The sequence below is a fragment of the Medicago sativa genome, chromosome 4, assembly GCF_051527215.1.
Source record: "Medicago sativa cultivar Bolivia chromosome 4, Bolivia_mono, whole genome shotgun sequence".
In the NCBI taxonomy this organism is placed as follows: domain Eukaryota; kingdom Viridiplantae; phylum Streptophyta; class Magnoliopsida; order Fabales; family Fabaceae; genus Medicago; species Medicago sativa.
Window position 1 is genome coordinate 101,495,356 of NC_140752.1, and position 64,645 is coordinate 101,560,000.

Sequence of the window (64,645 nt, forward strand, 5' to 3'; positions counted from 1 at the left end):
ATTTGGACACGAGATTGAAACAAGGACTTATTCAAATCAATTGAAAGGACTCAAACAATTTTTAAGGACAAAAAAATGAATTTGAATGTAGGAAATGACTAAAATACCCTTTTTCATGAATTTTGCAAATAACATTGAAATAAAATGCAGAGAAAGATGCAATTGATTAGAGACAAATTCAAATGACTTGAAATGCAAGAAAAAGTTTTGGATGACTTGAAATGTAAGAAAACATGGACAAATACACAGTTGAAAAGATTTGTAAAGCTAAGTTGAGAGATAAAGCAGAGTAAAATGTCAGTGTAGACAATAGCAAATTGGGAATTATTCAAGAATAGTAGACATGTATCAAAGATGAAAGAAGACTTTGAACAAGTATTTTTAGGTCCAAAATTGGGGTATAACACCCACCCCTTCCACCCATCCTAACACAAACATGTTAGCCACTGAAATTAACTTATTTGTCGCTAAATCAAACAAACGACCAAACCTCCTACACAAGGGAACATCTCCTAACCAATTATCATACCAAAAGAAAGTGTTATTACCATCACCTACAACTTTTGACACCCTCTCACCAAACCAGCCACCGTCATCTCCCACTTCCCCATCCCTAATCTTCACTATCTCCCTCCACCAAGAAGAACCACTCCGGCCCCCAACCACCAACCTCCCTGCCTTCTCACCATATCTCGACGCCAACACTCTATACCAAAAACCACCTCTATCCACCAACATCCGCCAACACCATTTTCCTAACAGGGCAATATTAAACTCCCTCAACTGTCTCACCCCCAACCCTCCTCCCTCCTTTGGTAAACATACAGAGCTCCAAGCAATCCAGGAAATTTTCCTGTTAACCTCACTCCCTCCCCAAAAGAAATTTTTAAAAATAGATTCAAGAGAAGAGATTATACCTGACGGAGCCTTGAAGAAGGAAAGAGCATAGACAGGAAGCGCGGCCAGGACGGACTTAAGAAGGACCAACCGACCCCCAAAAGATAGGAAACGACTCTGCCACCTCGACAGTCTAGATTTAATTGTAGACATGATAGGTTCCCAAAAAGATAACCTTCGAGGATCACCACCAATCGAAAGACCAAGATACATGAACGGAATTTTCCCAACCTTGCAGTTTATAATAGATGCCGCCTCAGTCAACCAAGAGTCCCTAATATTAATACCAACCAGTAAACTCTTATGGAAATTCACTTTAAGACATATCAGCAAACATAGTCAACACCGCCCGTAAAGCTCGAACATTTGCCCAACTCTTTTAATTCATAAAACAAATATCTTTTAATTACTTTTAATTCATAAAACTGGAATATATCGATACCATGGTTTCTCTTCAATATATAAACAAATTATGAATTGGGAATTTTATCAAAAACTTAGATCATGTGCTATGAATTGATTAAGAGAGCAGATTTGTGAAGCCATGCGTTTGATCTCCGGTAAATATTCAGCTACAGTGCAGTGTATGGAAAGGAAACTATTTTTTAATTCATTTAATATGAACCATATGATTTTATTAATTTTAACCTATATTTATATGTACCAATATCCTAAAGTCTTCATTCTTCAGCTACATCAATCATGGGAATTGGCTATGCAAGTCCACAGAGTCATATATAGACAATAAGCGCAGAAGCGTTCTTTGGACCAGAAGTTTTCAAAACATAAATACATTCATAATTAAGGTTGTTGATATCATTATAACAAAGGCCAGATTTCACAATTTTCCCCAACTTATTTAGATCAGGACCCTCTTTAGATGCGGATTTTGACAACCTTACTTATATCGCATAATGTAACTCCTTGGATAGATTCAAAACATGCAAAACATTGCCAAAAATATCGTAATAGACAACTTTGGCATTCATTTGCTCAAGCTCAACAGACATAAATCCTTGGCCGTCATAGTAAAACTTGACCCCATCTCTCCTATTTTTATCAACGTCTCCTTTCCATGCCTTTGAGCCTCCACCACTAGTCAAGAACTGCATGTGGCTGCAAAACCACTCAATTTCATTAAGGTGATATTGATGATTCAGTAAACTAACAATCAAGCAAGTCCAATTTAAATTAAGGTAACATATAGACCTACCTGTCCGTGCTACTTATGTGTTCCAAGCAGTGGTCGTGCCCATTCATGTACATATCAACATTGTTGGCCTGCAAATTTCATTTTAAAATGAGGGATGTTTATCAGTAAATAAAGGACGATGCACCTTATCTTTATAACTAGTAGGACAGTATTTTTTTAATTGGGTCATGTTAACCAGTGCCCCCGGGGTGGTTAAGGAAGCCAAAAGTGGAAATTTTAAGTCAAAAAGAACACTTTTTAAGCTTTTAATGCAATGACAGCACAACTTTCAATGCAATGGTTAACATTTCCCTTTTTAATTTGAGTGCTAGTTATATATAATGAGTGACCTCAAGAATTGGCAGGAGGTGTGTTAAGAGCTCTTTGGTGTCGCCATGGTGCCCTATGCTTCTCAGTGGATGATGTCCCACAACAATATTCCACTTGGAAGTTGAATCTCTTAGTGCTGTTTCCAGGTCCTTCGTTTAGAATCACACACATGCAAAAAAGAATTATTAAATCATCTTTTATCTTAATAATTTCTGTGATGAGGAGACTTAACTACCTTCAAGAGGTTTGATAAATATTTCTTCCTGGGAAGTACACCTCTCCAATCATACTTGTGATCCTTTGGCTTGAGAAAGTACTTGTCCACAAAAGGAGTTGTATCCACGAAGAAGAACTCGGCAATTTCTGTCAAGTTTTAAGATTAGAAAAAGAACCGTGAATGATTATGCGGAGATAGGGGCATATGTTGAATTGATAAGTTAGAATAATGAATGGATTACCAGTGTGAACAAAAAAAGATCTTTGGCAAAACCATCTATGATCAATATTTTGAAGAAATGGGCTTAATTGAGCTTCAACATCTCCTCTGTAGTCATGGTTGCCCAACACTAAAACAAGCAGATCGATCACATTAATTATTAGAGACATATATATAATTAGAAGAGTGAATGAAAAGGCAGAATCAGAAGTAGAAGTCACACACTGACCATTATACCATTGTTTTTGAAGGCTGTTGGCGGTGTAGATATCTGAGAAGGAATATTGAAAAGCAGGGTCATGTACACCAGTCAATCCATCGTCATAGAAATTGTCTCCGGTTGATACCACAAAGTCAATGTTTAACTTGTCAGCCACTCTTCCCATCTGAATTTTTATTTTAATAAATAATGATAAAAATGGTTTGTAAAAAAACTTGTCTTAAAGGAATTTGGACAACAAAACTAAAAAAGAGAGACCTGAAAAGCAACTTGAGACTGGTTGTAGGTTCCTTTCCTTCCCCAGTCTCCAATGACGAGGAAGCTAAGTGTGGCATCTGCTTTGACAGCAGGGTGCTCAATGCGTTGGAGCTCAGCTGATACATTTACACTTACACACACAACACAGATGTAAATTGGAATCCATGGCCACAGGGGGCTTAGGCTACTTGTTCTTCCTAAACCACCCATGTTATGTTGTTGTGTTGTATTTGTATGTAATAATAATACAAATAATAGACCCCAACCAGAAAGGCACTACACTAGGTATATATAAGAAGTTGTGTTGGGATAAGATGATAAGTGTTTGCAACTGCTCTCTTTCCATTAATCCAGCTTGTATTGTAATTGTAGGATACTAGTTTATATGTATTAGAAAATTAAGAAAAATGTTGTAGCCAATAGGGATTGATAACAAGATGGATGGAAAGGGCAAAAGCAAGAATATGAACCAATGGTATGAGATATATGGCATGCATCATTCACCAGTCAATAATGGACAAGCAAAGCTTAGACAACAAAATGAGTATCTAGCTTTGTACGTACGTGGACGCAAACAAACAATGGCGTGTCAGACTGTCAGTGGGTCCCATCCCATCCATGGCGCAAATGCGCACCTTCCTTGAAACTTCCTAATAATCAGGCTTATATACCTAGTTCAGTTTCAATACAACATGCCTAGCAAGCTACGTAATCCAAGTATCCAACACAATACAATAAGACACTGAACTGAAGCAATGTGTGAACTGAGGAGAAACTGATACTTATATACACATTACATACACATTACGTATATTGTTAAATAACTTACTTCTTATTCCTTGGTTGCCCAACATAATTAACGTTAAATAACTTACTTTCAATTCATTCCACCTAAAAATTCATTTATCTTTTCAATCCAAGTTCACCCAGTTGTAATCAAAAGTACACAATACATTATAACAAAATTAAACCAAACAATTGAACTCAATGGTTAATAAGTTCCAACAAATGCAAATTGTTTAAGAGAAATTGAGTTTGATTCATGAATGGAACAAATATTGAAGAACAGCGACTGTCTTTTCATGTTACATGAATAAATAGTTTAATCTATTGCATTCTTTATCTATTTCCCTATTCTTTAATAAAATGTTTCTAAGAACTAGACAATCAATTGGTATATCATGTTTCCTCTCAGAATACTCAACAATAATCAAACCGATTATCGTGGTTGATTATCGTTGAGACCCTTTGAGCACAACTTTATTGTCCCAATCAAACCTATATTTGTAGATTTTTTGAGAGACTTGTCTAATCTCATTTGTTTCAATATCAATATAGGTTTGATTGATATTTGAAGTTTGATATTTGAAGAGACTTGTCTAGCCTCTCGGTTCTTCGTTTGATATTTGAAGTTTGATTCGATATCAATATTAAACTTCACATTTCGGTTCTTCATTTAATATTAGACATCAAATTTAAAGACTATGAGAATATATTAGATCATTAGAAAACAATTTCATATAAAATAGAGTCTACACTTGAGTTTGTATATGGATCAAATCATTTAGGGTTAAATATATTTTTGGTCCCTGTAAAATTGGGAACTTCTAAGTTTAGTCCTTACTTAATTTTAATAGGTTTTTTAGTCCCTACAAAAAAAAATTACTTCTAATTTTAGTCCCTGTTACAACAAAGTTTGTTTAATTATCCTTAAACTCTTAATTTTTTGAACTATTTTTTTGAGACACGTTTAGAACACTGTGAAAGGTTCATTTACTAAAATTTAGAATTTTTTAACATGAAACAAATTAAATATTATTTTTTTAAAACAACAAAAGTTAATGATAAAATTAACTAAATCTGGACGTGGAAATTATATTTTACGACAATTTTTTGTATAGGAGATTTTAGTAATGTTCTTAACACGTCTTCAAAAAATTGTTCAAAAACTCAAGAGTTTAAGCATAAATTAAACAAATTTGAATTGAGGAGGGACTAATATTTAGTGAAGAAAAAAAACTAGGGACTAAAAGAACTATTAAAATTAAGTAAGGACTAAACTTAAAAGGTCCCAATTTTATAGGGACCAAAAACATATTTAACCTCACCATCCCAAGACTAGATGAGTCTATTCTTTCATGATCATAGCAGATAAGAGATTAAAATTTAAAATCATGGAAATAAAAGGCATAAAAATAAACAACTGAAAATGTAAAGAGCAAGAATATAAAAGGCATAAATGTAAAGTGCATAAAAATAAGAACTAGAAACTTAGAACATTGCAAAACTTTGCTTTCAATTTTAGAGTAAGATTACAAGTGTCCCAAGATGCTTTTCAAGTCTGATATGAGACCTATTTATAGTCTAAAACCTCAAACAATGAATTAAACACGAATTACAAGCCACAAACCAAAAAAATCCTAAGAGTTTTTAACAGTTATTTTTCTCTGACAGAGACGCACGGTCGTGCTTGGATCTGCCTCAGAAAAACTGTAGAACTTCTGCTGACTGGGAGGGCGCATGACCGTGCTTCAGGGGCGCACATTTGTGCATGGATGTTCCACGTTGCTACACACGTCCTCTTCCAAAGGGGGACATGACCTATATAAATGGGTGCATAACTGTGTTGATGCTTTTTTGGCTCTTTCCTTGATTTTTCTTCTCTTTTTTGACTCTTTATCCTTGATCTTAATCCAAGTACATTGTTCTTCATAATTTTCATTCTGAAAACACAAACTAACGTTTTCTGGTAAAATAAATCTAAAAGAAGACTAAAACAAACTAAATTTTATTAGAGAAATGCTAACTAGTGTATAGGGCACTCTTAACGACCTTTAATAAATGGAAAATGTTACATAGATGCCTTTTATTCCCATACACATTTGTACACCCCATGCATTAGGAAAAGAGAAGAGGAGACGAAAGAAAAAATGTGCTTGTGCGGGGTCCACGCGACCACGTATCAGATTTTTGTGTGGGTGTCAAAGGGCGTATTGTCACCTAAGGATGTCTATGTATCATAACTCTTAATAAATAGTAAAGTTTTATAAAAATTGTTGCATTCAATGCATTAGAAATTGAACTATTTAACTTTTTTTTTTACAGAACTATTTAATTTTTCTATAAACATTTTCTTAAATAAGAATCCTTAAAAATATCTTTAAGACACTCGTTAACGAGACTCATTTTATTAAATTTAAATACTAAATACACCATAAACTACAATTTATCTCCTTTAAATTCCACTCTAAAGTCTCTAACCAATCTCCTCTCTTTAAAGTTGGATATACACGGGATGGATGCAGGGGCGGATCCATTTGAGAGCAATGTGGAGCTAAAGCTCCACATGAAATTTTCCTTTTTTTTTTAATAAATAAAATACATGTTAATAATAAGATCTTTTAAATGCTTTGTCACTTGTTAATGATACCAAAAAATAATTATAAGAAATGAGGAATGAGGGATGAGAAGAATTTATATCTAAAGTTATTAAAATTTGCAATAAGCATGATATTGATGTGCCTGATATGGATGCACCGCATGCACAAAGGAAGTAACTTTCATTGAAAAACATCAATATTGTTTATTAAAAAGTTATATATTTAATATAAAATACACAAGTTATAAGACAAACTTACCATTTTAAATTTCTTAACATGTGCAAATTTGCATATGGTAGAAAAAACTCTTCTTATTTTTAATATAATTTGCATTATTGTTTCTTTAAAATTTTAGCTCCACATATAATAAATGTCTGGATCCGTCCCTGGATGGATGGGGGATGTCTTCTTGTCTCGGCTAGGAACAGACAAATACGTGACCGTAACTTGTTGTCTTAATACTAACAAAAGTACAAATAAAATGGGAAAATTGTTGAAGACACATTTAGTTTGGCTGAGAAACACTAGTAATTTACCCAAATTGCCCCCTCGGCAGTTAACTGCCGAATTATGGAACCGGCTGCAGTTGAGGAAACTTCTGCAGTTAACTGCCGCGGAAACTTCGGCAGTTAACTGCCGAGGAGCTTCAAGCCTGACAAATACAAACCTTCTGATCTCCATCAAACGATCGAGATCAACGATTGCATGATACATTGCTACATATGAGTTTCCAATTAAACAAAAACAACACGGTTGATTAAATTAAATTAAATTAAATGCACTACATATGAGTCAAATCCTAAATTTCCAATTAAACAAAAACGACACTTGATTAAATTAAATTAAATGCACTACAAGTCAAATCCTAATTTTCCAAATTAAACAAAAACAAGACAATTGATTAAATTAAATTAATGTTATTATTCCAGCTATTTTACAGAATTTATAGGCCCACTATTGCATTATGGATTTATTTTTCCACGCAACATTAAGTAGTACCGGTTTGATTTACGTCCCATAAATTAATTTTTTTTGTCATTTACCAACACTTTATACCATAAGATATAAACTAGATAGAAGTATATATATATATATTTTTTTAATAATAGATAGAAGTATATAATGTATGATAAATAGTAGTGTTGTGTATAAGGATATAAACTAGATAGAAGTGTGTGTGTGTGTGTGTGTGTGTGTGTGTGTGTGTGTGTGTGTGTGTGTGTGTGTGTGTATATATATATATATATATATATATATATATATATATATATATATATAGAAGTATATAATGTATGATAAATAGTAGTGTTGTGTATAAGGAATGGCTAATTATACCGTGAAAGATGATTGACCAAGCAATCATATGTAGTGCATTTAATTTAATTTAATGAATTGTGTCGTTTTTGTTTAATTGAAAAATTAAGATTTGACTCATATGTAGTGCATTTATAGTGCATTTAATTTAATTTAATCAATTGTGTAGTTTTTGTTTAATTGGAAACATATAATTTGAATCATATGTAGCAATGTATCATGCAGTCGTTGATCTCGATCGTTTGATGGAGATCATAAGGTTTGTATTCGTCAGGCTTGAAGCTCCTCGGCCGTTAACTGCCAAAGTTTCCGCGGCAGTTAACTGCAGAAGTTTTCTCGGCAGTTAACTGCAGTCGGTTCCATAATTCGGCAGTTAACTGCCGAGGGGGCATTTGGGTAAATTACTAGTGTTTCTCAGCCAAACTAAATGTGTCTTCGGCAATTTTCATAAAATGGAGTAATAAATAAGAGACGGAATGTTAGTTACTTTTTTTTTTTTAGAGAAGACGAACTGTTAGTTACTTGATGTACTCTCTCTCGTCACTATTATAAGCAAAAATCAACTTTTTAGCTTCATTCAATAAATGAACCTAAAAAGTTGATTTTTGCTTATAATAGTGACCGGAGGAAGTATGTAGTATGTACCATACCACTACCAATTCTCTGACAACAATAATCTTTTTGAGAAATGATATTTTTATAACCATTTTGTGATAATTTTTGTGACAACTTTCTCTATTATACTCACATTATGTTTTTACTTTATCTTTTTATTGTTTTGGTTTTTGTGTCAATACCAACTTTTTCTTTGTAAATTCATTGTTGTACCATAAGTTGTCAACCAAGTGGTTGTTCAAATAACACACCTCAATCTTCTCCATATATCAATGATTCTCGTGGAAAGTTGTGCAAAATTATTACGTGATACACGGGTGTCCAATATTAATTTAAGGGTTTTGTTAATTAGTACCTCGAGGGCACTCTTTAAACACTAGAAATTATGTAATTTTTTTCTATTTGTAAAAAAAAAAAAAGTAATTTTTCTCTAAAAGAGTCAAATATTTTGATTTCTAATTTATTGAATACACAAAGTCCTATGTTTGAATTGGTTCCCAAAGTAGGGCATGTTGACGTGCATTCAGATGTAGTGGAACAATTGAGTCAGGAATCGAGGGAGGTGATGGATGTTCCCAAAGTTCTCGATGCAACTACTACGCCTTCATCCCCGATAGCGAACGATGACGTGCAAGAGATTTCTAATGAGCTGGTGTGCTCTGCTTGTGGTAGGGAGGAGTCACCGGTTCAAAATGTTGTAGCGCATGCTAACGTGCAATATCGCTCACCTTTTGTTCAGATTCCAGTTCGGTCCTTCCGAGAAGATATGGAGGGGATAGCTTAGATTAAATTACATCAAATTATTTAATCTCTATTGTAATAACGCAATAAATATATGAATAGAGATTATAGTTTTTTATTATTTTATCGAAGAGAAGATAAATTAATTAATTGTCTTTCATGAAAGGCAAACTTGAGAAAACAATTAAAACTGTTAACAAATTTAATAGCGAAATGCTATGTATAGCGAAATGTTTTTCACTAATTCATCTCGACAGTGTAATTTAGTTGCACATAAACCACTACCTGCATGTATGCCACAAAAACCGGAAGTAAAATGGATTAATGTTTTACTGAAGGTTTTTTCTAAATTGCCTTTGAAAACTCATGGGCAATTTACCCAAACCAATCAAAAATAGCCATGTGTCCTTCACTATAACAATCATATTTATTATTTTACTTTGTAAAAATTTAGCATGTATTTTATTATTTGCATATTCACCCCATTTTAAATTAATAACATTTTACAAGTTAAACCATCAAATTAATTAAACTTTCCTTCCAATCCAATCGTCACTCTCCAAACTTTTAAAAAAAAAAAAAAAACTGGTTTCATTCATCTTCTTCAACAATTTCCCCACCAATCCAATCATTGTCCAAACTCTTTTTCTTTAAAACTGGGTTCATCAGAATTTAAGAATGGCTTTGAAAATCATTAAAAATTTAAAATATCATTCCTGGGAAGGTGCACACACTAACAAGATTCTTACTCCCAAACCACTTGATCAATACATCTTTTATGAAATTATTTGGAATGCAAAATATATGATATTAATGAGTAATTTTTTTTTTGCAGTAACTTATAACCCAGCTTTAGGAAAAAAAAACATTTTTTATGTGCATATATATGAAATAGTAAATCTTTCTTTAAAAAAATATGAATTCAGTCATTTGATTTTTTATATTTTAAATATTATTATTTTATATAAATTCATACTTTTGTCTAGATTCGATGAACTTCAGCAATGTTTCATTTGTGATCAACCAAATTGTGATTTATTTTAGGCCTGGCCTTTCGTTTGGATCAGATAAACTGTTTAAAGGTATTAACCGAAAAGAATCAGGATAAATGAAATGTTTCTATTAAATATTTTTGCCTTATGTAAGAAATATGTTAAATATTTGCATTGCGCTCTTTGAGGATTTTATTTGCTTATATATGTTGATACAAATTTTATGTATCAAGATGAGAAAGTTAATATGACAATTTTGAAAACTAATAATTTTTTTAAAATATATACATTAACGTAGTATTTCTATTAAATATCTTTTTTTTTATTTTATTTGCAAAACATCGTTAAATAATTGCAGTACATTCGTTGCGGAATTTATGTGCTTATATCTACGAAAATATATTTGTACTTGCAGTGAATACGATTCTATAAACTAGGGTTTATAATGTTTAGGTCATGCCTTGAGAATGCATTCAAGGTTTGTATTTATAACAGCCATTGGGCCTGTTGAACCCGCTATTTCAGGCAATGAAACAGATGGGCTCAGGTGATTGCGTGTCGCTTCTAGGTCCTTCTAGAAGGCTTTGAGGCGGTTTAATGTGTGTGGGACGCCCAAAGGCTTCTTAGCCCTTCTGAAGGGCGGATTGTCCCTTGCTGAGGGCGCTTCGTCCGTATCCGGGTTTCCCCTATCCATAAGCTCCCCAAACACGAGTCTTGGGACAAGGCAAATTGGTTTTAATGTCCTGAGTGCATAAGACTTCCTGGCTATATGAAGGGCGTGCGTTTTAACCCTTGCTATGGGCGCTACGTCCCTCAACCGGGTTCCCCGATCCAATATTTTTATGTACCAGTATGAGAAAGTCGATGTGTAAAATTTTCAAAACTGTATTGAGGCAAAATCCCTAATATGTTTTAAAGATAAACAAATCATGATGATTAAATGATTAATGGACTTTGATAGTTTCTTCGTATTTAATATGTATTCTTGAGTGATTGACTAAGACATGAATAAAGTGTAATAGAATCAAGTGATCAAAGAATATTAAAGATTATGAACCCGTTCAGAGTTCAGAAGGTTGTTCGTATGATTTATTAAGAACAAACCCAAAAATTAATGACGATGCAAAGAACATTCATGGCACACGGGACCTAAACAAAAAGCACAAAAAATGACTATGACCTTAAACCAAACAAGTAACAAAGGTATTTATATGAATAAAGGTCAAAAGCACATTCTTTGTTCATTTAAGTTTCATCTAGAAAAGTATTTTTAAAGTGTAGGATTAAATTTTAAAATGACCACAATTCAAACCTCTTCTTGACTTATCTACTTCAAACTCATGATTATTTTTTTCAGAATATTAACTTTAATCTAGTGTTTCTGTTAGTATTTTTTTGTTTTATATGCAAAACATTGTGAAATATTTGCACAGTATCTGTTGCGCATTTGATTTGTTTACAACTACGGAAGTAAATTTTTATGTATTGATATGTTAAAATTTTAAAAGCTCGTGATCATTTTTAAAATATCAACATTAATTTAGTGTTTCATTAAATATTTGTTCTATTTTATATGCATATTAGTAAGATTAATAGATTGATCGATAACGTATTGGAAAGTATGTGAGATTTAGTCCATCACTCATTTTAATTAATAAAATCATAGGATTTTAATTTTAGTGGATTAAAATTACACATTTATAGATTGAAAGGCGGTTTGCTAGATTTCAAGAGAGCTTGAAGATTAGATTACTGGTGTGATTTCTTGGCATTGACGTTTAAGATTTCAAATTGTAACAACGTAATTATCTTTTCAAATATAATAGTTATATTATTAATTTTATCTTTTTAACGACATCAACAAAATAGCATTATTATTGGAAAATTTGTTAATTGTATAATTTGAATAATAAAAATTTGTACTTGAAGTCAGTACAATATTAGAAACTAGGGTTTTAACTGTTTATGTGATTCCTTGAGGAAGCTCTCAAGGGGATATTTATAGCCCGCTATGGGTTGGGCTTTTCGTGACTTAATCCCTAAGTCATAGGGGCTTTAGGTCTTTTTACCAAGCTCTAGAGGCTTCTAGAAGCTAGGTGAGGCGGCGCCACTAAGAGGGCGCACCTAAGCCTTGGGAAGTCCCAGGAAGGGATTAAAGTTAGCTTGAGGAGCCTCTCTGGAGGGCCATTGTGTTTCAATCTATGACGAATTCTTGTGCTTAGAGCCCTTCTTTGGGTTGGCGTCATGTCTTTATTCAGAGCCCACTTAGGGGTTGTTGTTTGGCGAGGTTCAGAGCCCGTCAAAGGTTAATGTTTAATTTAAACTAAGTTAGCTGGAGAAGACGACAATAGTATGTTTTGCTTTAGCTGTTTTTAATGATAGCTTTTCTTTCCTGGGGTTGGTGTAATGTCGACGTTCAGAGCCCCCTTGCAGAGTTGGCATAATGGCATTCAGAGCTCTTTTTAAGGTTTGACGTAATGTCGACGTTCAGAGCCCCCTTATAGGGTTGACAGAATGGCGACTTTCGAAGCCCTTATAAGGGTTGACGTAATGTCGACGTTCAGAGCCCCCTTGCAGGTTTGACGGAATGGCGACGTTCAGAGCCCTTTTTAAGGGTTGACGTAAAGTCGACATTCCGAGCCCCATTTCTTTTTGTTATATTATTGATGTCATTAATGCTACATTTTTGGTATAAAAATAATTTTTTTGCACATGTTCCGGAAGTAAAAAAAGTTCCATTTGTTCCTGAATAACTTCCTTTAAAAGGGCTTTCGCTTCCGCAGTGAATGTCTTGGTAGAATATATGATTTCGTTGAATTCAAGTTTATTTGTTTTCAAATACGCTCGTAACTCAACGAGAAAATAATCACGAGTTTTACAAATTTTATCATATTGACTTTCTTATTTCGGTACATAAAAATTTGTTTCCGCAAATATAAACATTTAAATTTTGCGAAGAGTGTGGTGCAATTATTTAACAATGTTTTGAAAATAAAATAAAATATACATATATTTAATTGAAACACTACATTAATGTTAATATTTTTAAGGGACATGTTAACTTGTGCCCTAAGGATACAAGTTAAGGATCTATAAAAAGAATTAAAACATGTGTTTTGTATTGAAAAAATAAGTTTATAATCTTTCAAGACATTGAATGTACGATTTCCAAAATTAAATTTCTACATTTAGCTTCTAAACTTGTGCCTTAAGGGCACAAGTTAGCATTTCCCTATTTTTAAAGGGGTTTGCTACAATAGACCCACCTTATTTTATGAAGGTCTATTTTAGCAAGCAACACCTTTTCATTTGGACCAAAAAACCAACCTTTTCTTTTTTGAAGTCATCAAAACTCAAGGGTACAAATGTAATTGACGTTGTATCATTATTGTTTTTTATTTCCAATTTTTTTCTTCTTCTCTGTCTCTCACTCTCTCTCTCTCTCTCTCTCTCTCCTGCGATTCCCTTTTGGCAGGCTGCTTCCATTTTCTTTCAATTTCAATGTACCAATAGAGATGAAAGGAACTTCCATGAAATTTTTTGTTGAGGAATTGAATCATAATCTTTTGTAATCTTAAATTTATTATACACCACCATGGTAAAATTACTTTTTCAATTAACACAAAAACAAGATAATGATTACAGGTAGCTTTTGCCCTTACTGTTGCTTCAAAGCTTCTTCGTTAATGGTGACTCTTGGTCTTTATTCATTCTTCAACAACAATTATCACCACTGTTGGAACCCATCACCGATTATATTTCCTCGAACAAGCTTAAACCTAGGTTGAAAATTGAAGCTCAGATTGAAATACACACAAAAATTAACTTTTAATTTATTCCTTGATGTTTCCCTTGAAGTGTTTTACTTGTGATTTGGTGTTGAGTTTTAGAAATCTTAAAAATTTCAGAGTTTGAACAAAAGAGTTGGATTAAATCCCTCAAAAAAAGAGTTGGTTTAAAAAAATGAGATGATGGAGAAAGAATGGAAAAAGGAATCGGAGGAGAGAGAACGAAAGAGAGAGAAGAAGGAAAAAAATTAGAAATAAAAAACATTAATGATACAACGCCAATTACAATTGTACCCTTGAGTTTTGATGACTTCAAAAAAGAAAATGTTGGTTTTTTGGTCCAAATGAAAAGGTGTTGCTTGCTAAAATAGACCTTCATAGTTATTAATTTTCAAAATTGTCATATTAACTTTCTCGTCTTGATACATAAAAACCTTTATCAACAGATATAAGCAAATAAAATCCTCAAGGAGCACAAAACAAATATTTAACATATTTTTTTACATATAAAATGCAAAAAAATAATAATCAAAACATTACATTTATTCTCACAATTTTCATTGAATACCTTTAAATAGTTTATCTAATCCAAACGAAAAGTCGGATCTAAAATAAATCACAATTCGATTGATCACAGATGAAACATTGTTGTAGTTTATCGAATCTAAATAAGAGTATGAATTTATATAAAAAATAATATTTAAAATATAAAAAATCAAATGAATGAATTCATACTTTTTTATTAAGAAAGATTTAATTTTATTTTTAAGGATGGAAAGATTTACTATTTCATATATACACACACATAAAATGTTTATTTTTTACTAAAGCTGGGTTTATAAGACACGGCAAAATATATATATATATATATATATATATATATATATATATATATATATATAATTGCTCACTAATAACATATATTTGCAATCCAAATAATTTAATAAAAGATGTAATGCTCAAGTGGTTTGGATTTAAGATTCTGGTTATTGTGAGCACCCTGGTTCGAATCCTAGGGGTTATAACAACTATTTTAATTTTTAATAATGATTTTTGCAAAGCCATTCTTAACTTTGGTTCAATTCCTCGAATTGCGGTTTCAACTGAATTGGAGGGGAAATTGTTGAGGATGAATGAATGAGATGAAATCAGTTTAAAAAAAAAATTGGAGAGTGATGATTGGATTGGAGGGGAAGTTTAATTAATTTGATGGTTTAATTTGTAAAATGTCATTAATTTAAAAATGGGTGAATATGCAAATAATAAAATACATGTTAAATTTTTGTAAAATAAAATAGTAAATATGATTGTTATAGTGGAGGACACATGGCTATTTCCTATTGGTTTGGGTAAATTGTCCATGAGTTTTCAAAGGCAGCCTAGGCCTCACCTTTACTGAAATACACCTTTTGTGGATTTCGTGATTTATTTTTTCGCTTTATATAGCATGGCTCTAATTAATATTAGGGTAATGTTAACCGGTGCCCCCGAGGCACTGGTTAACAAAGCAAATGTAGTAAGTATTGCATTAGAACTTGTGTTGTCAACTCCTCAAAAACATAAAAAGTGTTATTTTCATTTTAAAATTTCTTTTTTTAGGTTCCTTAACCAGTGCCCCGGGGCCACCGGTTAACATGACCCTTAATATTATAGCAATACTAATTTTAATTCTCGTGATTTGGTTCTATATATAAGGTTGTAGATGATGGTCTGAATATATTAGTCGTAGTGGCAATCCTCTGTTTGCAACCACAAGTTGTGATCGAAGAAACAGACTCCGGAGATGGTGGTGAATGCTTGCTTGGAAAACATGTTGATGCAATTGATTTTATTACTGTTAGATGTTTTTTCTTTAAGAAATTATTGTTAATTGTGGCCTTGTTGGAGTTGCCAGAAACTCAGGTTATAATCTATGGTGGGGAAGGGGAAATGCCCCATAACCAATATGAACTTGAGACCCTCCTCTTCCAACGTCCTTTAGCTCACCAATGTCTTCTATCATTTAGCTTAGTTAAAGATAAGGTCATAAGTTCAATTCCCTATACATGATTTACATGGAGGAAATCATCTCAAGAAATCATGTATTAGGGGTTGAGTAGTAGAAATGATAAGGTAGCTTAGTTAAAGACATATAGTTAGAGTAATAATAAGGTCATAACTCATAAGTTCAACTCCCTATACTCTAACAACAACCGTAACAACTAATATTTGTCATGTAAATAAAAAAACAGTAGATTACTAGTGTTCCATTTCTTAGGCATTTGAAATAACACTTCCAAGAACAAAAAAAAAAATCGCACTTCATTCGTAATTCCCATGCTAATTGTGGAACTGAAATTGATAATCAGTCCTCAGTCAAGTGAACCTGCACATTCTGTCTAAGCAATAAAAATATAAAAGAAACAGAATGTAGAGAAATCAAATCAAATTACCCATGTTTGGCAACGGAAACAACGCTGATATACATACTAAATATAAACCCATGCATATATAGATACATACATATACAAAATGACCATCATATATGTGCAATATGCTGTAACTGACAAGCAGATAATACCGAGTGAGTTTGTGTACATATTACTTACAGAGCACTGCTTAATTTACAATATCAATAAAGAAAAGATTGGAAGTGCTCATTTATTCAACAACATAGGTGAAATTACTCCACACAAAACATGCATTTGGACTGCTACTGGTTGGGACCTAAAAGTGAGAGAAGAAAAGCCCTGTAGTGGCCAGATGTTTCCGAGTGAACTGCATCATTCAGCGTCTTCTTGTATTTCTTTAAATATTCAGCTTTTATATAATGTAGATCTATCTCACTCCTGGTTACAATCACCCTCATAAGTTTCGTGTCATCGGTCCCCAGACCTTTCATTGCCTTACGTAGGACCTGCATACATAGTGGCAAACGTTAAGACATGCTTATCTCCTTAATTATCCTGGCAATAAAATTTTTAAGAGGCTCCCTCTATCCTTAAAAACAACCAACAACCACATAATTTAGCGTTAACACTTAACATTACCAACCTTTCTTTCAGTGAGAAAAGGAATGTCACTAGAATACATCCAGCACGTTGTTGTACAGATAAAAATAAATACAATAAAGCTTAGGAAAATTAAAGCATACTTTGAAATAAAATTTCATTTTTATAATTTCAGTAATACACAGCAAAACGCACAAACAAACTAAGTATCCTAGTTTCAAAGCAACCAAGTTGCTCCTTCTTCCCAAAATTATTTTAACAATAAGTCTAACATAAGCATCTTATGCTTCAACAGTTTACTTATTCTTGAAAGATGAAGAATCATAAGAGAATGCAAATTGTATTAGTCTCCATCAAGGTGAAAATAATGTAGGAGGGAATGAATACCTTTGCGAAATACTTTGCAGGACTCTCGGCACATTGGACAATTGTCAAAAGTGCATGAGCGAAATTCCCTGATGTTTCATTCTTTATTGCCTGATGAATTCAGCTTGGATAAGTGGCGGTTGATAAAGAGTGAGAGAAGACTATGGTTAAGGGTATAAATTTAAAGTGGTTAGAATAGAATAGAATACCTTTTTCAATGAATGACCATAGTTGGCATGGTAAAAATGATTTATGGCAGCCAACTGTGCGGCACTCCGTTGGCTGAATATTTGCACAAAAGTTTTCTCATCAGTTCCCAGTTTCTTCTCACCTGCTTTATAAAGAACCTTGGCATCGTTCTCAGCCATTTCTCTATTAACCTCGGGGCCTTCATGGCGTGGCGTGCTTACATATGCAAGTAAAATCTGGACAATGTTTTGACATAAATAAATAAATATATAACATTACAAGTAAAGAAAGAAGAATTCGTACCTTTTTATGATCCCCAGAGGCATTTCTTTCAATATCATGGTCAAGATAAACGCCGAATCTAGTATGGTAAATCTGCCTTAAATATTGGAGCTGGGATGGAGTTCGAGAACATATAACTTCAGTGGTAGCTTCAAGATTTTTGGAGACGGTCAGAGTCTGTTTAAGGATGATCGCATCGCGGGTGGCAGGGTCATGCATCCAAAGAAGAATAGCATTCTCCAATTTGCCAGAAAGCTCAGAAGATAAGCGTTTGAGAAGATCTTCAGAATAGGTAGCTCTGTATTCTTGTTGGAGGTAGGCCCGCTGAGTGGCATCTCTATGAGCAAGTATATTGATCACAGCGCTGGTGTCACACCCAAATCCTGATAAAAGATGACAGAATGAATTTGAATTAGAATTAGAATTAGAAGGCATGGCGTTAATTGATTAATTAATATGATGATGATTGACAAAGACGATGTTAAAGAAGAAGAAGAAGAAGAAATGAAAACCAAAGAAGGAACCTTTGAAAGCACGGTGAAGTTGCATAGCATCGTCTCTGGGGGAAGGAGGAATAGGGGGTACATTCACGGTAGACATCTTCTTCGATCCAAATGCAGACGGAAATCAAAGGCAACAAAATAAATGCGTGCGTGAATTAAACGCAACCCAAAATTATATTATACTATATATTATTGGTTCACCAAATCGCCAACTAACACTTCGATGAGATGACGACTGTTTCTTAATGTCGAAAAACCAAACAATTCACAGGTGGGTGTACACTACACAATAGGGTCCCATATTCGGGAGTTTTATTTTTTTTTTATTTTTTTTAAGAGGAGTGCTATTTGAAAAACCAATTTGGTGATAACTTATTTAACAACCATACTTTACGGGTTCCACTTGTGTAACATAGTGGGTTTTTATGTTGTGGCACACCCTTTTTTTTAAAAAAAAAATTCAATTAAAGAGAATCAGAAAACATGTGAGAGTAGAAATCAGTGAAAACTCAGAAATGCATTCCTCTTCTCTTCTCCCAAACGACATGAACCCACCATCAACTTCTCTCCGCCACCGCCGACACCTCACTCCGCCGCCGTCCATTTGAAACTAAGAATCGTCATTAACTTAATGTCTTCCCACAGATCTTGTGTATTCTCCAAATTTAGTCATGAGAGTTCAAGACAAGCTTCATCGTTTAGAAGACATTGATGAAAACTGTATTCAAAAGGAATTGGAAACTGATTGTGCCGAGTTTCCTTACCCGGATTTACTAATCCAGACAAGTGGAGAACTTAGAGTTAGTAATTTCTTGTTATGGAAATTTGCATATTCAGTACTTTTCTTCAACAAAAAACTTTGGCCAAATTTTGGGAAGGAACGTTTCAAAATAGACAGAGATGCTATGATGCTAATTAGACAGAAGAGGAACAGTGGTCGATGACAGAGAGGAGGACGACGGTGGAGGATGGTGTGGGCGGTGGCGGAGAAAAGTTGATGGTAGGTGGTGGGTTCTGATGTCGTAAGGGAGAAGAGAAGAGAAAATTTTTGAGTTTTCACTGGTTTCCACTCTCACCTGTTTTCTGATTCTCTTTAATTGAATTTTTTTTTTAAAAAAAAGGTGTGCCATGTGGCACACCCTGATTGGGCAATGTTATATAACATAAAAACCCACTATGTTACACAAGTGGAACCCCATACTTTACAAAGGAAAAAGTGGTATTTGGCACGGAAACCATAGCAATAGAGAGATAAAATAAAAAATAATGTGAGTATGAGAGAGAAAGTTGTTGCAAAAGTTGTCACTAAATGGATGTTCAAATATCATTTCTCAAAGGGATTTTTTTTGGGTTAAATATGTTTTTGATCCCTATAAAATTGAGACCTTCTAAGTTTAGTCCTTACTTAATTTCAATAGTTCTTTTAGTCCTTAAAAAAAATTCTGCACTTAGTATTAGTCCCTTTTCAATTCAAATTTATTTAATTTATGCTTAAATTCTTGAATTTTTAAACAATTTTTTGCAAACGTGTTAAGAACATTACTAAAAGTTCCTCTGCAAAAAATTGTCGCAAAATTTGATTTCTACGTCCAGATTTTGTTAATTATATCTTTAACTTTTGTCATTTAAAAAAATTCATATTTAATTTGTTTCATGTTAAAAAATTCTAAATTTTAGTTAATGAACCTTTCATAATGTTCTAAACTTGTCTCAAAAAAATCGTTAAAAAAATTAAGAGTTTAAGGATAATTAAACAAACTTTGTTGTAACAGGGACTAAAATTAGAAGTAATATTTTTGTAGGGACTAAAAAACCTATTAAAATTAAGTAAGGACTAAACTTAAAAGTTCCAAATTTTATAGGGACAAAAACATATTTAACCCTTCATTTTTTAGTGACTTTATTTAGTCTCTTACAAAATCAAAAATCAGTTTGTAACTATTGGTTTTATCTTGTCACTTTACTTGAAATGTCTTTTCAAATTTTGTATACAACACTTTTAAAATTAAAAATACATAATCATCGGCATTTATTTACCATTCTTTACAAAATATACTATCTTAAATAAGAGAAAATATTTCCCTCTCCCTCCCTCCCTTCCACTACCTCAAGATTCATACCCTCTCTTCAAACTCTCTAATAGAACCAAAGAGTTATGTTGTTCTAAAATACGCCAGAAGCCGCCTTTAATGCTTCTTGCTATATCATTGTGAGCTCGTATGCCTAAAAAAAAATCTTGTTTGGTAAATATCATCTTATCACAAGCTTATATCTTATTTTTCAAACACTATTTCAAATAGCGTTTAAACTTATAACTTATAATTTTTTATTCCGGTTTTACCCTCACTATTATTTAAAATCCATAGTTACCCGTTATAATTTATTACAATTTAAAACATGTAATGTTTTCAATGAAACAAACTTTCAAAAAGCCGTAAACATATTTATTAATTTACTACAATTTACCCTCACTATAAAATTAATTATTCCATCTTTGAATTATTTACTTTTTTTTTTAGTCTTTGAATTATTTACTAAAAACCAATAAATCTTCAGAGGAATGATTAATTCAGCCGCAAAAGAGTAGGCATAAAGACTATTAGACCAATATTAACATATTTACAAATTTTAAGTGTGGTGCTTGTGTTACTTTAGAATCGTTTACTGACACGTCCCTATCCTCCAAAGTTTTCAACGAGCTCAAAGTCCAACATATTCCACAATCCCCACCCTTGAAAGGAACCACTTAACTATTCCTCAGCAATATCAGATGGTAGCTTGTACGTGCGGATGACTCGAATCTGAAGCGAAAACAAAAAACCAGAAGTGGAAGTCAGACAACTAGCAAGTAATACTTCGCAGCTAATAATAATTATTCTTTTGTATGAAAATTTAAAATCAAAAGGCACTGATTCTATCATAAAATAGGCAGCAAAATCATCACGTTATTGTGCATATCAACCAGATAGCTATGCCAATATAATATTTTACCTCAAAGTTAAATAATTATCTTATGTTTGAGAGGCAAATTTGAAAGAGATAGGGGGGGGGGGGGGGGGGGGGGGGGGGGGGGGGGTATTCAATACCACAAGTGCCCTAAATAAATCACCAAAGAAGCACAACACAAAGAAAATCATATCAAGTCCGGCAGGCAAATTAGACTTTAGAACAGAGCACAAAAATATTGCCTGAGCTAAAGCATAAATTGTTCGCAAGATTCTAGCATAATCTGTTCCCAGCATTTGAATGACAAGATCAGCCAGAAGTGTTCCCCAAAGCCTGTTCCAAATGCCAAATAAAACGATCAGAAATACTCATTTATAATGCCACAAACAATAATAAAACATGAGAGCAAAGAGGGAATAGATTTGCAGATGACAAATCTTAATGGTACAAAGTACCGGAAAAAAAAAATGATAAACGGAGTTCATTGACAAGTCAACAAAAAGTTGTCTAGCAACTGATCAGACTAAGTGAAATAAAATAAAAAATGCTCCATCGGACATGAAGAGAAATAAAAGCAAGGCACCATATGGTACACAAATAAAAAATGGTTTACTGGATGCATAACATCCATAACACATTAGATCTACAGATTTTTTAATTAACAGTCTGTTAGAAACCCAAGAATTGAAAAGAATTAATGAAATAACACTTTTGTTGAGAAAATAAGAAAGAATAGGAGGAAAAAATCTCCTCCGAGGGCTTCCCCCTCTCTACAATAGAGTCATTGCTCTTTTAATCAAATGTTAAACTAGTACGAATCCTTCCTTTCTCCACACAAAATCTCCCTATTTATACATGATAATCCTAACTACCCCATTAACTAACAACTTCCCTACCTTACCATATCCTAACAAACTCATCTTTATCCTATATCCTAACACAATCCAAATTAAATAGGTGCACCAGGGGTATAATGGTCATACGACTCATACCCCCCTCTTTCTCTCTCTCTTCCTCCCTCCACCTTTATCTTTCTGCCCCTCCTCCGGGCAACCATTCCATCTTCACGGCGGCCCCTTCCACAATCACACACTACCGCTCCATCCCGCACATGACTCTTGGCCACCCCTCCCCTTTCCCAACACTGCTGCCATAGTCGTCGGAGAGATAGCAGGTTATAATCCATATTGTATATAAACCCTAAAGGTTAGAGGGTTCCAAACATGTTCTCACACCACAATCATGACATTCACGGTTGACTTTCGTTGCCTGGACGAGGGTTTTAGTGGCAAAGCCTGCAAGTGCAAATATACCCAAGCAAATGACAGCGCCAGTTATGCCGAAAATTTTATAGTCTCTTTTATGGAGATGATGATACTCTCCCTTCATAGGTAAAGACATCAATGTTGTCGTCATCATTGGATCTTGACAAGACAAATTTAGGGAATTTGAGCTACGACAGGGTGATCACGAGGAAAATGTTGAGACGAAAATGGAAGCAGGCATAATAATAGCAGGTGTCGGTGGTTTAGGTGATCCAAAAGGGGGTTACATTTAAGGAGAGGAAGAAACGGATAAAGAACGCATGCAACGACAGGATGATGGAATTGAAAGAAGAGATTTGATAGAATTAAGTCGAGTAGTAGGGGACGCAATGATGATGTTGAGTCACTGGCGTTGTTCTTGATACTGTCAATGGTGTCAGAGTTGGGGTGCCAGAGGAGGAAGGTGACATTGTGGGAGGGTGGACGCCAATGGGCTTCCAAATTTACCCCATTGGTATTAGTTGCCAACTGTAGACTGGGTGGGGTTGAGGGAGGTGGAGGATGAGGATGAGAAAAGGGGTGAGGGGTTAAGCTTTTCCCTTTTTTACCCCAGAACACAACATTAACTCAGCTAAAAGCAAAACTTGAGAAGCAAGAAAAAATGGTTAACTTAATTTGTATAGAAGCGCTTGACTGTTTTTTAACAGCAACAACCAAGCCTCATCCCACTAAGTGGGAAGGCTACATGGATCAAATTATGCCATAATAGTTTCTCTCTAGTGATTTGACTGTTCTATCATAAACCAAGCACTTGACTGTTCTATCATAAACCATATTTTGGGTCCAACTCATTAATCTCCAAGTCTTTCCTAATAGTTTCTCTTATAGTTTTTCTAGGTCTTCCTCTGCCTCTAGTGATTTGACTATCTGTCATCTAATCTACTCTGCTTACTACCGAATCTAGAGGTCTTCTCTTTATATGCCCAAACCATCTAAGCTTATTTTCCATCATCTTTTCTACTATAGGTGCTACCCCAACTCCCTCTCTTTAATATTTTCATTTCTAACCCTACCCATCTAGTCTTACCACACATCCAACGAAACATTCTCATCTCTGCTATGCTTATTTTATTTTCGTGTTGGTTCTTCAATGCCCAACACTATGTTCCATACAACATCATCAGTCTTACAACTGTCACGTAAAATTTCCCCTTCAACTTGAATTGTTTTAACTTGAGAAGGAAAAAAAAAGTAGAAGAATTAGAAGTTTCTTTCCTTTCTTATTCCCCACTTTCAAAAGTTGCCCGTTTCTGTTCAACCAAGTGAGAAAATCAGAGTCTGATTCAAGTAGCAGCAGAAAAGGGGGACCAAATTAGACAAAGAAATGCCATATTTCACTGCAGCATTTTTCTTCAAGGCCACTTTCTATGTTCAATCACTGAAGGAACATAGGTAAACTAAACTGATCGATAAACTAACAAGATAAAAAAAAAAAAAAAAAGAAAGAAAGAAAAGAAATTATGTCGATAGGAACCAGCACAGAAATAAGAGATAAGCACTACGAAATAATTCTGCAAGAACTGGAACAGAGGATATGTCCTCTCTTCATTATATACAATAGGGATATGTCCTCTTCCTATGTTTAGGAATGAAGAAAAACGATAAAATAAAAATTAAATGGATCGAGCTTAGCTCCTTGCAGAAGTGAATTACAGAGAACAAAATGGAAAATAGAAAACAACCTAAGAGAAGAATCAGATCCACACTCTCTACACCACCCGAGACCTAAGATGCCAAAAACTACCCTCTTACGGTTACCCTACCCCATGATTACACATTCTCATGATTCTGTCGTAATCCTAGCATTCCCTCTCTCTCTCTCCAATCCCCCCTCTCCATTTGTTATTCAATTAAAGGAAAAATTAGTGTACACAAATAGAAAATTGCTACAAATTGAAGTCATTAAAACAAGATGTAGGACATACACAGGTCCAAGTAATGTGAGCATGCTTCTAAAACCAAGATATCTTGACGCAGCACCAAGAAAACCCTACAACAGATCAAACATCAGATAATAAATAATAAATATAGTATAAAATCAACACAAACTGAAACACTAACTTACTTTTGAAAAAATAAAATCAACATACATGAGTAACAGACAAAGAAAACAACTATTTTTGCTGTTATAGCTACCCAAAAATCATTATTCTTATCTTGAAATATACCCTGTTTTTCTTTCATATCAGAACCAAACAGCAGTATAAAGATTAAGATTAAGTAGATTCAGAAATAATAAATTGGCTGAACCATGTATTTACATATGTAATAATTTAAACCCTTTGTCCACAACACCATGTAAAGAAATTGATGCTAAGAGTGAATCCGTACTCCCACATATTACAATGAGGTGCTAGGATGACAAAGGGTCTAAATTTAAACTCATTAAATTTGGCTATTTAACTGATACATAAGAAGTTGAAGTTCTAAAATATTGGTTACAACGTAATATCTTTAGTCTTCAAAGAATCCGTTTTATCTATCGATCTGGAAATATTTAGAACATTCATGCCGCTAAAATACATTCCTTTGAATTAAATTGACAACAAAAGAAGCATATGAAATTGTGCGGTAAGGCACCTGTTTTGCTGCAAGCAAAGCAGCTCTGGATTCTAGATTGATCAAAGCTACCTGTCCACCCTGGAAATCATGTGTAAAATATATGTATAAGTTATTGTTGAGAAAGATTGGCCGCGTTAGCAATACAGGCAGCAATACCCATGTATACCTTCTTCAATAACTCTTTCTTAACCTGGTAGTTAGCAGCTTCTACAAGCATTTTCCCAGATAATTTGGTCGCCAACTACAAGTGATCATATGGTCATGAATGATGTATTTTGAGATACATTTATATATATTGAATAAATAAAAGAGGGATATATTGTGTTACCAATTGATATATCTTCGCCAACGTAAATATACCACCTCCCTGGGGATGGAAAGAAAAGATGAGTTAAATTTGGGAATTGAAAAGACAATGAGATAAAAAGTGAATGAGAATTAGTAAGAACCTTGAAAAGAATAGATTGAAAGTGTTTCCATTGAGTATGAGAGGAGGCGGATACATGGGAGTTGAAGTGTAAAAGGTGGAGGAATATTTCAAGTTCAAGGTGGTGAGTGTGGAGTTGGGTTGAGCAAGGAATATTCAATTTAGAGGTTAGGTGAAGCAAGACATTTCTGTAAGAAGGCCTCCAACCCCTTAATGTTGAACCGGCATCAGCAGCGAGGAAGAAAAAGCGGGACTCGAGAGTCTCAATAAAGTGATGGCGTAGTTGAATGTCATGTTCAATCATGGATGGATCCATGTTACTTGATGCACTTGTGATTGATTTAAGCAAAGGACTCAAGTAGCTGATAATTGATAAGTACTTACTTAGTCAGTAATTGTTATTATTATTATTAGTATTTTTTTGAGAGAAATTATTATTATTATTATTATCACTGAGAAAAAGAAACACCTGGGGCCGAAAAGGATAGTTTGAATTTCAGACAACTCGGAGTCGGTTGCAAGTTCAAGCACCGACCGCAGCTCAGGATCGAATTCAAAGCCCTGTTGTCGTCTTCGTCCTTCACTTACATCTGCCTTTTTCAGACAACGCACCTTCTTCTTCTTCATCACATTCCGATTATTGCGATATGGCCAAACTAGTTCCTTTATTATCATATGTATGGACAATTAAATTGAATTGAATGAGGACACAAAATGAAGATTTCAAGTTCTCAATTGAATTGAATATAGAGAGATATAAAGCTTACCGTTGTTGTTGCTGTTGTTGTTACTGGGTAAGTAGTGTTGTTGTGGCACAGTTTCCATTTCCAACAACAGCAAAACCATGACGATGACGACGTCGACGACGACGAAGACGGCACGCCCACTCCACTTGTTGATATTGTAATTGCCATTGCAATTGAACTTGTTGCATTTCCACACCACCTCATTTTCCCACAACTTCCTTCCATACATCCCCACGGGATCCTATTATTGTAACTAATTTACATCTTCAATTTTTAGATTAAATATGTTTTCTAGAAGAAAAATGATATTTGAAAATTCATTTTGTGACAACTTTCTCCTCACATTATTTTTATTTTATCTCTTGTTGCTTTAGTTTTTATAAAAATATCTATTTTTTTCTTTGTAAATTATGCTTGTCTCATACGTTGTCAACCAGATGGTTATTCAAATAACACTTCTCTTTCCATAATTATGTTTCTTGTTCCATCAACAAAAATCACTATTTTTAGTCCTACAAAATTGGATTAGGATTTGGTGCTCTAGAAAAGCACATAGTTTGACGCAGTAACAAATCCCAGTCGTTGGTACCAGAACAGACGACTTAGATTACACATTAGTTTAACACAGTTGAATGATTTTAGCCGTTAATCTAGATTGAATGGTCCTGATCTGTTACAGCAGAAAATTCAAATAAATTTTGTAAGAATGCACGAACCCTGCTATTTTTCACAATCCAAGACACAAATTTACCTTTATCCCAATCTTAAATACTCAATCTGGTCACATTTATAAGCAACTTTTACTTTTTTAGATTCATTAATTAACTAATGAATCAAGACTATATATAGTTCAAATACATCAGTTTATTTAATGAATCTAAAAAAGGGAAAGTTGCTTATAAATATGATTGGATGGAGTATATGTTATGCCTAAAAATAGCATATATTTTAAAATTAAAAATATATATGTAAATATGTAAAAAAAAATCTAAAATCATATTTGATTCTTTATTTTATCCTTTCAATGAAAATGTTAAAATTTTATAGGAACTAATATCATATTTCTTTTGAAATTTTTATTAATAATAATGACATTGATGACCAAATTACGGTCGTCCCAATTGAGATTCAAACTATATCTCTTGAGGTTATAAAGTCAAGCGACTAATTACATACATAGTCCTTTATTTATCCTTCAATGAAAACCAAGTTAATTACTATGAACTTGAGTAAATATATGATATTAATTGACGTAGAAACGTTTTAATCAATATTTTTTAACGAAAAAATCGTGTCATGTATAAATTAGCTACTAAATGAAGGGTTTATACAATTCGAAACATACTAAAACCCATAGATTGTATTGTAATTGATATGAAGGTCTTTGTTGACCATCGTACAATCCCCACAAAAACTACACAACAATTTCAGGGATCGCATGAATGGTCAGTAGTGACCATGATATCATGAACCACTCCCAACTGAAAACTAACAAAAACCATTTAGAATGAATGAAAACTGAAGAATGAATGAAAATGTTGAAGGATGCAAAACTATTTATAGCCATAAGTGAAAAGACGAACACTCACATGTCCGTCTTCCCGCCCTTTTTATTGTGCTAATGCGTGTAGACTATCAACGATATTTTATAGAAATTTTTCATGTAAATTACAAACGATATTTTATATAATTTTTTTGATATAGATTAAAATTATAAGTATAGATATTGCGACTTTCAAATGTAACAAACTTAACAAACCGTATTTATCTTTTTCAATGACAACAACAATATAACAAATATAACGAAAATTCTTATCTTTTTTAATAACACCAACAATATAACATTATTATATGAAATTTTGTTTAAGGGTATATTTGGAATAACAAAAAAAACCACCCCAAAATCCCCTATTTTCTTTATATATAGTATAGATAAAACACTACTAGATTGTAACTACATACAAACCGTTCAAACATTGCTTGTAACGTCACTACATTCTGTGATGATTCATATTATATAATGTGAAATCTTCTAAGAAGAATTCAGATTATATAATATGAACCATAGCTAGACTGTGTTAAAATTTAAGGTTTGGAGGGTTTGGCAGGGTTGAGAACATGAAATTTAATTTCAACAACATACATTAAAAATAACAATTTCAACAACATAATAAATTAAACCACTTAATGCAACATAATACACACAAAAGATCATGAATCAGCCAAACTTAAATCTTCATATGGTCTATCCATGCATATGCCCCAGGTTCTTCGTAGGTCCTGGGCTAAATCAAACTTTACAGAATATCTTCAAAAGATCTGACCAGGGAAGCATCCAACTCGACCAGTCTTTTTAGTATTGTACTGTCCAAATATTGAAAACAAGTTTCTCACGTCGTCGTCGTTCCTGAGCTTTATCTAGGTGAACTGAACTGGAAGACGATACTCAATATTGTCCATCGTCCTCGTGTCTTTGTGGTTGAATCGACAATTGATTTGGATGATTCTCAAACCCTACAGAGTACACGTTTTAACACAGTCTTGGACCAGTTCAGATTATATAATCCGAAGATTTCTGAGATGATTTCAGAGTATATAATACGAACTAGTTCATAGTATGAATGATGGCTTTCTCACATGTGTTTTTTTGGGTTGATCGACAACTCTTGACTGGTCAACAAGACATCACCATATTTTTTGAACATGCATTGATGTACCCTTACACTCTATGCAGTCATTCTTCACAAATCTCCCATACAAATACTCATTCATCCTTCACAAATTCTCATTTCATCTCTCATTATCTTCTTCTTTTTTATAATTTTCTTCAATAATGTTCCATTGTTGGCCTTTCGTTCAAAAAGTTCTCTCATCTTGTAGAAATTGTATGAATGGTCAAAAAGCAATGTCTAACTCTGCATATTGACATCCTCTGACTTGATGTAAAGTTGCTTATTAGAGTCTCCTTCTCCCAACAAATTTAATTTTACCCGTTCTTTAGCCTTCTTTCACGTCCATCTTCTTCCACTAGAAATTTAACTTTAGATACCTAATAATTTGTTGTAATAAGCATTATGTTAATGTAAATGGACTATGAAATTATTGACCACTTAATAAAATGAGTCAGTTTATTGAGAATTTGTATCTTGTCTCTTTGCAGTTATTTTATTTTTTTTTCATTTTCAATTATGTCATCTTAATATGTCACAACTATTTTGAAAATCTGACCACTAATCTGGTCAAAATACGTTTTTAGATTATAGAACCCAAAAATTCCTATAAAAACAGTTCAAAGTATATAACATGAGTAAAGAGTATTTAGCAATCAAATAAAACACGTAAGAGGAGCATAAAGTGGAAAAAGTAATAGTCAATAATCACTCTAGTTGTGTGGACACATCCCCTAAGAATAACTGATCAATTTGGGTTTGACTCATTAGGTCTAAAGTCAGACCTAACTTGCGGATATGCAAAGAAAGAAGGCACGGTACATGGTGCCAGGGGCGGATTTGTGTTGGGCTGGGTGTGGCAATAGCCACACCAGCCCAGCCCAATTTTTTTTAAATTTTTTTTATACAAAGCCTATCTTATGTAATATATATCTTTTATTTCACAAATTAAGTAGTCTTATCGCATTGGCCTGGTGGCGTGTGTTTTGAGTATTAACCTGAATGTCCCAGGTTCAACACTCAATTTTTGCATTTTTTCTTAATTTTTTCAAGTTGAACTCTCCTGTTTGCATTTTTCTTAATTTTTTCAAAGAATAAAATAAACAACATAAATTATATAAAAATATATATTAAGATTTTGCAACTTATGGCAGCATTATCTAATCTATAAAAAAAAAAAATACAAAGGGGAGACCCATTTTTGATTGAGATTTTTTACTCCGAACTTAACATTCATTTAAATTATTTTATCATTTTTATGATGTCATTTAAATTATAATTAAAAAGTTAAATTCACTAAAATATAAACAACTTGACTACACAAGGAACAAAATGATTGACGATTTGAACCGATTAATACGAATGTTATTATTTGTATAATTTATTTTGACAAAATCTTTAGTCTTCTTTAAAAAAATTAAAAATCAGTCTCACTAATAATTTAATCCCAGATCTGCCCCTGCATGGTGCCCAGTGTCTTGAAATTTCGAGCTCGGGGGTTGTGCATATGTATTTTGCAAATTCTGAAGCTAAATCTTCCTAACAAATAGCATAGTTCTTATAGCCAGTTATCTCCACCCTAGACGTCGTTTTCTTTTTGGGCATTTTTATTATCATTATGTCAACATCAGGATTCAGTGTGTAAGCACTGCAATAAAAGTGTAACTTATTTGGAGCAAGGAGGGTGTATAGTATGAGAATGATTCTCAACCATTAGATCAAAAATAAATGGTTGAGATTAAAAAGTCACAAATATACCTTACCTTATTAAATCAATTCTCATAAACTCATTTCCCTTTTCATCTTCTTCTTCCCACAATCATCACTCCCATAAATATGATTTAAACCCTTTGATACTCCCATATATATGATTTAAATAAACTCTTTGATTTAAACAATTCACACGAGTGGATGACTATCTTATATAATCAGACTCACACAAATGGTTTATTCGCTATATAAGTGAATTAGTGAGTTTTGCTGACCTATAGTCCTTCCAATCAAACTCATAGCTCATAAGCAACCATTCACGAATGAGAAGAGAAACTTTTGCTTTGTGTTTGCAGAATAACAGAGATTACAAGATGCAATTATCACATACTATAATTTATATTAAAAAAGGAATCTTGTATTTTTACAAAAAAGAAAAAAAATAAAGAAGGAATCTTGTATTTTTACAAAAAAGAAAGAAAAAATAAAGAATGAGAGTCTAAGATTGAGACTTAAACCTTCAGGTGAAAGATAAAGAACCTAGGAAGTTTATCATGTAAAATCCTAGGATTAAATCTCTAATTTAAATCATATTTATGGGAGTGATGATTGTGGGAAGAAAAAGATGAAAAGGGAAATAAGTTTATGAGAATTGATGTAATAAGGTGAGGTACATTTATGACTTTTTAATCTCAACCATTTATTTTTAATCTAATGGTTGAGGATCATTCTCATCATTCATTCTCATACTATACATCCTCTTGGAGCAAGATATATTTATACAGACATAAATGCAAACAATAAGGGTTTTACTTTCTTTCTCTAGAACATCTTTCCAATTCCATCTTGCCTGGGAACAGATTCATTAACATCCATTCGTTGCCAATTCCCCACAAAGGAACCCAGCTGATCGACCTTGTCATACAATCCTAAGAGGCCACCTGTATGTACGAAGAGGATCTTCCTTCCTTCCCATTTCTTTGGATTTTCATTCATATCTTTCAGCATTGCATAAGCAGCCTTACCGCTGAGAAGGAATAAACAATATTAAGTCAAATAAAATCAGTAATATTCAATGATAGACATCTAATTACGTTTAAGTCTCCTGATCAAACTTTTCTTTTCCCTTTTATATCATGTTTGGTTCACTGCCTAAATTTCTTATAAATGATGGCAACTATATAAAACTTGCATTTGGGTGAATTAAAAGTTAGTGTACATCAACTATAGAAGCAACCTAAAAATAAATAATCTCAAGCATTGAAATCATTGATAAAAAAATCTTGAACATTAAATATTATTTTTTTATATCATTAATTTTTTTTTTTTTTTTTTATAATAGCCAATGGCTATTTCATCTATAAAGAAAATAGGCCGTTTTGGGTTAACTTTTTCTCCTTCCAATTATACACTTAAGCAAATTTTGACTATAAGAATTCAATTTTGTTGATGTTATTCAAAAAAAATTTAAATTTATATTATATTTGTTATATTGTTGGTATCATTGGAAAAAATAAGTATAGTTTGATACAATATGAAAGTGCAAAAAATATCTATTATCTATACCTATAATTTTAATTAAAATCAAAATAATTTTAATCAATATTTCATAAAAACTATTGTTCGTAATTTTTACACATTAACACAATAAGAAGATAGGAGAGACGGGCACGGAGTGCCCGCCAAAACGCTAGTTAAAAATAATGGATGTGTTCCTTTAAAAAAAAAGCTAACATGAGCATTTTTATCTTCCTATAATTTTTTGTCAAAAAAACTTATATTTGTTTTACATACAATTTCACCTTCTATAATTTTATTCTTTTGTTTTCTTTCAATCTTCTATAATCAATTAATCATACCATTAAAAATGCAGATTTTATGCATTATTGTTGTGTGCTTTGCATCACTTTTAATTTTATATATTTATTATTATTTACATTTTGTTTAGGTAGAGTTTATTAAAATAATTTTTCTACAACTTTAATAATTAATATTTGTACGCATTTTAATTAAATAAAATTTAATAATTAATATTTGTGCGCATTTTAATTAAATAAAATAGTTAAATTCATATTAGTTTTGAATAAAAACTAATTGCAAACAATAAAATATAAACATGTAGGGTCAAGTTTGATTAAAGTAAAAACTACTTAGATCAACCATGGATTGGTTAAATCCTAAATAACAATTTGACCCCACAAAAATCAACACAGTTTACCCACTTTAGTTCACCCCATTAAAGATGCTCTAAGGAAATAATATGAAGGAATTAATGATCACAAACCCATACCTAAGAAAACTGTAGATTAAACCATTGAGGATATAAGGTAAAGATCCACAAGAAATGGAAAGATATTCGTGTGATGCACAATAAATGGCCTTTCGTTTGTGGAAACAACCAAGTTTGTGAACTAGATATTCGTGTGATGCACAATAAATGGCCTTTTGTTTGTGGAAGAAAAAAGACACCGTAGTTTTAATGGATCCAAAAGAGCAATATAGAATGTGGGTCGAATAAATACCTGTATACCGGGTCAAGAACAACACCTGTAGCTTCAGCAACTTCTTTTACAAAACTAAGCTCCTCAGAAGTGTTCATTGCATAGCCAAGACCCTTGGCCTGTAAGCAGTTAAATTTTCATCATCAGTAAAAAAGCATTGTAAAGCCAGATGAAGTTTCACAGACCACAGACATGTGTTTTAGGAACCTTCATGTTATGACTTGGCACACAAGCACATTATGTCTGCTGGAGTGTGATCCTTGATTTTCTCAATAAGAACCAGTATGTGTATATTTTCACAAAAAGAACCATAGACATCTTAGCGGTCAGAAAAGACCTTCTGCTCATTACCATTTTAGAAATACACTCACATTTTGTATGTGGACAATATCTCTAGAGCTAACACCAGCTTTGAGTCCGTCAAGCAAGCCTTGAACAAAGTTGTGGAAGTAATCCGGGTCATCACAAACGGAGAATGCATGCACCTGCAGGTAGCACCTAAATGGTATAAGCATCATGTGAAAAATTGGACTATGTGAGTCATCTAAGCAGAAGGCATACCCTTGCTTTCAAGCTACTCAATGATGAACCCAGTGCTAAACCGGCAATTGTGCCCCCACTGGAAATTAACAAAACGTAGGTTGTTAAGTAGATGAAAATGTACTTCATGGTTTAATAGATAATATGCTCTTTCATCATAACACAGCTTAAGCTGACATTCACTGGGGAGTTTGGTTGTAAATTGCAAAATCAAAGCACAAACATACAAATTTTCATGGCCAAATCTTTATTTTTTATATTAAATCCACACTTTCAAATGGTATTCGGTATTTGTTCTAGAATACATCATGCATACTATAAGATGCCTAAAAGTTATAGAAACAAGCTCCTCCAATATAAAGAGAATCCAATGAAGCGGAAACGGATGGTTGCTAAGGAAAATATAAATAAATCAAGTAGACCAGAACCTGCCACAAGCCACAACAATATCATCAAACTTGACATTGCTTGTTCCACTTTGAATCTGCAGCTCAATCTCCCTAACTGCCTCTATGTAGCCCCTGAGTAGAATAATTTAATCAGCGGTAGAATCAAATTCTTTGTATTTATTGTAATAGGATTTGAATCGATCCTTTAGCAATATAGAAACATAGATTGATGCTATTCGGATAAGAGTTGATGTATCATATCAATTAGCTTTGAATGTAATATTGTATATTGCTAAAAATAGAAAATAGTGTGTCTGAATTACAAATTTTACAATAACAATGTCAAATAATAAAAACAAAGTAAAAGTATCTACGATCAAGCAGATCCCGCTTGGTGGCAAGAAGCTTGGTTTCTATTGTTGGATCTGAAATCAGGACTTGGGAATTATGCAGTTCAAACCTTCCAGTCCCCAAGATCCTCACCAATTTTTCGAGTATAAAAATATTAGGATGTTGGATGAAGAGTGTATCTAGACCATAGTAAAAGATTATCCTGCTAAAAAAGCCTAAGTACAAATAACATGAAGAACAATAACAAGAATTTTTAGATCAATCTTGCTGACTTGCTCTGACCAACAGCAGAAGATAAAGAGTAGATATTTCAATATCTTCATTTCATTCCTTTGTACACCACAAGTATATGAAGAATTGGTTTTTAAAAGTTGATATCATGGTCTAACCTGACACTGAATTACAAAGAATTGGTTTTGTTTGCTTGATTTGAAAACATAGTAAATAATGGTAAAAGAACCAGTCGCAGAGTATACATTCCTTTGATAAAAGAACCATTGATTTGAAAGGAGTTTGGCCATATACCTAGCTTATGGCTGGTCCAAATATCCCCCTTCTGACATACACACCGAACATAGCACATTTGGAGCATGAAATTTAGAGAATTCAACATTGTGGGTGACCACAGATAGAATATCATATGGTTGTAAATAGACATATATTCTATAATTGTGTAATTATGAGTACTCTATTCACAACTGAAATTATATCAGAAATATTTTTTCACATGATATCAGGAGCTCCTGATTTAGAGGGCCTTGCTCCTGCATAAAAATCCTAGCCGCCTACATTATGGTCTTTCTTTGCTGCCTTCTTGGTAGCCCTTTGGGACATTTGGTACCCATTTATTTCCTGTTGGTCAAACAAGTTCTTGTCCGTTGTTGTTTGTTGCACACAGCCACCGTTTACCGCTGTCAGCCATTGCTTTCGCGCCAGCAACCACATCCAGATGTTTGTCATCCTTGGATCGGCTAGATCTCATAAGTGAGTGGTCCCAGAGCCCAGTAGACACCCCAACACGCACCGCCACAATAGACTTCCGTTTCCGACGCGTGGCATCCATGTGATGCCCTGCCGTCCGCCACAAAATTTTCCAAGTTTTCTTGTTACCGCCTCGTCTTCGGAGGTCAAAACAATATTCTGAGTTACTTTTTGTGGGTAATTTTTTACCGCTATTATTCCTTTCATCAGTAGCTAATGTGTTTCTGTTCTTCTTCAATGGCAGAACCTATTGTGGGTGAATGACAACTCTTCCTCTGTGCGCACCAACAGGGTCCACAATCTACCTCCTCTTTCCACTTGTTATGCGTTGAAAATGAAAATCTTCAACACTAAGCAAGGAAGTCTTTGGATACAATGTATTTGAAAATTATCAATGGACTTCAGCTTGAGTTGGATCAGTACCAAAATTTGAAGATGGAGTGCAGCAAGGATACTTCCACTCTAAACACCTTCATTGAGTGAGATAAGGTCTTTGAGTTCTTGTCAGTCAGGGTTGATTGGTTGAGCATTCAGGTTGACTCATACGGGGTGCATATTTTAGCAAAGTAAAACTTCTGACCCATACTTAAGTATTTTACACTGTTTGCAGTGAGAATTTACGCCAACATGTCATGCTTGGTGAGAAGCACTCTGATCGGTCAACATTAGCAGCAGGGAAAACAAGTATACAAAGGTCAAAAATCCAAATCTAGTCACGCCAAATTCTCTTGTGAGCACAGCAAAAGGACAGGGCATAATAATTCACCAAACTACATAGGAATGAGCATATTCTTAGCCGAGTTTGAGGCTTCAAGGATAAACATTAAAACTGAGCACATTTTGCCATATTGGCTTATGACTCTGAAGGAGGAGTTGGATCGTCTGAAGTCTCCATTCGACTCTAGTAAACCTTTTGTATCTTGTATCTTGTTCTGTAGCAATGATACGTAAGTGTTTGTGCTGTCGATCCTTGACTGTTTATGGTTCTATCCCCAAGAATGTTTGGATTCTTGACTCTTGTGCCACTGATCATATACATTGTTTTCCTCTTATGATTTCACTCCAAGTATTCATTATTATGGTATTGCTGGTGGTTTTCGTGCTCTTGTTGTTGGCTCGGAAATATTTACTTGAAACCTTCATTCAAATTACAAATTGTTTTTCATGTTCCCACACTATTTAATAACATAATATCTATTCATAAGCTTACTTGTGATTAGTAATAACATAATATCTATTCATAAGCTTACTTGTGATTAGAATTGTAGAGTAAAGATTTTCACTTATCATTGTATTTTTTAGGATCTTACCCAGGGGAGGACAATAGAGCTGTTAAAGAAAAAGGAGGGTTATGCTACTTGTTTGACAAACAAGATGGACTGCAGGTTGTCTTCCTGCTTCCAGTATAGTCTTCCTCTCCTGCCTCACGAATTTGGCTTCAACATAAGTATCTTGAGCATCCTCCATTTTCTGAAAAATATGTTCGTGTTTCCTCCTTCGTTTTTACCAAAATACATTGAGTTTTAAGTGTGACCTTTTTTCAAGTTGCTAAAATAAGTCTTATGGCATTTGTTCAAGAAGCATTAAAAGATAAAATTTAAGGCCCAAACTATGGATGAGGAGATGAAAGCAGTTGAAAGAATTGGAGATTGGGAGATTGTTGAGAGACAGAGGAAAGAAACTTGTTGGTTGTAACTGTATATAGTCAAGCACAAATCACATAGTACTCTTGATCGATACAAGACTAGACTAGTGGCAACAGGATACACTCAGAGTCAGACCTATGACGAGACATTTTTTCCAAAGACAAATGTGAAAACTTTTCGGATTTTACTATCTTTTGTTGTCTCTGGGTGAGAACTAATCAGTTTAATGTCAAAAAAAAAAAGTGCTCTTGCATGGAGACTTAGAGGAGAAGGTATACATAGACCCAAGGTTCAGTCTCAGATGTCGATCATATATAATGTGTGGCAATTGAGTAAAAACTTATATGGGATAAAGTGATATGCACAATCTCACTCACCTACCCCACCCTAGAGTGAAATTCAAAATTGATGCAAAAGAATGGAGGAAAAAACAAGATAAAATTGAAAAGAGGTAAATAATGATGTGGAGAGAGAGAGAGAGAGAGAGAGAGAGAGAGAGAGAGAGAGAGAGAGAGAGAGAGAGAGAGAGAGAGAGAGAGAGAGAGAGAGAGAGAGAGAGAGACCATGTTCCGAGAGAGTTTGATCCGCCAACAGGAATAACATATGGCCTCCTCCCTTGGTTGATGAGCTTTTCTTTGAGGAGGTTGGCAAGTGTCTAAAGGAAAGGAAAGGAAAGGAGTGAGTTAGTTAATGAAAACAGTGAGAGAAAGTAAGGAAAAGGAAAAGGAGAAGGAGGAGGAGACTCACGACACTTCCAATTTGTGAATATTCTTCTTTGGATATAAGTTGAAGGTGAGCTCCAATCAAACGCTCAACAAGAAGATTGCCAGTGAGGGTGGGATCTTGGTCAACGAGATGCTTAGAAGTGCGGAGTATAAGGAAAGGATCGAGATTCAAATACTTAGCAGCAACGGCAGTGGCACGACAGTGATTACTTTGGATGCCTCCAATTGTAATAACAGAATCAGCGGATTCAGCAATTGCATCGGCCATCAAGAACTCCAATTTCCGCACTTTGTTTCCACTCAATTGCATTCCAGAAAGATCGTCGCGCTTCAGCCACACTTCTGTATTTGCTGGCAGGTTCGGAAGCTTCCATCTGTGAATCGGAGTCGGAAGATGGGCAAGAGATACAATATGAGAAGGTATGGGGTCTAGGTAGGATGCCCATGAAGGAGCTGTGTATGGCTTCACACTCAGAAACTCAAACCCCGCCATCACTGTTGAGACTTGCTTCTTCAGATGACCATACATTTCATTACAATTACATCACTCTCACTCCTTTATCTTTCGCCATTTTCCTTTTTCGACGGTGGCATTTAGGGTGGGTAGAGGGAATACTTTCCCACCATGACAAAGTACCATTTTTAACCATTGATATATTATTATTCTAACTGAATGGTTCAGATTCGCTGAGATTTTTTCCTTGCAACCTATTAGCAACTTTTTGTAACAGTACCTGTAACAAAAAGGATGTCCCCACAAGTAATATTTCTTATTATAATGCAATATGGACTTCTAATTTTTTTGCTAAGAATGGGCCATGAAAGTAAATTTTTCGTTAATTACAAGGCTACTTAAAATAAAATGATTAAGCTCTTTGAACAATTTCTTTTACAACTATAATTTTGTTTTTAAGCTATGTTAATTCCTTATGAAAGAGTTGCGTGTAATTTTATTGGAAAATTAGTCACTTTAGTCCCCGAATAGGAAAAAAGTAGTCATTTTAGTCTTTGAATGCAGAGAAATTGCAAAACAGACACTGAATAGTGAATATAGATTTTGTTGGTCAATTTCAGGGACTAAAGTGACGAACAGAGTACATTCAAGGACTAAATTGACTAATGGAGTCTACATTCAGGGACTAAATTGACTAACAGAGTCTCAATTCAGGGACTATTTTACAATTTATCTGCATTCAAGGACTAAAGTGACGACTCCTTTTCTATTTAGGGACTAAAGTGACTAATTCCCCAATTTTATTTTACCAATGTTATTTATTCTGCCATTAATATATTTTGAACAATCTATATTATTTGTTTCTAAAAAATCCTTTATTGTATTTGTATTTATTTTTTAAAATGAATTTGAAAATGAACCCAGAAGATAAATATAACGATGAACACAACAAGGTGACATTGTACCCAAGGCCTGTTTGGTTTGGCTTCTAAGAAGCAATTCTAGCCCAAAATCAATTCTCAACAGTGCCAAAAGCAATTCTAGCCAAAAACAACGTGTTTGGTTCAGCTTTTCAGAATTGCTTTTATCCTCCAAAAGCAATTCTCCATGAAGCTACAAATCCTAGCTTCTAGCTTTTCTAGAATCAATTCTCCTTGAACAACGTGTATATGTTTGTATATTTTATTATTACAACATGTTATTTTACTTTATTGCCCTTTATCAATTCTCATTCTTTATCAATTCTCCTTTAGATATGTCTATTTTAGTAATTATACATTCAAAAGCAATTCTACATAATTGCATCCAAACATAAATCATTTTGTTTAATCAATTCTACATAATTGTATCCAAACAGAATCAATTCTGTTAGAATCAATTCTATTAGAATCAATTCTCTCAGAATCAATTATATTCAAAGCTGAACCAAACGGGCACGAACTCATGTCATAAATCCAAAATTGAAAAAAAAACGAGAATTTTGTTTTTGAAAAAGGTCAATGTCCAAATTACATCTTTGCATCAAACCAAGAACACCTAAATTGCAAGAAGATTATTTTCAAACAACCATTAAAATTTAGAGTGCCAGTGCCACCACAAGGATTTTAACGACACCATCCTTCTCTTATAATCAATCACAATATAACTGAAGATTGGAGCCAGTACTCTCTTGGTGGTATCTTCAAAATAAATACACGTGAATTACACAACTACCATAAAACGGATTCAACATTTATAAGTAACCTATAGAAGAAGATGCCATTGATGTGTTGGTGAGAGAAGAGAAAGGCCAAAAATCTGGAAGATGATTGTGTGGGCAGATCTATGTTACAGAGAAATGGGTATTTAGGAACAAAAGAAAAAAACAAGACGATAAAAGGGGCATAAGGGTCAAATACATTTGGCAGCTGGGAGGTGTAAAACTAACTCATTAAAATAAGGTAAATGATTTATCATTATTTTTTATTCTAACCTGTTAAACAAAGTGAAACAGTGTCCAGAAAAATGTGAGTTTCCCATGATGGGAAAGTATTCCTTTGACCCACCCTAAATGCCACCTCCTTTTTCACAATCAAAATATGAATCCAATTTTGTATTTAATCTCTCTACAATTTTTCCTCAACAACACTCATTTATATTATATATTTTCTATCAATATTTTTTTTTTGTCCTTTCTTATTATTATAATAATAATTACTGTCCTCGTGAGCTTAACTCAGTTGAGTTTGAACCTTGGCCACCACAAAAAAAAAAAAATAATTACTACTCCCTCCCTTCCAATTTAAGTGAGCTTTTTGTCCATTTCACGTTTATTAAAAAAAATGTATCAGTTAAAAAAAATGGTTTTAAATATTCTTGTCAAGTAGTGGTATATTTATCATTATCATACATACATGCAAAGTAAAATATATTGAATTGAGAATGATGAAGTAGTACTAATTAGAGTTATAATTGGAAAAAAAAGTAATTAATATTGCGAAAAGTGAAATGGGTTATTTATTGTAAGACAATATTTTTTTTACAAAAAACTCACTTATTTAGGAACGGAGGGAGTATCATTCTGTTTATCCGCCTTTCTTTAAGAATTCTGCTCTTTACCCAAAAGGATTTGCTCATTCCCAAGTGAAATGACGAATATAACCCTATGCATGTTATAATGTTAACTCATGCTACGTAAGGGTAAAAAGGGAATTTCACTTGGGAATGAGCCAAAACAATTGGGTAAAGAGCATAATTCTTTCTCTGATGCATATAAATTCCAAATTATAGTTTTTATGAAATTTGATTAAAATTAATTTGATTTTGATTAAAATTATAAGTATAGATAATAGACATTTTGTACTTTTGTATTGTGACAAACTATACTTAAATTTTTAAATGACATACAAATATTTCATTAACAATATTATAGATCAAATATTCAATCAATTTTTTTTTCAAATCAAGGATGAATAATACACCTATGAACCTTAGTTTTGAGAGCGATGAATTTGGACCTACCAATTTAACATTAAAATCCACATAAACATTTTTTAACCGAGTTTGATGAAAATATGATAATAGTGCAGAGATTTTATGACTTAAAGTATCCATTTGTAACAAAACAAAACTTAAAAGATTAACTTGTTATAAATATCCAGCTTAAATGACCGAAAATGATATTTGACCAACAATTAAATTTACCAAATAAGTGATTGAACTCAAGTGGTTAATCAACTCCACTAAATATCAAATTGTTCAGTAGAACCGAGTTCTATGAGGTATACTTACCTAACGAATTACCGGCCCCATTTCCCTTAGAACATAAGAGTTAAAAAAAAAGGTAAATAGTCATTTTTATTCTTGAATGTGTAACGAGTACAAGTAGCCATGATAATCTTTCATTGTATCAAAATTTTAAAAAATAAAAGCTTATTTATTTTCATTAGTTGTTTTGCATAATCCAATCGGCCAAAATGTTTTCTCTGGTATTTCCACGCTATTTTTTTCGTGATGGCTTTGAGATCCGACTTCAAGTCTGGGACCGGGAGGTGCTTGTAACGCCACCTGCGGGCGTAGTTTTGTCTATTTGAAATTGTCTTTGGATAATTCAAAGATTAGAAAGTAATGTCGATAAATCATTTTATAAAAAATGTACTCAATTTAAAAGATTTTGCTCCATGTTCAAGGCCGGCAGGGCGAAGAGGACGGCCGCCCTAGACCCAAAAAAATAAGTACGAAATTTGGGCCACAATAGTTTATTTTTAGGGGTCAATTAGGCCCTAAAAAATTTGCTTAGCTTTTAAAGGGTATCATGTTCAAAGTTTTTTGTATCATGTTTGATATTTACATATATATTTATTAGTTAGGACCCAAATTATAGGTTCGCACTAGGCCTCCAAAATCTCAGAATCGGCCATGTCCATGTTAAAGTTTTATCTTAATAAAGGAGGAAACTCTTCTTTCTAATGAAAACTTGCTGTTCAGAACTCCTCACCAGTTACAAACTTTACAACGAACAAAATTGTATTGCAAATAACATAAAAACTTTCATAGTATGGTTGTCATATTCAATCAGCGCTCCTTGAATGTGCAATATTCTTTGGTGATCTCATCCAGAAGTATACTAAGAATATGCTTTTCTGTATCCCTTATAACATCATATTTTTCGATAAATGCAGATGTCTCATCATTCCAACCTAAATCCCACATGCAATCTATGTCAGGCCATTTTTCATAGATATCATGCTCAAGCATCTTAGGCAGGTAGTCCTCAACATCAACTTTGCTACTCTTTTTCCTTCCGTAGAATTTAATCTTCTCCATGTCCTCGTTCAGCTTCTTAACCAAGTCATCTAGAGATCTTATCAAGTTAACAGTACTAGTGATTGATGATATTTTTGAACAAGTATGAACTTTGAGTTCCTGCCGTATCCCCTTTCTTTTCATCACTTCATAGCCGCAATCTAATATCAGCTTGCTACTTTGGTCTTGACTGTCTTGATGATTACCTTGAAGAATGCCAAACGGGATGTTTAGTCTGAAAAGTGCTTCTGCAGTGTTGACGAATAATTGACTCGTGACCAAAATCCACTTGAGGTGGTTTTCACTTTCTGTTAGTGGTTGTTGGATGCTCATATTTTGATTTTGTTGTTTCACACCCATTCTGTCTTCCTGAACTCCTGTGATATTAAACAAACTAGGTAAAATCTAGAACTCAAGTTGTTTGCATTCATCCGTGTTTAGTTAGTTATACTCACCATTTGTTTTTCTTTTATGGTATGCAACTTCACTGGTCTTGAATCCCTCATGTGCTGCCTCAGGAACAGCTTGATCTTGCAAATTGGTTCCTATCGGTTGCACAGCTTGGTATTGCTATAAATCAAATTAAGTTCAACAAAAAAGGGTTATATATTTTAGTTCGTGAAAGACATATCATGTAACTGTTAGATTTATATTATGTAATTTATGTTCATATGACATAAATTGGCGGTTTTAGATCCTACTCAGTCAGTGCTTACCAAATCATTGGCCGATTCTTGTAAATCTCCACTCTTGCCAGAATTGTATAACGTAGAAGTAGGAAGCAGTTCATGTTCTGTGAATATGCTAAACCTTTTTTGGTCTGCTCCATTCAAGACATTCAATTTTCCAGATGCTCTACCACTAGCTTCTTGTTCATTTCTTCTACTCAACATTTGTTCAATCTTTTCAGACTTTATTTTCTTGCTGTCCACGAATTTATGATCTTTTAGTGTTTGTGTTCCATTAGCTCGTTCAAATTCTTGATATCTTGGGGAGGACTTCTTTCTTTTAATAATTTCTTTTACTTTCTCATCAGATGCGACTATATCTAGATCACCACGTGATATCTTGAACGGCGTGGGTTGGTTTATGAATGATTGCTTCTTCTTCTTCTGAAGATTATTGGTGGATTGTTTTGATGAACTCTTGGGTGTCATTTCTCTCCCTCCGTCTTTGGAGATAATTGACTTTTGAACTACGATATGGTCCCGAGACTTCTTTTCATTGCTCATCTTAATATGCTTGTTTGTGATTGTCTGTCCTTCTTTTGCAATTTGAATGGCTGGTTTAACTTGTGATCTTCTTTCGTGCATGTTATTTAGATTTTGAAATGGATTATTGCCATTTATACTTCTGTCCTTTACTGTGCCACTGTTATGTGGGTGATCCTGTTTCCTTCCCATCATCACCTCAACATAATTTTGACGAGCAGAATCGTTGATGATGCTGGCCTTGTCAAAGCCCTTCAATGCTTTTATTCCAACCACCTCAGACTCAGAGTAATAGGCAGACTTTTGGTTTTGGAGGACCAAATTTTTATCTGGACCACCAAACATCATGGTTTTGAAGGATCCAACAGCCACTTTTTGGTTTTTGATCAAATTGTCTGTTTGTTTGCTCTTCAGTGTGGTGCTGCTGTTTCCTTTGGCAGAGTGTTTGGATGATGCAGTATTACAATTACCCGAACCCTTCTTCTCAGGAAGGTTGTCCAGTCCCATTAGTTTGGCTATTACGTTTGGAATCCTTCCCTTGTCGGCCATCTGGTTTGAAATGTCGGCAGCTCTGCCAGTGTTAGTTGATGTTCGCTTCCGCTGAGAATCTTTTATCTTTCTGGTTTCCTTAGAGTTAGTGATTGTAATTGCTCTCTGCATCTTGTTGTCAACCGAGAAAGTTGGACGTGCCAGTTGCATTTTCTCCATCCTCCTCCTCTCATCTTCTACCTCCTCCTCCTTCTCCTCCTCCTCCTCTTCTAATAGTGTGATTCGATTTTTGTTCTGTGCTTGCGAGGTAATCATAAACTCTGAACTTTTCTGCAGATCCACTAGCATTCCAAGCGACTCTTCCAAATCAATAGCTCCTTGTAATAGTTCCTTTGCAAAAGTTAATGAATATGTATCCATGTTAACACCATTGGAGCAGCAAGCTCTCAATATGTGGTTTAGTTTCTGTGCACCTTTGGATATCTCGTTTATCTGTACAAGAGAGAGGGTATGGCTAGTTGAAGCTAGTTGCCTGTCCAAGTTGCTTCCTCTATCCATTCTTCCCCTTTGAATCTGGTGAAGGAAACCCAGAATTGAATTGGTGATAGACAGATCGGCCGTTCTTAGTTTCCCTCCATTATTGTCGAAGGCTTTCCCATATGGGATAATCTGATTTGACAAGTCTCCTGCACTCTTTACTGATCTCTGCCTTCTGCTAGACCAATTCACCGTCTCCCCATTTCTGGAACTAACCTGCAGGGCATCACATGGACACCAAACAATTTTATTTAACCGCCAACACAACTCTGCTATTTATACATACACAAAATACCAAACATTACTTACAACCTCATTTGCTCTTGTATTTGTTGACCCTCTGTACGTTTGCTTGGTGTATCCATATGCATCTGTTTCAGTATTTTGGCAAAATTGGATATTATAATCTTCTTTTTTTACTAGCAACTGAGAGCATATGTATATGTTTTTATACTATAAAGTATTGAAAAACACAAAAGAAAGAGCGTACTCGTAATGTTTTGTTTAGTAAATCGTCGCCTTACACCATCGAAATCTCAAATCACAATATTAGTCATGTATATTGGAGTAACTAGTTCTAGTTGTTGAAAAAGGAATTGTTGTTTATTTCATCATTTCAAGGTCCGTGATGAGAGTGAAGACTGGCAGTAAGGTAGGGGAATGCCTCATTTGAATTAATGGTTTTGATTCAAGAAAATTTTGACAATTTAAATTTTATACTATTTGCTTAAAAAGACAATCTTCGATCAGACATACTTAAGAGATCATCGAATGAAAGGAATCTGTTTGATCTATATCATTAATTAAATATACTGTGGAAGTTAGAAATCTCACAACTCCAGCACCCTCAATTAATGTAGAGCAAGATGAAATATCTTGTTTGGACACTAAGTTTTCATATGTTGAAGTATATTTAGCAGCTTCTCTATGAATTGCACTGTTCTATCATAGCGAAGAGTAAAGAAGTGCCAAAAGATTAATAAAATGGCTCATTGTTATTAAAATAAATGAAGCGATGAAATTGTTGTATGAATGGATATATAATTATAAACTGAAAATGTTACTACCTATAGGCAAATGGTAGGATTGGTTTGAGTTTTGAGAATGAGATGCAGTAGCAGCCATTCGTTCTTTCCTTACACGCAGATCATCGAGAAGCTTCTGTGCAAAATCTGATCTCTTAGCCATAATTTAGCAGTGACTGTGACAAAATGGAAAAATGTTTATGGAAATTATGAGGTGCTGGGACGTAGAAGAGGAGAAGGGGGGAGATGGTTGAGAGGGTACTATCAGAGTTGGGTGAGGGGTGAGGTCTGTCATTTGTCATCAAGAACTGAGAAAGATTGACGTCCAAGTTATCTCACTCATTCACTCAGTGCGTGCGTGTATGTGGGTGTAAGCATATATATCGAATATAATAATAATATCACTTTTATTCCATTCCAAGCAATTCCTAGATGCTGATGATGATGTGAGATCTATCTCAACATGGACCATGGGGCTTCCTCCCCAAGTTTCTTAACCAACCAGTCACTTTTTCTTTGCCTTCTTAGTTGTTCCACGTAACTAAATTTTTCCTAACTAATCCCCCTAAAGTATTTTTCTTTTAAAAAAAATGTCAAGTATTTGTTGAGGGGAATTTTTTTTTTTTATTAAAAATAATAAATATTTTACACACTTTTTTTTTTTGAAAGATTATATTTTACACTTTGTTGACTACGCATTTCTTCAACAAAAAAAAAAGATGTCGACTACGCATATTTCTATATATTTTTACTATATTCGATTCATTAACAAGTGCATCTGATTTGTTAGATTTTTTTTTAATATGATTTTAGTCCCTCTAATTGTAGCATTTTTTTTTTGTTTAGCTTCGGTCATTGCAAATTCAAAACTACTATTGTTTTTAGTTCCTAACACCCCATACATGACCCAATAAAATTATGCTATGTAGTTCAATTAGCTGAATAATTTTTTAATATATAAGTAAAAATATAGGTACTTGTACAAATTACAAAAAATAGGCCCCCATTATAATATATGATTATAAGTATAGTCACATGTATAAATTACAAAAATAAATCCCCGTTTTGTTAAAAAAACCGTTATAAAATATAAGTAAAAATATAAAAATGTACATTTTGTCGAGTTCAAAGAACAATAGAAATGGCACATATAAAGAAAATAACATTTTTCCAGCTTTTTTGGGCTGACTTTTTCTCTTTCCAAAATTGTCCTCAACTTTTCAATACAAATAGCATATATAACACATATAAGAGTAAGTTCAAATATTAAAATAAAAGTGTAACAAACACGATATGGGTATATATATGTCCAATTTTTTTTCTTTTATCCTTTAAAAAGTGTAACAAATTAGATGAGTGTGTGTGTGTGTGTGTATACACTTACTTTTTTATTATCTCAATTATACCCTTAAACAACTGTTTATATACCAAAGATTGTTGTTAATGTCATTAAAAAAATAAGAATTAAGATTATATTTTTTTGTTATATTGTTGGTGTCATTGAAATAAATAATCATGGTTAGTTTGGTTTGTTATAACTTGAAAGTAACAAACATTTATATTTTTAGTTCTAATCAAAATCAAAATTTTATAAAAGAAAACACCGTTCATAATTTTCAGACGTTAGCGCAATAAAAAGAGCAGAAAGACGGACACGTGAGTGCCCGTCTTTTCGCTAGTATTGACAATATTGTTTCTATTGTAGGGATGACAATGGGTACCCTATGGGTAGGGTACTACAATGCCCTTCCCAATACTTGCGTTTAAAACTACCCGTACCCCAGCCCGTACCCTCATGGACAACAACTTTAGTGTCCTTTCCCATACCCTATAGGCACTTAAGTGCCAATACCCACACCCATTATCCGCACTTTAACTATGAAAAGACAAAAAGAACATAACAGTTGAAATAAAACTATGGTCCAAAAGTTTTCAATCAACTCATAAAACAATATGAATCGTAGTATTTAGCCAAATAAAATATATATAAAATATCCCTAAAAAAATATACACCAGTAGGAGGGAGCAGTTACTGTATTAAGTAGTTTTTAGGTTTAGGTTTAAGCTTAAATAGCTAAATTAATTATGCACAAAAATAAATAAATTATTTATCATATTATATAAACATGGGTTGCAGGACTGGGCAACATAATACCCTTACCCGTGCCCATGTGCGTTTAAATTTGCAGGTAATTACCCGAACTCAAGTCCGGACCCTTGAAAGCGGAGTTTTACCCTACCCATTGTGGATATTTTTTGCGAATACCCATCAGGTATGAGTCCTATTGCCATCCCTAATATATTGTAGTGTGATATTTCATATTTTAATGAGATTTAATTTTTTTAATTAAAATTTAAAATAATATTATTAAAGGATAAAATAATAAATTAAATAGTTTAAATGACGAGTAAAACACGTAATGAAAAAAGCAGCCCAAACTAATGTAGTTTTGCCTATTTTCTTTATATATACACGTGCACGTCTTTTTGCTCTTTTTATTGCACTAACGCGTGTAGATTATCAACAATATTTTATAGAAATTAAATGTATTTGTGACTTTCAAATGTAACAAATTTAACAAACCATGTTTATATTTTTCATTGACAACAATACCATAACAAATATAACAAAATTCTTACATTGTTTAGTAACACCAACAATATAACATTATTAGAGGAAAATTTGTTTAAGATTATAATTAGAATAAAAAAAAAACCTTAGCCCAAAATTCTCCAAAAAACTCATATATACTCTTTATATCAATGAAAATTTGTTTGTTACTAATCAAAATATAATTTTGTCAAAAATAACTAATCAAAATATAAATAATTTTAAAATTCAATAATGAACATGACAACTCAAAAACAATTATGCCTCAAAAAAACTTAAAAAAAAAAATTAGCTTAAATAACGATAATAGGGTCATTCGATAAAAGTAGAAAAGATGCGACTAAGATGTTTGAAACGCGAAGAAGTTTCAATTAGGGGTGTGCATGGTTAACCAAATATAAGAACCAATCCACTTAAATGGTTCTAGTTTGAGATCCAAACCATTTTTCTGGTTCATGAACAGACCGGTTCCCATATGGCTCAAAACCGGTTTAAACTGGATTTGATTAAGAACTGCTGTTTACAAATGGATTAGTTACAAAATCTGATTTTTTTTTCTTGAATTTAGTTTGAAACAACTTTTATTGAATTGGTACTGAATAGTTTTTCATTCAATTGATAAAAACCAAAGTTAGAGAATGATAAAAGGGTATCGTCGAATTGGTACTCTTCTCCGATTCAATTGGTACTGAATTGGTACTCTTCTCCGATTCCAGTTTTCATTCAATTGATACTCTTCTCCGATTCCAGTTTTCACCAAAGTGTATCGTCGATTCAATGTGGTTGTCGTCTCCGCCGTTGTTGCGGTTGTTGTCTCTATTGCCGTCTTTGCAGTCGTTGTCTCCACCGCCGTCGTAGCGGTTGCCGTCTCCGTTTCTCTGTCTCCATCGTGGTTGTTGCAGCCTTGTGAAAATACTGCTTTTCTCTTTCAATTTCTCCTTCTCTTTCTACAATTATTGAGCGACTTTTTTTGTTTTTTCAATCTCACCTTTTTTGTTACAACAGAGAAGTAACTCTCTTGTTCTCTGAAATGCAGGATGCAGTTAAAGAATTGAATATGGTTTTTTTAAGTGGATGCAGTTTATAACTGTTTCCAATGAAATGGACTGGGTCAGTTTTGGTTCAAGAGAAAATGGTTTTTCCAAAACAGTTTACTGGATTTCCAGATATAGTTCACATGATCCAGTTTTTTTGCACACCCCTAGTTTCAATCCTCCTAATCAATTGGCGGCAAAGGCACAGGCAGATTCGAAGCTGCAGTCATCATCCTCATCCTCATCGTGTTTCTGATTCTGATGCAGCAGCAACACAGCTTGCCCGTTACCACATCTCACGTAATGAAATCAAACTCGCCCGTCACGTGTTCGACCAAATTCCAAAGCCAAGTGTTGTTTTGTGGAACATGATGATCCGAGCTTATGCTTGGTCTGGCCCTTTTCAACAATCCATTTATTTGTACCTTCACATGTTACAGCTAGGCGTGACACCCACCAACTTCACCTTCCCTTTTCTTCTCAAAGCCTGCTCCTCTCTACAATCATTACAACTTGGAAGACTTATACATACCCATTCCCACATACTTGGTCTCTCAATGGACCTCTACGTTTCCACCGCCCTGCTCCACATGTATGCTAAGTGTGGCCATTTATATCAAGCACAAACACTATTTAATACTATCTCCCACCAAGATAGGGATATTGTCGCATGGAATGCCATGATCGCTGCCTTTTCATTCCATGCATTTCACGCTCAAACAATCCACTCTGTTGCCCAAATGCAGCAAGCAGGTGTTACTCCTAATTCTTCAACTCTTGTATCTATTCTACCCACAATTGGACAAGCTAATGCACTGCATCAAGGGAAGGCTATTCATGCATACTATATCAGGAACTTCTTTTGTGACAACATCGTTCTTCAAACTGCACTTTTGGACATGTATGCTAAGTGCCATCTCTTATCTTATGCCAGAAAAATCTTCAATACTGTCAATAAAAAAAATGATGTATGCTGGAGCGCTATGATTGGAGGTTATGTCCTTCACGATTCCATTTCAGATGCATTGGCCCTTTATGATGACATGTTATGTATATACGGCTTGAATCCCACACCAGCCACTCTTGCAACCATGCTTCGAGCTTGTGCGCAGCTCACTGATCTGAAAAGGGGAAAAAAATTGCATTGTCACATGATTAAGTCGGGGATGGACCTAGATACAACAGTAGGAAACTCACTGATATCAATGTATGCCAAGTGTGGCATTATGGACAATGCAATGGGGTTTCTTGATGAAATGATCGCAAAAGACACAGTTTCTTATAGTGCTATTATTTCAGGATATGTGCAAAATGGCTATGCAGAGAAAGCTTTACTTATTTTTCGCCAGATGCAGTCATCCGGGATTGCACCCCATTTGGAAACCATGATAGCCTTACTTCCAGCTTGTTCACATTTGGCCGCTTTACAACATGGGACATGCTGCCATGGGTACACAGTTGTTCGTGGCTTCACTAATGAGACCTCCATTTGCAACGCCATTATTGACATGTACTCAAAGTGTGGAAAGATTACTATCAGTAGGGAGATTTTTGATAGGATGCAGAACAGGGATATTATTTCGTGGAATACAATGATAATTGGTTATGGCATTCATGGCATATGTGTAGAAGCACTTTCACTATTCCAAGAATTACAGGCGTCAGGCTTGAAACCTGATGATGTGACCCTTATTGCTGTTTTATCTGCATGTAGTCATTCAGGACTTGTCACGGAAGGGAAATATTGGTTCAGTTCCATGAGTCAAAATTTCAACATCAAACCAAGGATGGCACATTATATATGCATGGTTGACCTTTTGGCCCGAGCAGGAAATTTGGATGAAGCATACACCTTCATTCAAAGGATGCCCTTTGTGCCTGATGTTCGTATATGGGGCGCATTGCTTGCTGCATGTAGGACCCACAAAAATATTGAAATGGGTGAACAAGTGTCAAAGAAGATCCAGCTGCTGGGACCCGAAGGTACTGGAAATTTTGTTCTTATGTCAAACATATACAGTTCTGTAGGAAGATGGGATGATGCAGCATATATTAGAAGCATACAAAGGCATCACGGTTACAAGAAATGCCCAGGATGCAGTTGGGTTGAGATCTCTGGGGTAATCCATGTATTTATCGGGGGCCATCAATCTCATCCACAATCAGCATCCATAAATAAAAAGTTACAGGAACTGCTGGTGCAGATGAAAAAATTGGGATATCGCGCAGATTCTAGTTTTGTTCTTCATGATGTTGAAGAAGAGGAGAAGGAGCAGATTCTCCTTTATCATAGTGAAAAAGTAGCCATTGCATTTGGAATTCTAAATACTAGTCCCAGCAGCCGCATTCTAGTTACGAAAAATTTGCGGATTTGTGTGGACTGTCACTCTGCAATAAAATTCATTACTCTCTTAACAGAAAGGGAGATAACAGTAAGAGATGCAAGTCGGTTTCATCATTTTAAGGACGGAATCTGCAATTGTCAGGATTTCTGGTAAGAAAAAGGCAAAGGCGGATTTGTGGCTCCGGTTATAATCACCCACTGGCAAGTATCCACCCTCTTGAACCACTTTCACTTAACCAGGTAATGTCCTTTTGCCCTTTTATTACTTTGATTTATATTTATTTTCTATTAAATTGATCCAGACAACTGGAAAAAATATTATGCTTATATCTCAATCGAAGCATGGAAGGTCTGGGTGATTAGGGAAATATGTTGCTTAGGCACCCATGGGCAAAATAAGTTTTTCATATTTAGAAGAAAAGCATATTTCTTAAATTCAAGGGAGGAAGAGAGTGCATTTGTTTCTGCACCAAGACAACATTTATTTGCTTATAACTTGAGCGTGAACCCGTGTGATGCTCGTATATATGTTGGGTATAATATCTTTTTATAATATATAAATTTTAAAGATACAAAAATTAAAAGAGAAACAATCAACTATTTTTGCTACAATTGAGAGAAGAAAAAAAAACACCAAGATAAAAAATTTCATAGATTAATTGAGAATGTTAATTTTAAGTTTTTTTTCAATAGATGAACTTGAATTACAAGCAATACAAACACTAAAGTTAGAGTAAAAAAATGTTCAAGCTTAACTTATATGGATTTGAACTGTTTTCTAAAGGCCTTTGTAGCCTCTTATTTGGACATCAAAGCAAGATGCGGAACCAACTACAACAGAAAAGTGTATTGTTTGCAATATATTAAGCAATTCATTCAAGACATCAAAGAATAAATGTTATTATCATAGCTGAAATTCTCATAAGTTTGCTTGAAGATTTAAACGGTTTTATAGTAGGCGATGTAATGTGATACGATATGAAAAGACAATGGGAGAATGACAACACAAACTTTTCTTTTGGTTGGGAGAATGAATTATTGATTTGTGTGGTAGAGGGGCTAGGATAATGACTTTGAAAATTAAGTGATTTTATAAGCTGTGATATGAAAAGAAAATGGAAGAATGACAAAACAAATTTTTTATTGGGAGAATGAATTGTTAAATTGTGTGCTAGAGAGGTTAAGAAATTACAAATTTATCCTTATGTATTTTGGTCGGAAAATTGACTTGAGCAGTAAGGCTACAATCCACCCCGAGCTTTGTCAATAGGCGGGAAATAAGTAGGGTAGAATCGCCAAGACTTTAAGTGATTTTAGTAAGTCATCGATTTCGCGGGGGGGGGGGGGGGGGGGGGGGGGGGGGGGTTGGGCAGCTGAACTGGTTTGAGCTAAGGGTTGAATGAGTCAAAGGAAACAACTAATTAATAACGTTTGCCAATAAAAAAAATAAATCATTGATTTCTGCGGCAGAGAGGTTAGGAGAATTATAGATTTATCTATATGCGTTCCGACAGAAAAATTGATTTGAAGACTTGTGATTTTGTATATATTAAGATAAGATATGCTTAATCTGTGAACTGTTTGGAGAGTTTATATTCACAACTTCCCGAGCCTTGGTTTTTACATATTGATGTCTTCACTGTATCTCTACGAAGTGAGGATTATACAATTCTCAGTTTTAATTTGATCTCAGTTATTTCTCTCATCATGGTGAACTTAACATGTTGGTAGCTAGAATTCAGATTTCTTTTTAACTATGTGTGTGACAATCATTTTTTATGCGAACACAATATTGTGCTGCCTGTAATTTATTAAGTGCACAACATTATAGAGATAAGTCCTTGTTTTTGTTTTTTCCTAATGCAATCTGTATTTTGTCTGTTTAAATAGTTCATTGAAATGCTGACCATGGCGATCCACATGCTAAGGAATTTGGAATCGAAACTAGTGAGAAAGAAGCTTGCTCAAGTTGGAGCTCACATCCTTCCTGCACCCCTTTTTTCTTTTGAAGGATCCATCCTGCACTCTTGGTAATTACTTTTCTTCGAAACTGCGTCTTTGGGTAAGTTTGGTGCCCCTTTCGAACAGGGATGAAAATTCAGGGGCAGCTTTCTTTTTTAAGGAAAATTTGTATGAGAAACCCATCTTTTAATTTTCCCAATTTAAAGAGGGTGCCAGACTGACTAATTCTTGCTGTCATTTGGTTCAAATGACTTGGAGCTTTTAATCACTGCCTATCTGAAGTTGGACAGTGAAATCTGATGAATAAGGTGGTTTCTCTAGTTTGGTATACTTTTTGTAGACAAATGTTTGGGTGTTTTTTCCCTCTTCGATGTGCAATTCCTTCAACGATTTCTGCATCTCACATTACCTCTTTGAATTTTTTCATTTCATCTTATGCACTATGAAATAAATTTGTCACTTTACCAAATCACATGGTTTCTACAATTGGCACCGTCAAATCAAATTCAGATTTTATTCTTAACAATATACATTCCTTCATTTTATGTTAACCTGATTTCAGTAAGCTCCTTCAAACAAAGTTCAGCTTATTCTGTTGTTTTAACTGAATTTCTCTTTTCATTCAGATTCAACTGATCATTCACGAGGCTGTGTGCGCCAGCTCTTCAGTCTGTGCATTTTGACGTGCTGCACCACCTCTGCCGCACGTAGCTGCGTGTTCAGCAACTTTTCTGGCCAATTCATTTATTGTTGTGTTCGCTGGTCCACCCATGTCTAAGATATGTACTCACTTGGCAGTTTTTAAATCCTGCCACCTATACTTTTGCTTCGACTGCCATCTTGCGTGTTCTTTCTCTCCCTCTTCTTGGCTGACCCCTGGCTATTCAAATGTTGATCCTCCTGGTTTTACTGATCAAGTCAGTGCCCTACTCACACAATGGACAAGGGTCACTGTTGAAAATTGTTGAGACAGACGAAAACAAGAAAGGGAACCTGTTTGTCTCAATAGCTCAATTACACACGAGAATATTATAACAGAGTCGTTAAATCCAATGATTTACAGTTACCCAAATTACTGCAATTATAACTACCCAAATTATTTGAAGATATAGAGTTGGGTGTTGATCTTATTCCAATGAGTACGGTCTTCCACATGTACATAATCAGCCTTTGTTATGCTCGGGAGGTTAATTTACTGACTACCATGAGAAATGGAGGGTTCAAAAATACTTACAAATGGTTTTCATTGATTTAGATAAAGTGTGTGGTAGAGTATAGTCACTGTTGTTTCCGCTGATTGAATTTGATACAATTCTTGGCTATCTATAATTATGTCAGAAAATGGTTAATGGGGGAACTGTTAACCACTGGTTCTACATAAACTTTTCAAGGAATGTTTAAGATATTGTTACTTGTGGTTTCTGGAATTAAGTTGCCCAAATCGGCTGTATCTGGTTTTGTATTGCAATGTGCCCTTTATTTAAATTTTTTGTTCTTGCAATACTTGAATAATCGAGAACTCTAATTGGAAATCTCATCTGGCATTCAATTCAGAGCCAATACTTCCCCCAGTCAGTTCCTGCATGACCGGATGGAGACAGCTCTTGAAACATGATATTATGATGCTAGGATCAAAGTGCAAACTGCAAAGAAGCTTGATTTGTATATTTGTTATTTTTCCTAATACATGATAATATTGACTCTCTTTATGGTAATGGTGCATTGATCTTATCTTTGCATCTTCTCTTCTCCCTCTCATTCTGTTCAATCCAGTGAACTTAGATAACTATTTCTAATTTCTTATGCAGGTGACCCCTGCAACAAATTTGTGAGTCAAATCTGAGGATTTTTTCTCAGTGTTTTTACCTAAGCATGTCTTTAAACAAATAATAAGAAGCAGTACCTTGCGAATGTTGCCGTATAATTCAAAATTGGCAGAAGAAACAGTGTTTGTTGATGTGCTTTCGTGCACTACAACTATATCAGTTGCATGATGTTGAATCTGTATTCACACACAATCAGTTTCTAATTGAGAATAACCTACGTTTAAATTTTGCTGTGGCTGCTTATGTTGGTCTGGAATTACAAAATATGTTGGTCTGGAATTACAAAATATGTTGGTTTGTGCTCAAGAAAATAAACATTGGGGACAAGATCTCGTGAAGGGAACTATAAATGATGGGCTATCTACGGGTGGTGCTCTATTTTCAAACTCTTGTCGCTGTGTTGATTTAAATGGTGTGCATTATATGGTTCTTATATTATTTGCGTTGTAAACTGGCTGAATTGCTTTATTCCATGTGAGTTGCCTTGGGTATTCTAGGAAAAACAGTTAGACAATCAATCTGATATTTAGGGCCTGTTTGGACTAGCTTATTTTAGAGCTTATATAAAACAGCTTATGCAAATAAATTAGTTTTTATATATTATTTGTAAGTTTTTAAGATGAGTTGCCTTGGGTATTCTAGGAAAAACAGTTACATTCTTATTTATTTACATAAGTTATTTTTCATAAGCTCAAAATAAACTCAAACCAAACTGGTTACATTGATTCTAAGTATTAGTAATATATATACACACATACAATTGTACATGTTAACTCTAAATTAATAGGGGTATATAGATAAAAAGGTTGAATAATTGGCATAAAGTTTTATTTCTATGAACCGTGTCAAGCCATAAATATTGATCTTTTTTTTTTCTTCTTCAAGTCATATATGAGAATAACAATAAAATACAATTAGGGAAACTTTTTAATTTAACAAAACCATAAAAATGAAGTTTTATATATTTGTTAAATTAGTGAAAAAAATCAGTAACGTAATAATTGTAGCAATATATCACAAAAAAGGTGGACAATTGACCTAAAGTGGAATTATTATTTTTTTAAGAGAAAAAAAATAGATTAAATAAAAATAAAGTACAAGAGACTGGGGACGTAAACCTAACCTAGTAAGATCATACAAAAATGTAATAACAATTCTTAAAGGGCAATACAACCAATGACAAACTACACTTTTTTAGAACCAACCATAACAGGTAAAAAAATAAAATAAACAAAGAAACGAAATTTGAAGCAAACAACCTCAGCCACCACTGGTACAATCCAACGAACCCAACATAGGGTGCGAAACAAAATTGCAAAATAAAGTGGTATATGAGCGTTCCTCTTCGTATCATTGAAGAGAGCGTTCCTATGTGTCTAAACTGGAATGTAAAATTGTCCGTCAACACGTGACACAAGCTCACAAATCCACCACTTACCGCGACGAAAACACGACCATAAAAAACTTACGGCTATTAATCAACCTGAACAGCCCATATCGCGATGTCATAGCCCTTAAAGCATAACAGTTTGAATCCTATTATAAAGTAGAAGGATTTACAATGCAGCAACGTCGAACTAGAATGAACTCGGAACCAAAACCAAAGAGAACCTAACCACAGTGGCAGCGTCGACGGTGGTTTTAAGAGACTAGATTCGAATTGAAACTAAGAAGGCCCATATCGAAACTGGATTTTTAGGAAGCTCGTCGAACAGGAACATATTTGAAAGTAGGAACCACCACTGAGAACGAACCAACATCAAACATCCGCGAGAAACCAACAAACATATCTTCGATGAAGCAACTCCGGTCACCATAAGGTGGCACCGAAAAATACCCTAACATGCTAACATGTACCAGAACCAACGCGTTTTGAGATGTATGACACACACAAACGCGTTGACGAGCAACCACTCAAACCCATCAGCGCTGCAATGGCCTCCAAGGAGGAAACAACCGCGAAAACCACCGGAGGATCTAGTGTTTGTTTGAGGGTGGCGATGCGAAATCAAAGGACTCGATGGCCCCTACATTTGTTTGAGGGTGTTTGTTTTAGTTTCTTAATCTTAACTTTGTGGTGGCTTTGTGGTAATAAATTATGTTATCTGTAAAATCACAAAAAGCAAGTCTATGTTTAGGCAGAGTAGCTTTCCATCTTTTATTTGTTGACAATATACGTTATAATATTTTTTGACATCCAATGTTAGGGTCTTTTTTAGTCATTTCCATGTGTTTTTGGAAAACAATGGATGTCAAAAAAGCAAACTTCTATTTTTTAACCTTAATTTTTTGTTGGAACGGCCCATTCCAGTTATTGAAAACTAAAAGTTGAAATGCATCGGTCTAAATGTAAATTCATTTCATTCTAACTTTGATTATGTGTGCGTGTTTAAATGTAGGCTATTACTTTTTCCACCCTATTCATTTCTCGCGCGCCCTATTTTTTTTCTTTCGAAAATGCCCTTGAGATTTTCGAATTTTAAAATCCTAACTGAGTTTTTTTCTTTATTATGGGATGAAAAAAATGAGTTTTTCATCAATTCAGATTTTATAATCCGAAAACCTCAAAAAATAGGGCGCTTTACTTGATTTTTTCGGATTATAGAATCCGAACACCCTTTTTCAAGGGAAAAAACAGTTAGGATTATATAATCCGAACTATATCAGCACTTTATTTGAACATGTTTGTAACATTGATAGTCTTTTTAAGGACAATATTAATCTTCCTAACTCTCATGGATAGTCATTTTAGGTCATTGTTAGCCGTTTTTAGTCAAAAACCCGGTTTTCGGGCTACTTGTTCAGATTGCTTCGAAACTTGGCCTTGGCCATTACATTAGGAAAATTAAAAATATATTAATCATAAGAATTAATTTATCACTCTACAAAAATACTCTTTCAAAAAATATGAAAGATTTATCAATTTTTTTTTCTTGGTAAAAAAAAAAAAGAAGACATTAGATAAACTATTGATGTAGTTTTAGATTATATATTTCAAGTAGAATATTGCTCTTCTCCCAACAAGTTTTACTCGCGCTCAACTGAACTATCGAAAATACCCCTGCGTTACTTAACTAACGCAAGTGTAAAAGTATGCACATCTTAACTAACGCTGCGTGAGTTAACTCACGCTACATGCTGTTTTAAACACAGGCAGAACCTCATTTCCTCATTTCTCATCTAAAATCTCAAAAATCTCTCTCAAATCACCCAAATCCAAAATTTCTTCAAGTTCAAATCAAACAACACTCCAATAACAAGTAAGTTTTCATAATCAAATACCATTAACCTTTTATGTTTATATGTTAGATTTTTTCTCTTAAATTAGAAATTTTTTAGATTTAGGGTTTGTTTAAATTTTGGTTTTTTTGGCAAGAAATCATACAATGTTTACATGAAAATTGACTTGTGTTGCTTAAATGTTTAGATGTTTGCATGTTTATGTTGTAGTTGAGTTTTAGAGATTTTTTTTTTGAATTTAGGGTTTGTTTAAATTTTGATTATTTTTTTGCAAGAAATGATACAATGTTACATGTAAATGACTTATATTGCTTAGTTGTTTAGATGTTTGCATGTTTATGTTGTAGTTATGAGTTTTAGGGTTTATGTATATTTTGCACTCCAAGTGTTTGATGAAATGTTTGAATGAGTTTTTCATTGAATGTTTTTAATTTCTTATTATGTAGATTTGAAACAATGGCCGATATGTTCGACGTTCATGCACAATTCAACGGTGGAGAACCTCAGAGGTTGAAGGTTCGGCACATTGGTGTCACGTTAAGAGGTATCAAGAATCAACTGAATGAATTCAACCAAGGAGTCAACCCCGGAGACACAAGGAAGGTGGAATACGTTCGGTATAAACGTCCAACGCTCGACGATGGGAGAATATCTTTCAGTTGGGTTGAATTAAAGAACGACGATAATGTGATGAGCATGTTTTGGGAGCACAACATGTTCCAGTGGATAGATATGCGTGTAACGTTGCTGAGATCAACTGAAGATATTATCAACAGTTTGATTACGCCAGAAGATTGTGATTAGATAGAGAATGCACATTCCAACTACAACAATTGTCTTACATCTGAAATGGGGTAATTAAAACTTGCAAAACGACAGTTCCCAAGCATTCACCCGACTTTTCTATTGTTCCTTTCAAAAGATTAAATTCTTGTTAGGCTGGTTTAAATGAAGGTATTGAAGTGTCAAGGAATGCACCTCATTCTTTTGACACTTGAATACCATCATTTAAACCAAGCCTAACAAGAATTTAATCTTTTGAATGGAACAATAAAACTTCCGGGTGAATGCTCGAGAGCTGTTGTTTGGCAAGTTTGAATTTACCCCATTTCAGAGGTAAGACAAATGTTGTAGTTGGAAGACTCTATCAGAATGTAATGTAATGATAGAACATATTTAGGAACTTCATGTAATGATAATACATGTTGTTTTGAATGGAACAATAATTTATTTATTCACTTTTCGAATTTATTTATTCATTACGCAATTTTGATTCAAATTCACGTTAGATTTAATTAGTTTTTATTCGGATACGCAATTTTTAATCCAAATTATTCAATATGCAACTTTAATCGAAATTATTCAAAACAAAATTTTATTTAAAGTACCATAATGTCAAGCAAAATGTGCGCGACATATAAAAAACGTAAAAAAAGATCCAAAACAATTAGGCATTACAAGCTATTACATTCAATCATCTGTTAAGAAACCTAAAAAAACTAAATATTATGTGAAAAGTAAATATTAGAGTGAATAAAGAAATATCGTTTTAATTTATTTAGAGATGGCATCACTCTCTTGATTCGCCCAAGGCATCCAAATTTAAAGGGCCGACTCTGCCTTAGCGCTGCTCTTTTGAAATCATTCATTTACCATACTTTTTACTTTTTTGAAATCATTCATTCTAATCACTCAAAGGCTAATTGATTACTTACATTTTTTTTGACTCCTTGCTTAATGTATTGTAGAGGCTACTAATAATTAAAATCAAATTGTCAAATGAAATTGAAATCGCCGATAATTTCTTCCTACCTAATTGAAACGGCAGTTAAATTGAAAAGTCAGCGTCCTTAGTTATAATATATATATATATATATATATATATATATATATATATATATATATTCTTGTAATCTAAACTTGAGTTAATCTCAGGGTTTGATTGTGCCTATGTGGCACCTCTATAATGCCTCTTCACTTTTTCTTTAAAATTTCTCATCTTTCATATTTTAATTCTTTCAAATTCATGAGTTATATAGCATCCACTATATGAATTTAATACCTACTAATACTAACTCCACAAAAAACATTGTCATGAAAAACAATAAGTAATTTGTCCAATTTTTTTTTTTAATCAAAGTCTAACCTTATTTGACAATGAATCATATAATTATCGGAATCTCACTCTTTTCTCTATACTCTCGCAAACAAAACACAAACTACATATTTTTTTTTCCTTCTCTCAAAGTTCAAATTCTTTTCTTGTCAAGTATAATATATATATATATATATATATATATATATATATATATATATATATATATATATATATATATAGTGCTCTTGTCAAGTATTGGTGTATTTACCATTATCATAAATGCAAAGTAAAATATATTGAATTGAGAGTGATAAAAGTAGTATTAATTAGAGTGATAATTGGAAAAAAAAAATTAATATTGCATTGAAAAGTGAAATAAATCATTTATTTTAGGACAATATTTTTTGGCAAATGCTAACTTGTGCCCTGAAAGGCACATGTTAAGGAATTCATTATAGAAATATACATATCAAAATTCGTACAATCAACTTCCTAAAAGTTAAAATATTATGTTTTGTTCAATGCAAAATTGCTTTTTTTTGTTACTTAACATGTGCTTCTAGAATACAAGTTAGCATGAGCGATATTTTTTTTTTTTTTATAAAAGACCCACTTATTGTATTATGAGACAGAGTATTATTATGACAACCCAATAATATTCATAGTGTTAACAAAATCCTAGACTTCTATCTTCTGCACATTTTCCTTTAATCAACATTATTATATATTGTCATCGCATGTGACAACCCCATTTGTGCCATCTCACAGCTAAACGTACCATCACTCCTCTCTCTACTAATATTTAATTTAATTTTTAAAACTCTTATTCTCAATACCACTAGGCACTAGAGTACATTACCAGTCATCTAAAAACGCAAAACTAAGAATACTTTACTATTCACTATTTGCTATTTGTGTGTGAAAAGAAACTGAAACAAGAATGGAAGATAGAGAAGAAGGTGAGGAGTGGCCAACTCCTTGAAAGCGAGCATGAGGATGGTGTTGATGTATAGTTAAGGCTGATGAAGAACCGAATCCAAGTATGGTGAGACAACAACAACTGTGTCCAACCCTACCAAAGCACAAATGTGTTGATGTGCTTTACTTTTCACATGTATTTGTTGTCCCTACATTTAAACAAACATCAATACAACTAAAAATAAATTAATAATGATTTATGGCGGTTTCTCATCACTCTAATATTTCTTTATTCACTTTGCAGGCTTATATGGGCCAAGGTGATGCCTTTTTGACATTGAACAAATTTGATTTGGCAGAGCAGTCATATTCAGCATCTTTAGATATAGATCATTCGATTCGTCAATCTAAATCATTCAAGGTAGCTTTGAATCTTTGACTTGAGCTATTCTGACCTTATGTATTTCTTTTAATATAACCTGCAACTTTTTGAAGGAAGATGTGGAAAAACTGATTGTTCCATGGATTTTTGAGATCTATGTCAAACATTGATCTCAAAATAGAAGAAATTGTACAATGATATCAAACAATATTGTCAATGTAGCTATGTAGTGGAACCGTTTAGTGTATTGGTATTTTAGGAATTTTGCAATTATCCTCTCTTGCTCTTTGCCTCACTCATGCTGTCATATTTCATCCTCTCATTGATCAGTTATGACTAGTTATTTGAGTTTTTATGTTTCGGTTCACTTGTAGAGTTCTTAATTTTTATGTAAAAAATCCGAAATAGCGGCCATCTCACTTCCCGCTATCTTGTTATATACAGATTTTAGGGTTGGCCGTCACACTGCGTTGTCTGGGATTGACAACACCAATATCAAAAAATATTACTTATGGATTGTTATCCTCTCCAAATAATCTATTTAGAATAATCTCTTACATACAGAAAAACTTAAAAAAACCTCTTAATTTTGATGAATTAATCGAAAAGTTGTCGTGTCTTTTACTGTTTTGCATGTGTACAAATTTGGAGGGGTATACTGGAGTAATTATTTTTCTCTTCATTCAGGTTTAAGCAGGCTCGAATAACAAAAAGCTTATGGAAAAACTTCCTTGTGTTAATACATCATAGGTTTTGGCTTGTGAAGGAAAATGTCCAATGAATTCAATTACAGTGATGCCCACAGGAATGTATTGTTTATTTTATCATATCAGGTGTGTACTATATGCCTTTTGGTTTATCTATTTTATTATACTAACTTGTGCTTTATGTGCTTTAATTGAGCCATGTGTTAAAAGTAAAAACATTTTCAAATGCATTGATTACAACAAAAGATTTATACTTTTGACTTATTAATTTGTGCTTTAAGGACATCTCTTTCATTGCTTTTTTTATTATGCTTCATTGCAGTAGAGTATATTTTATGGCAAATGCTAACTTGTACCCTCAAGGACACAAATTAAGGAATTCATTATAGAAATATACATATAAAAAATCGTGGATTCAAATGCGTTATGTTTTCAAATGTAAAGTTGTTTTTTTAGGTTTCTTAACATGTGCTCTAACATGACCCATATTTCATTGTGCTTTATTACACATCGTTTTAATTTATTTAGTTTGTTTCAATTTCATAATATTTATATTATCTAAACGTTTAGGGTTTAGGGTTTAGGGTTTTAGGGTTTAGGGTTTGGGGTTTAAGGTTTTAGGGGATCAGTTATGACTAGTTATTTGAGTTTTTATGTTTCGGTTCACTTGTAGAGTTCTTAATTTTTATGTAAAAAATCCGAAATAACGACCATCTCACTTCCCGCTATCTTGTTATATACAGATTTTAGGGTTGGCCGTCACACTGCGTTGTCTGGGATTGACAACACCAATATCAAAAAATATTACTTATGGATTGTTATCCTCTCCAAATAATCTATTTAGAATAATCTCTTACATACAGAAAAACTTAAAAAAACCTCTTAATTTTGATGAATTAATCGAAAAGTCGTCGTGTCTTTTACTGTTTTGCATGTGTACAAATTTGGAGGGGTATATTGGAGTAATTATTTTTCTCTTCATTCAGGTTTAAGCAGGCTCGAATAACAAAAAGCTTATGGAAAAACTTCCTTGTGTTAATACATCATAGGTTTTGGCTTGTGAAGGAAAATGTCCAATGAATTCAATTACAGTGATGCCCACAGGAATGTATTGTTTATTTTATCATATCAGGTGTGTACTATATGCCTTTTGGTTTATCTATTTTATTATACTAACTTGTGCTTTATGTGCTTTAATTGAGCCATGTGTTAAAAGTAAAAACATTTTCAAATGCATTGATTACAACAAAAGATTTATACTTTTGACTTATTAATTTGTGCTTTAAGGACATCTCTTTCATTGCTTTTTTTATGATGCTTCATTGCAGTAGAGTATATTTTATGGCAAATGCTAACTTGTACCCTCAAGGACACAAATTAAGCAATTCATTATAGAAATATACATATAAAAAATCGTGGATTCAAATGCGTTATGTTTTCAAATGTAAAGTTGTTTTTTTAGGTTTCTTAACATGTGCTCTAACATGACCCATATTTCATTGTGCTTTATTA

The 64,645-nt window shown here is 33.7% G+C and overlaps 7 protein-coding genes across 9 annotated transcripts; 2 read left to right on the top strand and 5 right to left on the bottom strand.

Annotated features, from left to right (window-relative positions):
- Positions 1–1,635: 1,635 nt before the first annotated feature.
- LOC146934843 (purple acid phosphatase 3-like) lies at positions 1,636–3,785 on the bottom strand. The gene is made up of 7 exons (XM_085706782.1): positions 3,334–3,785; positions 3,085–3,241; positions 2,878–2,985; positions 2,655–2,782; positions 2,440–2,568; positions 2,111–2,178; positions 1,636–2,013 (listed from the first exon to the last, which is right to left on the bottom strand). Exons 1-7 carry the CDS (start codon positions 3,541–3,543, stop codon positions 1,800–1,802), a joined length of 1,014 nt encoding a protein of 337 aa, XP_085562908.1. The 5' UTR covers positions 3,544–3,785; the 3' UTR covers positions 1,636–1,799.
- Positions 3,786–16,573: 12,788 nt separating this feature from the next.
- Positions 16,574–18,650, bottom strand: LOC146934844 (annexin D5-like). The gene is made up of 5 exons (XM_085706790.1): positions 18,515–18,650; positions 18,012–18,373; positions 17,729–17,944; positions 17,541–17,630; positions 16,574–17,059 (listed from the first exon to the last, which is right to left on the bottom strand). Exons 1-5 carry the CDS (start codon positions 18,588–18,590, stop codon positions 16,856–16,858), a joined length of 948 nt encoding a protein of 315 aa, XP_085562916.1. The 5' UTR covers positions 18,591–18,650; the 3' UTR covers positions 16,574–16,855.
- A 2,394-nt stretch (positions 18,651–21,044) lies between these two features.
- LOC146934845 (uncharacterized) lies at positions 21,045–26,754 on the bottom strand. Its single transcript, XM_085706783.1, has 9 exons — positions 26,521–26,754; positions 26,223–26,416; positions 25,776–26,115; positions 25,655–25,693; positions 25,493–25,567; positions 25,345–25,404; positions 24,690–24,754; positions 21,682–21,772; positions 21,045–21,294 (listed from the first exon to the last, which is right to left on the bottom strand). The coding sequence occupies exons 1-9, from the start codon at positions 26,722–26,724 to the stop codon at positions 21,244–21,246; spliced, it is 1,119 nt and encodes a 372-aa protein (XP_085562909.1). The 5' UTR covers positions 26,725–26,754; the 3' UTR covers positions 21,045–21,243.
- Positions 22,543–23,064, top strand: LOC146934846 (uncharacterized). The gene is made up of 2 exons (XM_085701102.1): positions 22,543–22,830; positions 23,004–23,064. The coding sequence occupies exons 1-2, from the start codon at positions 22,682–22,684 to the stop codon at positions 23,062–23,064; spliced, it is 210 nt and encodes a 69-aa protein (XP_085557228.1). The 5' UTR covers positions 22,543–22,681.
- A 4,750-nt stretch (positions 26,755–31,504) lies between the features above and the next one.
- D-CDES (D-cysteine desulfhydrase) lies at positions 31,505–38,543 on the bottom strand. The gene is made up of 7 exons (XM_085706784.1): positions 38,034–38,543; positions 37,850–37,941; positions 34,348–34,440; positions 33,941–33,998; positions 33,751–33,864; positions 33,401–33,498; positions 31,505–31,905 (listed from the first exon to the last, which is right to left on the bottom strand). Exons 1-7 carry the CDS (start codon positions 38,538–38,540, stop codon positions 31,701–31,703), a joined length of 1,167 nt encoding a protein of 388 aa, XP_085562910.1. The 5' UTR covers positions 38,541–38,543; the 3' UTR covers positions 31,505–31,700.
- A 3,834-nt stretch (positions 38,544–42,377) lies between these two features.
- On the bottom strand, positions 42,378–46,213 carry LOC146934848 (uncharacterized). 2 transcript variants are annotated; one of them, XM_085706786.1, is made up of 5 exons: positions 46,054–46,213; positions 45,299–45,357; positions 43,466–45,202; positions 43,205–43,319; positions 42,378–43,126 (listed from the first exon to the last, which is right to left on the bottom strand). In XM_085706786.1, exons 1-5 carry the CDS (start codon positions 46,172–46,174, stop codon positions 42,519–42,521), a joined length of 2,640 nt encoding a protein of 879 aa, XP_085562912.1. In that variant the 5' UTR covers positions 46,175–46,213; the 3' UTR covers positions 42,378–42,518. The 2 variants fall into 2 exon arrangements, with proteins under 2 accessions (XP_085562912.1, XP_085562911.1); XM_085706785.1 differs by having other exon boundaries at positions 45,296–45,357.
- A 2,736-nt stretch (positions 46,214–48,949) lies between these two features.
- Positions 48,950–55,720, top strand: LOC146934849 (pentatricopeptide (PPR) repeat-containing protein). Of its 2 annotated transcripts, none has more exons than XM_085706789.1 (3): positions 48,950–52,240; positions 53,891–54,030; positions 54,589–55,720. In XM_085706789.1, exon 1 carries the CDS (start codon positions 49,719–49,721, stop codon positions 52,152–52,154), a length of 2,436 nt encoding a protein of 811 aa, XP_085562915.1. In that variant the 5' UTR covers positions 48,950–49,718; the 3' UTR covers positions 52,155–52,240; positions 53,891–54,030; positions 54,589–55,720. The 2 variants fall into 2 exon arrangements, with proteins under 2 accessions (XP_085562915.1, XP_085562914.1); XM_085706788.1 differs by having other exon boundaries at positions 49,001–52,240; positions 53,891–54,270.
- Positions 55,721–64,645: the final 8,925 nt, after the last annotated feature.

Bases quoted from the DNA above. Each gene is read 5' to 3' on its own strand.
- LOC146934843 (XM_085706782.1), bottom strand. From the start codon at position 3,543: ATGGGTGGTTTAGGAAGAACAAGTAGCCTAAGCCCCCTGTGGCCATGG. The intron at 2,783-2,877 runs GTAATCCATTCA...AAAACTTGACAG, and splicing joins ATCTTTTTTTGTTCACACTG to AAATTGCCGAGTTCTTCTTC. The intron at 2,179-2,439 runs GTCACTCATTAT...TGAAATTTGCAG, and splicing joins ACCTCCTGCCAATTCTTGAG to GCCAACAATGTTGATATGTA.
- LOC146934849 (XM_085706789.1), top strand. From the start codon at position 49,719: ATGAAATGGACTGGGTCAGTTTTGGTTCAAGAGAAAATGGTTTTTCCA.
- LOC146934846 (XM_085701102.1), top strand. From the start codon at position 22,682: ATGACATTCACGGTTGACTTTCGTTGCCTGGACGAGGGTTTTAGTGGC. The intron at 22,831-23,003 runs GTAAAGACATCA...ATTTAAGGAGAG, and splicing joins ATGATACTCTCCCTTCATAG to GAAGAAACGGATAAAGAACG.
- LOC146934845 (XM_085706783.1), bottom strand. From the start codon at position 26,724: ATGGAAGGAAGTTGTGGGAAAATGAGGTGGTGTGGAAATGCAACAAGT. The intron at 25,694-25,775 runs GTTCTTACTAAT...TTCCATCCCCAG, and splicing joins TTCAATCTATTCTTTTCAAG to GGAGGTGGTATATTTACGTT. The intron at 21,295-21,681 runs GCAATATTTTTG...TTTTCGCTTCAG, and splicing joins CAATTTATGCTTTAGCTCAG to ATTCGAGTCATCCGCACGTA.
- LOC146934848 (XM_085706785.1), bottom strand. From the start codon at position 46,174: ATGGCTAAGAGATCAGATTTTGCACAGAAGCTTCTCGATGATCTGCGT. The intron at 45,203-45,295 runs GTAAGTAATGTT...GATGCCCTGCAG, and splicing joins ATACAAGAGCAAATGAGGTT to GTTAGTTCCAGAAATGGGGA. The intron at 43,127-43,204 runs GTGAGTATAACT...TTAATATCACAG, and splicing joins CCATAAAAGAAAAACAAATG to GAGTTCAGGAAGACAGAATG.
- D-CDES (XM_085706784.1), bottom strand. From the start codon at position 38,540: ATGTATGGTCATCTGAAGAAGCAAGTCTCAACAGTGATGGCGGGGTTT. The intron at 37,942-38,033 runs GTGAGTCTCCTC...CCTTTCCTTTAG, and splicing joins ATTCACAAATTGGAAGTGTC to ACACTTGCCAACCTCCTCAA. The intron at 34,441-37,849 runs GTCTCTCTCTCT...TATTCTACTCAG, and splicing joins TCAAACTCTCTCGGAACATG to GGGCTACATAGAGGCAGTTA.
- LOC146934844 (XM_085706790.1), bottom strand. From the start codon at position 18,590: ATGTCTACCGTGAATGTACCCCCTATTCCTCCTTCCCCCAGAGACGAT. The intron at 17,945-18,011 runs GTACGAATTCTT...AACATTGTCCAG, and splicing joins CCTCTGGGGATCATAAAAAG to ATTTTACTTGCATATGTAAG. The intron at 17,060-17,540 runs GTATTCATTCCC...CTATGTATGCAG, and splicing joins CTGCAAAGTATTTCGCAAAG to GTCCTACGTAAGGCAATGAA.